The sequence below is a fragment of the Monodelphis domestica genome, chromosome 6, assembly GCF_027887165.1.
Source record: "Monodelphis domestica isolate mMonDom1 chromosome 6, mMonDom1.pri, whole genome shotgun sequence".
In the NCBI taxonomy this organism is placed as follows: domain Eukaryota; kingdom Metazoa; phylum Chordata; class Mammalia; order Didelphimorphia; family Didelphidae; genus Monodelphis; species Monodelphis domestica.
The window spans coordinates 16,944,532-17,007,972 of NC_077232.1; the positions used below are offsets into that span (position 1 = coordinate 16,944,532).

At 37.6% G+C, this 63,441-nt stretch overlaps 1 protein-coding gene across 1 annotated transcript; it reads left to right on the plus strand.

Moving 5' to 3' along the window:
- Positions 1–9,044: 9,044 nt before the first annotated feature.
- Positions 9,045–49,588, plus strand: LOC103103833 (butyrophilin subfamily 1 member A1-like). The gene is made up of 6 exons (XM_056803740.1): positions 9,045–9,291; positions 11,531–11,809; positions 12,508–12,786; positions 30,242–30,259; positions 32,950–32,967; positions 49,038–49,588. The coding sequence occupies exons 1-6, from the start codon at positions 9,045–9,047 to the stop codon at positions 49,586–49,588; spliced, it is 1,392 nt and encodes a 463-aa protein (XP_056659718.1).
- The last annotated feature ends 13,853 nt before the right edge of the window (positions 49,589–63,441 follow it).

The window sequence follows — 63,441 nt, forward strand, 5'->3', positions numbered from 1 at the left end:
TAATGTCCCTACTTTGCCACATCCCCTCCAGCATTCATTACTTTCCTTTGCTGTAATGTTAGCCAATCTGCTAGGTGTGAGGTGATACCTCAGAGTTGTTTTTATTTGCATCTCTCTGATTATAAGAGATGTAGAACACTTCTTCATGTGCTTGTTAATAGTTTTGATTTCTTTATCTGAGAACTGCCTATCCATTTCCCTTGCCCATTTATCAATTGGAGAATGGCTTGATTTTTTGTACAATTGATTTAGCTCATTATAAATATAAGTAATTAAACCTTTGTCAGAGGTTTCTATGAAGATTTTTTCTCAATTTGTTGTTTTCCTTCTGATTTTAGTTATATTGGTTTTGTTTGTACAAAAACTTTTTAGTTTGATATAGTCAAAATTATTTATTTTACATTTTGTGATTCTTTCTATATCTTGCTTGGTTTTAAAGCCTTTCCCCTCCCAAAGGTCTGACATGTATACTATTCTGTGTTTACCCAATTTACTTATGGTTTCCTTCTTTATGTTTAAGTCACTCACCCATTTTGAATTTATCTTGGTGTAGGGTGTGAGGTGTTGATCTATTCCTAGTCTCTCCCACACTGTCTTCCAATTTTCCCAGCAGTTTTTATCGAATAGTGGATTTTTGTCCCAAAAGCTGGGATCTTTGGGTTTATCGTATACTGTCTTGCTGAGGTCGCTTTCCCCCAGTCTATTCCACTGATCTTCCTTTCTGTTTCTTAGCCAGTACCAAATTGTTTTGATGACTGCTGCTTTGTAATATAGTTTAAGGTCAGGGACTGCAAGGCCCCCATCATATGTGTTTTTTTTTTCATTATTTCCCTGGATATCCTTGATCTTTTGTTCTTCCAAATGAACTTTGTTATGGTTTTTTCTAAATCAGTGAAGAAGTATTTTGGTAGTTCAATGGGTATGGCACTAAATAGATAAATAAGTTTGGGTAGGATGGTCATTTTTATTATATTGGCTCGTCCTATCCATGAGCAGTTAATGTTTTTCCATTTGTTCAAGTCTAGTTTTAGTTGTGTGGCGAGTGTTTTGTAGTTGTGTTCATATAGTTCCTGTGTTTGTCTTGGGAGATAGATTCCTAGGTATTTTATTTTGTCTAAGGTGATTTTGAATGGGATTTCTCTTTCTAGTTCTTGCTGCTGAGCTGTGTTGGAGATAAATAGAAAAGCTGATGATTTATGTGGGTTTATTTTGTATCCTGCAACTTTGCTAAAGTTGTTGATTATTTCAATTAGCTTTTTGGTTGAATCTCTAGGATTCTTTAAGTAGACCATCATGTCATCCGCAAAGAGTGATAACTTGGTCTCCTCCTTGCCTATTTTGATGCCTTCAATTCCTTTATCTTCTCTAATTGCTACTGCTAGTGTTTCTAGTACAATGTCAAATAGTAGAGGTGATAATGGGCATCCTTGTTTCACTCCTGATCTTATTGGGAATGCATCTAGTTTATCCCCATTGCACAGTTCTAAAGAAGCACAAAGCTATGTGTATAGTTCCAATTGAGCACAAGGTCAAAGAGACCAAACCAATCCTATGTGGATTGATGGCATTCTGCACAAAGAGCACAAGGACTTGATCGTATGTGAGACTCGAGGTTGTGCCTGTTTAACATGTGTTAAATGCAAGACTTCCTTGTACCACACACTCTATATCAAGTACATAACATCAATTATTCTGGCTCCATCCTGGCTCCCATTTGCTGCTAAAATAGAGTCCCTTTTCTGTATTTCATAGTATGACAAATTTCTGTAGTTCTGGCTACTGATTGGGTAAGTGCATAATTGCTTAAATCACTTTAACTGGGCCCTGTTTGAAGGACCTATTATAGGTTTATTTTTCCTTTACTTAGAATTTTTACCCATAAGACTTTGATACTTTATATTTCATCCAGAAGTCATCCTTTCTCTTTTATTTGGAGCTTTTTGATGTTTTTGATTTCTCTTGCCAATTGATTCATATACTTCATAATTCAGCCATGCATCCCTAAGTGATCTTTGTGTTTTCAACATTCTCTTCAGGGGGAATGCATTATTATTCTAAATTGCAAAGTTTAAATTCTTTTTTGATAGTAATTTTAGGATAAGAAACATGCTACTTCTCTGAATCCAGAAAGTGAACTGTTTGAAAAAGGCACCATGAAGATGCCTGCACAGACCACATGCTACACCAGAATATCAAGAGTGAACTACGGGGTGTGGTGATTTGAACTGCGTGAGGTTGAATTAATTTGTTTTGTATTTATACTCTTATGCCGAAGGGGACTTGAGGGCTAATATTTTATAAATGGTGACCATAATAATTCTTTTTAACTCATAAAGTTAGTGAAATAATTTTAATTCTTATAAAACCTATTTTTTTCCTGTACCATTTTCTAATTTTCCCAGCAGCTTTTGTCAAATAGTGAGTTCTTGTAAAAAAAACTGAGATCTTTGGGTTTATAGAACTTTAGCTTGTTGAAATCATTTACCCCTAAATCTATCTTTTAGTGGGTACTATATTGTTTTGATGATCACCACTTTATTGTATAGTTTGACATTTGGCACCACTAGTTTCCCATCCTTCACACTTTTTTTTATTAGTTCCCTTGAAATTCTTGATCTTTTGTTCTTCAAGATGAACTTTGTTATAACTTTTTCTAATTCTATAAAAAAGTTTCCTGGTAGTTTGATAGATATGGCCCTCAATAAGTAAATTAGTTTAGGTAGAATTGTCATTTTTATTATGTTAGCTTCTCCTACCCATGAGCAATTAATGTTTTTCTAATTGTTTAGATCTAGTTTTATTTGTGTGAAAAGTGTTTTGTATCTGTGTTCATATAATTCCTGTGTTTGTCTTTGCATATAGATTCCTAACTATTTTATATTGTCTAGGGTGATTTTAAATGGAATTTCTCTTTCTAACTCTTGCTTCTGAGTTTTGTTTGAAATGAGTGTATATAAATGCTGTTGATTAATGTGGGTTTATTTTGTCTTCTGCAACTTTGCTAGTTATTATTTCCATTAGCTTTGTAGTTGATTTTCTAGGATTCTTTATGTAGACCATCATATCATCTGCAAAGAGTGATAATGTAGTTTCCTCATTGCCTATTTTAATCCTTTCAATTTCTTTTTCTTCTCTAATGCTTCTGCTAGCATTTTTAATATGGTATTAAATAATAGTGGTGATAATGGGTGTCCTTGCTTGACTCCTGACCTTACTGGGAAGGTGTCTAATTTATCCCCATTGCAATTGATACTTGATGATGATTTTAAATAAATACTGCTTATCATTTTGAGGAAAGGTCTTTTGTTCATATAATTTCCGGTGTTTTTAATAGGAATAGGTATATTTTGTCAAAGACTTTGTCTATATCTATTGAGATAATCATGTGATTTCTGTTAGTATGGTTATTGATATGGTCCCTATGTCCCTATTAGTTATAAAAATCTTGGACTGCTCTTCTATGAGGCAGACTTTTATCTGCACCTGCCTCCCAGCCATTCAACAATAAATTTCTTTATTTTTAAAGATAATCATTGGCGCCTGTCAATACATTGAGGGGGCATCCTTCCTGAGCCAGATTAATATCAAGCTCTCCACAACAATAGGAGGAACTGACCTAGGGGAAAGGGGGAGGGCATGGCAGAAGGATGTTCCTTGCTTAGGAGGCCCCAGGTAATAGAACCCATTTGAAGGTGAAATGGCCACTGCGGTATGGTGGCAGAGTCCAGAAGACCAGGAACAGAGGTGCAGCCTTTATTTAGTTACAAGCATTATGATATAAAAATATGTATACAGCTCTGATAACATCCCTGAGAAGGAGATACAGCAAACATTTGGTAACTGGGAATTGGACAGAATGGCTTCTAAGGGTACCTCCATCTGGAAAATTATATCAATTGATCTCTAAAATTGGATGAGTAGGAAAAGAATAGCATGTATATTCCTTTGGGCTGTCCTTTTATGAGAAGTAGAATTATTTTCCTGTCATGGTGTTATTGGCTCGAAGGATGCCCTTGGGGTTCGGGAAGGATACATTTTGCAAGCATGCAATGACTCCAAAACTTAGCTTAAAACAAAAAAAGAGATTTATTAATTTAGAAAGTAATGTTGAGAGTGGCCAGGAGGATAGCAAGGTGGAACAGCAAGATGGGGAGCAGTTCCTTGGGAGGACAGCATGAAAGGAAAGGTTGTTCCCCCAGATGACATCAGTTCTGGGGATTTTATACATTCTTCACAACAGTTAGTCACTCAGGGATGAGGTGGGGTGATCGTACTGGGGTTTGCCTGGGGACATAAAGATTCCTTAGTTTTAGGGGACAAACAGATGTCTGATAGGATCAAGGTGTGGTCTGAAGGTGCATCTTTCTGACCATCTAGAGGTCGATCAAAGGAAGATAGTCATCTCAGGACCCTAGAGGGGTCATTGGGTGTTTTTAGGCTCAGAGTCAGGAGGAGGCAAAACAAAGGATTTCCCTGATAATAGTTCGCCTGGGTTTCTGGGGTACAGTGCCCATGCCAATGGGACAAAGGTCTCCGGTTATATAGCCCACAAGCTCACTGCTTTCATTTTCCAATGGGGCTCTGTAGATGTTGTACTTCAGGACGCCCTGAGCAACTTCATGAAGGGAAGAATTTTTTCTACTGAATATTAATAGAATCACCAATGCCAAGCTGTGATTTAAGGACCCTCAGAAGTTTTTTAACCGAATCCCTTTTCATTCAGATGAATAAATTAAGTCAGAGAAGTTAAGTGACTTATCTACAGTCACAAGGGTAGTTAGGAGAACTGGGATTAAAATACACATCGCTGACCGCAAAATCACAAGGCTGATGGCACTACATTGAGATGAAGCCACTCTTTCTTCTAGATTTCACTTTCATCCTCTTGGTGTTGCTTCCCTGGCCACTCTCAGGTAGGTGGGAGATGTTGCTGAGCTCAATGATATTTTGCTGTTCCCTCTAGGGAGAGCTTCTTTGTGTCTCTGAATCTCTCTATCGTTTTTCTGTTCTAAATCTCTCTTTCTTTCTCTGGTATTTTCTAAGAGAAAGAGGATGTGGGTGGGTAAGGAAGGATATTATATTTATGTACATTTTCATTTCAGATTCTAATCAATCCAATGTCTTCATACCCTCATTAGATTCTTTCATGTATGAAACTGCCCTTCCCCATGGGACTTCATAGTGATTTTGACCTATCCTGACTCACAGCCTTATTGAATTATTTTATTCCATTAATTTAGTCCTCAGGGCTACCCCAAAAGAGCTACAAAGTCTTGAAGGAAGTGCCCTTTTATACCCTCCAACCTCTTCATCCACCTTAAAATGAGCCCTGAGAGTCGACTTAAAGGGGAAACCAAATCATAAACAAGTACCCTTCTCTCTACCTAGGGAAGTTGCTGCCTTCCTCTTAGCCTGGTTGGTTTTAGTTGTGAAGGCTGTTGCTAAATCTTCAGTGCCCCAATTAGGATGGCTAATCTTACTAGGAACTTGGTTATTCATAGCTTTGATTCTTCCAAGAATCCTGTGGTCACTTTGATTATGATGCCTGTTGTTGCAAAAAGATGTGAGCTTATTTCTTAGAATGGAAGTTCCTTGAAGTAGGAGACCATGTTTTTGTATGTCTTTGTAAGCCTTGGTTTATTACTGGGCTTGGCATATAATAAGTGCTTAGCAAATGCTTGTTGAAATACTCATGAAAAAAAGGGGAGAACTTTTCCCAAGGGCACCCAGAATGTGGACTCTATCAATTACCTCAAGGTCCTTTTCTTGTACCTTGCCACACCCCTTCCAGCACCACTGCAGCCATAGGCTGATGGAAATACACAAGCAAGTTTTCCCTTTAGAGGACTATTTAGGTAACCTCTTGGAGCTGCTGGGCCCCCAGATTTCCCTCCCCAGTCATTGTTTCTCCTCCCCCAATGGCCAAAGTTCCTTCATGCTATCCTGCACTATCTTACAGCTTTAATCCCTACCACTGAGCTGCCACACTTAAAGCACAAGTCTTATCTTGGGAATTATACTTCTGCCAGTAATCTCACCTCTGTCTGCCCCTTGGACTATTCGCCCTCATTCTCTCTGCAATAATTCCATTCTGTACTTTGGAATGACTGACTTTTTTTTCCACCTCAACTCATTTCCCCTCTTCCCTCTTATTGGAGCTGTGCACAAACTCTTTTTTATTTCTAGAATATATTCCTTCTGCCTACCTGAAAAATAACTCACAACTACCAGGGTAATGTTAAGAACAAGTATTTAATTAGGAATAGAGAGAAATGATCCCAGTCACAACACAGAGACAACCACAGTGGAATGACCTCTGTCTTGAGAAAGACACACAATGCTGTAATTATTGAGCCTTTCCACTGAACTGAAAGGCAAGTCCTTCAATAGATTTTTGGAAGGGGGAAAGACCTAGGCTCATCTTCCTTAGTTCAGTTTGGTTACTAAAATGTAGGAGCCAATGGATTCAGAAATTCACAATGGCCTTAGGCTTAGATGATTATAAGGTGCTTGTGGTTTGATGTCTTTAAGTGAGTTTTGGTTAGGTTGACTCAAAACAGGCTTTAGAGTTTATTGCTCAATCTGAGCTTTTCTTGGATACAGGTTACCAGAGGCAAGGATCATTCTGGAGTTTATAGAAAATAAGGTTTTTCACCTCCATATGTTTACCTAGTAAATGCCTCTCTATACTCCAAAATCCAACATCAATGCTCCCTCATTCTCCAAGAAAACTTCCATTCTCATAGGACTCAAAAATTCTCTAAATTCCCAAATGAACACTCACAAAAAGCATTTAAAAAGGGCCTTCTCAAAAGCCTACTTCAATATTTGTGATCTTTGATATTTTTGCATTCTGAAGCAGGTGATTTTACTCCTTTCTCTTTTCAAAGGAGATACTGATTCTTCCCCAGAAAGCAACTTAGCAGAAAGATCTAGTACTGTATAAGTTTTATTTTTTGAAAATTTTATTTAATTAGTCAATTTAGAATATTCCTTTGTGTTCCTTTGCTTTCCTTTCCTATCCTTTTTTCTTTTGTTTTGTTTCCTTTCCTTCTTTTTTCCTTTCTTATCTTTTCTTTTCTCAAAAGTGTTGCCTTCTTTGAATTGATTCAAAGTCTTGATTCTAAGGCAGAAGAACAAGTAAGGTCAAGTAAGGTCTAACTTTGCCTAGGGTTACACATCTAGGAAGTATCTGAGGTTAGATTGGAACTCAGCACCTCGTGACTGACAGCCAACTAGGTGCCCCATGAACCTTTTTCACAATATTTGCATTTCTCAATGATAGTCTCCCACCTCTTTAATTCTCTGGTTCTGATTTTGGTTATGATACTTGAATCCATTCAATTTTATTTTGTTAACTTAATATTTTTGAACTTAAATTGTTTTATTAATTGTACATATAGTTTTGTGGTACTATTTATTTCATTTTGCATCAGTTCTAAAAAATCTTCCCATGTTTTTCTGAATTCTTCATATTCATTGTTTTAGCACAGTGATATTTTATTTCATTCATATTAATGGGCATGATTTTGTTTTCTTTTTTTTCTAACACAATATGTCACTACGAATCCTTTGGCAACTTTGGGATGCTTTTTTAGCAGTGAAATCTTTGTGTTAAAGGCTAAGGATATGCTTATCACTATTTAATTGTAATTTGAAGTTGCTTTCTAGAATTGTTGGAGCACTTCTCATCTGAACCATTAATTTTTCAATATTTGTCTTCCTCAAGCCCCTTTAATATTATTTTTATCATTTGTTATCCTTGCCAGTTTTCTGAGTATGATTGTTTTCATGGGCATTTCTTTTACTTATTCTTAATTTGGAGCTAATGTTAAATCAATAGTTAACAGTTTGAAATTCTGAAATCTTTTTGTCCCTGCATCCTTTGATCAATTTTGATCTGGTATATTTGTGTCACTTCTTAACATATCATAAGGAATAGATCCTAACCAGAGATAAATGATGTAAATTCCCTCTCCAAGCCCCAACAAATGACAATTTCCCTTTTTATCCTTAACTATACTGATATTTTCCCCATGGAAAACCTCTTCAAGGTCATGATTTAATGAACATTTATAGTTGTAAAGAGCTTTACAAATATGATTTTCTTTTTATCCTTACAGTAAACCTGGGAGGTAGATTCTATTATTATTCTCATTTTATAGATGAAGAAACTAAGTGATATAGGTTAATAATCTTACCTTGGGTCACACAGTTGGTAAATGTCTGAGGCTGAATTTGATCTCAGATGTTTTTGATTCCATGTTCAGTGCTTTATTTCCTGTACCATCTCACATTCCAGATAAATTTTATTTTATGTAATCTCTGTTCTCCCTTGTTTGGCTAAGAATATGTTTCTTAGCTATATCCTTCTATTAATTTTCCTTTATTTTAAACTAGTCCTCAAATATCTTTTTTGCAATGTATTTTGCATTTAACTTAATTTTAAAACAATCATTTTAGATAATTTCATTGTAGATGCATTTTTATTTTTCTGGTGCCTATTTTAGCTATACATAGAGATAATTAAAATCTAAAGAGAACTTAGAATGAAGGGGAAATATCTTTGTGAGTCTAGCTTTAATTGTTTGTCTGATCAATGCAATCATTTTTATCCATTTGGCTGCAGACACAGAGGCCATTTTTAATTGTCTTATCTATATTGGTCCACTGAATCCTTATGAATTTTCTTAACTGAGAAAAGTGAGGTGGAAAATTCACCATTGCTGGGGAGGTCCAAACAGAGGGAATAACTGTATGAGACAGATTTTTATGATGGTAAGATTCTGTGATTTATCAAGTGAAGGACTGAACCATATATATGTGTTTTTTTAGATTTAAAAATGTATGATTTACTAAATGGTCATACTATATGAATTTTTGTTTTGCTCCCATTTTTATATCATCTTTGAATTAACCCATGACTCTGTTTCCATTTTCTAGGGAAGTTCACTGTGATAGGACCACATGAACCAATTATTGCTTTTGTGGGCAGAGAGGTCATATTACCATGTTACCTCCACCCCCAATTGGATGCTCAGAATATGGAAGTGGTATGGTTTCATGGTCAGAACTCAAGTTTGGTATATCACTATAAACATGCCTGGGATTATTTGAAATATCAGCACCAAGACTATCAAGGGAGGACAGAATTTCTTCAAGAGAATATTTCTAGTGGCAATGTGAGCTTAAAGCTCCATCATATCCGTCCCTCTGATGAAGGGAAGTACAGGTGTTTCTTTGAAAGTCCCTCTTATTATCATGAGGCAGAATTCCAAGTGTATGTGGCAGGTGAGTGTGTACCAGGTGTCCTGGCCCCATGAGGGACACTTCTGGGTAGGGGAACCATGGTGCCATTTGCCAGAGGGGAGCACACACAACCCTAAGCTTCAGGCTGAAGAGAAAAAAAAACTAGTCAGGGTGGGCTTGCTCTAATGTTATCCTAGTAAGAAGATACTGAAGAAAATAATTCATTAAAGAACAGAATTAGTGAAAAGGAAAAAGTGATGTGAAAATTTCCTGAAGAAAATAATCCCTTAAAAAGCAGAATTTCTTAAAGTGGAAACTAATTATTTTATGAGACATTGAGAAGCAATAAAATTAAGACAAAAGAATTATGTGTATATACATACATACATATATAATGAAATACCTCATTGGAAAAACAACTGACTTAGAAAATAGATAGAGGAGAGGTAATTTAAGAATTATTTGAACTACTTGAAGCCACAATTTAAAAAATATCCAAAATATTTGATTTTAAGAAATTATACAAGAAATCTTCCCATATATGTTAGAACCAGAGAGAAAAATAGAAAGTGAAAGAATCACTTCCTTAAAGCACTTCCCCAAATGAAAACTCTTTTGAATATTATAACCAAATTCCAGAGCTCCAGGATCAAGGAGAAAATATTGCAATCAGCCAGAAAGAAATAATTTAAATTCAATGGTACCATGGTCAGGCTCATACAAGATTTAGAAGCCTTCAACCTCAAAGAAGTGAATAGCAAAAACTATGATATTCCAGAATGCAAAGGAGCTCAGATTACAATCAATAATTAATTTTTTGAGCAGAATTGAATATAATCTTTCTGGGAAAATGGATATTTATTGAAATAGAAGATTTTTAAGCACTATTGGTAAAAAATGAAGTTGAATAGAAAATCTGGCATTAAGCCAGAAGATTCTAGGTAGACATAAAAAAACATAAAATAAGAGTGAGAAATTATGAGAAAATTAATAAGGTTAAACTAGTTATATTTCAAAATGGGAAGATAAAGTAAACCCCTAGAACTTAAACTTCATTAGAGCACATAGGAGTTTATTGAAAAAGAGGTTATTGATGTAATTTTATTGAGTTGGGTTAATCTAAAAAAATGGAAGATTGAGAAAGGGAGATGTATTCAGAGAAGTGGGGAGGGAGAAGAAGAATGTGGAAAGTTATCTCACATTAAAGAGGTATACAAAGAAAACTTTTTACAATGGAGAAGAAAAAGGGCTTGTGAGTGAAGCAAGCTAGGGTTGGCCCTCACTCTCAACTATTCTGGTTCAAAGAGAGAAGAATATGTGGACACAATAAATTTGGTATAGGTATCCATATTAGCCACCAGGAAAGTAGGAGGGAAATGTGTTAAGTGAAAGGGAGGAGTAATGATGGAGGACAGATTAAAGGAGGCAGTGGTCAAAAGCAGAATAGACTTCTGAGAATGGACATGATAAGAAGAATAAATGAGAGAAAAAACCAAAATGGTATGGCAAGAAAAACAGAGTAACTCTAAATGTGAATGGGATAAGTTTATCCATAAAACCAGAATTGAATATCAGAATTGAATGGATTAATATGAAAATACATTTTGCATGACTTTCAATATAATGTATGCCATATTGCTTGCCTTCTCAATGAATGCAGAAATAGTAGGAGGAAGGGAAAAATTTAGAATTGAAAATTATAAAAGAATGTCAAAAATTATAAAAGATATTGCATCATTGAGTGAAAAATTCAGAAAGGGCTTGACTTGGTGTCAATAACAGCAGAATGATCCTCATTCTATTAAGATCATCTGATTGATCATCAGAATTTTTGGCTTAATGATCAAGTCATATCATTTCATAGGGCCTGTCAAGTTGTATCTCCCTCATCATGTACCAAATGGGTGAATTAAAAAAAAAACAATCCATTATGGGTTTTTATATTCATTCCTACATTTTTAAATTATAGAATTGTGCTATATATTTAACCCAACAAGAACTTTTTGTATTCTGCTCTTGAAATGTAATATGTTAGCTGGTCCTTCCATCTGTTGCTAGTATTCTCTTCATTTCCCTGAAGTTACTGTATGCTTATAAACTGATGTACATGTGATGTACACCCCCACAACTCCCATTACAACATCAATTCCTTGAGATCAGGGACTATTTTGTTTTTGTCTTTAGATAACTATCATGAATTGCATTGAAAATATATCATCAACATCGAGACATGTTGTCTATTTCATTTCATACATTCTCAATAATACGTTCTCTTTCCCAGGAATAGGCTCTGCTCCTCACATATACATGGAGAGTGCTGGAAATGAAAGGCTCCATCTAGTGTGTACATCCACAGGATGGTACCCAGAACCTGAAGTGCAATGGAAGAATCACCAGGAGGAGCTATTGCCAGGAGGCACTGTAACCATAAAGAAAGTGAATGGGCTGTTCTCTGTTGAAATGTCAATTACAGTGGCTGCCATTTCCAAGGAGAATGTTTCTTGTGTCATTGAGATCCCTCGTTTCAGTCAAAAAATGGAAACAAGTGTTTATTTGCCAGGTTGGTTCTCTTTCTGAGCACTAGAGGCAACTTTGTGAATAGATAGAGTAGGGTATTTAATATAAAGGGCAGAAGAGAACTTCAGATAGGGCCTGATTTGGAGTCAATAACAGTAGAATGATCCATGTTCTATTAAGATCATCTGATTGATCATTAGCATTTTTGACTTAATGATCAACTCATATCAATTCATAGGGTCAGTTGAGTTGTGTCTCCCTCATCATGTACCAAAATGGGTAAATTAAAAAAACAACAACCTCTCTATTGTGGGTCTTTATATTTATTCCTATATTTTTTAAAATATAGAATTGTGCTATGGATTTAACCTAAGAAGAACTTTTTGTTTTCTGCTCTTGATATCTAATATGTTAGCTGGTCCTTCCATTTGTTGCTAGTGTTCTCTTCATTTCCCCAAAGTTATTGTATGCTTATAAGTTGATAAACATGTAATTCTTGACCCTCCCCACAACTTCCAATGCAACATCAATTCCTTGAGGTCAGGGGCTATTTTGGTTTGGTTTTTGGATAACTATCATGAATTGCATTGGAAATATATCATCAACATAGAGGCATGTTGTCTGTTCATTTCATATATTCTCAATAATAATATTAGATAGGTGTAATAAAAAGGAATAAAATGAATAAAAATTCCTCTTGGTTTCTAGGAAATAATCTTTTGTTTTATTTCTCTTTCCCAGGCATAGGCTCTACTCCTCACATATACATGGAGAGTGCTGGAAATAAATGGTTCCGGCTAGTGTGCTCATCCACAGGATGGTACCCAGAGCCTGAAGTGCAATGGAAGAATCACCAGGAGGAGACATTGCCAGGAGGCACTATAACCATGAAGAAAGTGAATGGGCTGTTCTCCCTGGAAACATCAATTACAGTGTCTGCCAATTCCAAGGAAAATGTTTCTTGTGTCATTGGGATCCTTCATTTTAGTCAAAAGATGGAAGCAAGTGTTTCTTTGGCAGGTTGGTTCCCTTTCTGAGCACCAGGGGCAATTTTGTGAATAGACAGAATAGGGTATTATATAGGGCAGAGGAGAACTTCAGGATTTCCAATTATTTCTCCCATTCATGTGTTTTAATGTACAGAATTCTACCATTAAGAATAATTGGATTCAGAGATAGAAGGGATTTTTAGAAACTATGCAATCTAATCCCTTTATTTTACATAGAAGGAAGCTGATGCTAAAAGAAGCAAAATGAATGTTCATAAAGAGAGTAAACAAACATTTAATAAGCATCTCTTATGTGCCAGGCACTGTGCTAACTGCTAAGGGAATCCAAAGGAAGGCAAAAAACAGTCTCTCCTCTCAAGGAGCTCACAGATTAATGAGGAAAGACAACTTGCAAACATCTGTATAGAAATAAGAAATAAATTGCTCACTAAATTGGAGATGAACACAGAGGAAAGTTATAACAGGATGAGAGTTTGGTAGGTAGATTCCCTTCTGTGCAGGGAATCTATCTGTTCCTGTTCTCTTTGTCTGAGAGCTCAGGTGTGAATAAAGAACTCATGGACTCCTCTCAGGGAAGTACATCTGTCTAATAAGATAAGAAATGACTTATAAGAAGAGAGGTGTAGAAACTAAAACCTGGGAACCATATATAACCTTCTCCTGATGGAAGAAAAACATTATGCAGATAGATAGAAATGAAACAGTTCTTGTTTTGATTGGTGAAACTCTCCTTGAGTAATTAGGATAATTGAGTTTGTAAATTGTGCATACGGATTAACTAGCTTTTGAGATAAGATTATACCTCTCCAGTGACCAGCCAATGGTGAATGAGGGGATGGACCATTTTTGCATCAGGGACCAGGATAGAAGGGGAGCCTTCAGGTCCTATGCTTTCTCTCACTTGTTGGCTCTAACATTTGTAACACTGACGCACAAGTGCCCATTTTTGCAAGAATGAGATAAAAGAGTGGGAGTCTAAAAGAGCTTCTATTATACTGCAAGAGTGTTCAAATCTGTGGTTGTCCCACTCATTGGGTTATACCCTTTCCCTCCCTAATCTCTACCTTTCTAAGGGGTAAAGCAGGACCAACCATCTGATCATTTGACTTTCTTTACTGCACTTGCCTTGAACCTAATCTCCAATTTCTATTTGGAAAGAGTGTTGTACTCCCCTCCATGATGAATATTCTCACACGTAGTCATACTTTTTATATCCTAGTGATTCTGGACATCTATAGATCATCTTAAAAACCCTTCCCCTCCCCAATAATTCAATCCCTTATTCCTAACTCACTTAACTATCCCTCATCAAAGTTTCAACCAAACATCACACAGCCCTTCCACCATGCCATCTGGAATGCTTGTTCTATCAGCAATGGACTTCTCTTCATCTTAAATCTGTTCTTCTGCTGCAATCTACTAGATATTACTAAAATCTGTTTTCCCCTAGCTTCCCTAAACAGCTTTTCCTTCACTCATTATCCTGGGCCCACTGGTTTAAGTCAGTAAGCTGAATTACTCCTTGCTTAATGTTGCCACTTCTATCTTCTCCCCCTACATTTATCTTTCAATAACTTCTCTTCTTTTGAAGGTGGTGCTATTCATATCTACCATTCAATCAAAATCCTGGTAGTGGTTTTCTACATATTTCTAGGTCATTCCCTTTTTTATCTCAGTGAGTTTGAAACATGGCTCACCCATTTTCTCTCTTTTATTAGTCATGCACTCATACTAGAAGACTTTGATATACTTGTTGACTTATCTTCCCATTACCTGTAGAATTTTCATCTATATCTTCATCTTCCCTTGAAAATTGCTTCTCTTTATCTGTACCATTATTTCCATTTCCTGGATCCCTTATTTCTCTTCCTGGGTATCTCCACTGCATTAGTCTCTTTTCACTTTTTCATGTTTTTTTACCTCTTGGTGAACCAATTCAACTCTTTTCCTCTAATGAATACCCAGTCCTCTTATCATATTGCCAATTACACCCATCCATATCTCAACCTTGGGGCACTCTCACCATATGCTTCATTTACTCCTGCACAAGAATTGTTGAACAAAGTGGAGGAAATGAAATGAGAGCAAAACTGGTTCACTATCAATTTATGTTTTATTACCTTCAGTTGATTCTCACTGGTGCTAGAACCTACTACACATACTTTATCAACTTATTCCTGCCACTCTTTAGTGACTCTTCCAAATCTTTTAATAACTTCTTATACTCTCTTATGTAATATATCACAAAAAACAGAGACCATAATTTGTGAACTCCCTTTTTTCATTTTCCTTATCTCTTATCAGTAAGATGCCTTCTGCCAATATCTCCTTCACCTCGGTTTCACATAATGCCATGGCCTTACTCCTTTACAAGGCTACACTTTTTACCTGTTCAAATAATCCAATTTCATCCCGTTTCCTACAAAAGTTAACATCTTCTCTTATCTCTACTCTGTTAGTACCATCTCTTCCTGTCTACTGGATCATTCTCATTGTCCACAAACATGCTTATTTTCTTCACCTTTAAGATACCCCCATTTGATCCTCCTATTCCTCACTGTCTATAATCTCACATCTATTCTGCCATTTTCAGTTAAATTCCTTGAAAAGGCAATATATATTAGATGTCTCTACTTCCTTTCTCGTACCTTCTAACTAAGGCCTTACAATCCAGCACCTACTCAGAAAATCACTCTAAGATTTATTTTTTCCTTTTTTGTGAAATGAGGGGGATGCACTAGATGACCATTAAAGACAACTTGCAGACCTGACAATAGTATATAACGGTTTGAATTTTTCAGATGCCTTATTTTCAGATGACATTCATTGGAAGTATATATGGATTGGGATTGTTGTCTTTTTAAGCATTGGGTTTCTTGTCATCATCATCATCATCATCTTTAAATGCCAGAAGCGAAGAAAAGATAAAGGTAAAGATCTGCATATGGAAACTGTAAGAGTTAAAATAGTTGAGGCCATAAACTGTAATGATTAAAATAGTGGAAGATTTAAACTGTTACAGATAAAAGAGTGGTTGGTTTAAATTGTGACTGCAGAAAATATGGTTTCAAGACAATGTCTTGTTTTAAATCAAAATATAAAGTGGTCACAAGGGAAAAATTCCCAAATATAAAATATACCCAAGCCAACTGGGTTTTATAGAGATTTTAATTAATATAAGTGAGGAATTAAAGAAAGAGAGAGAGTGAGAAAAAGGGAAAAATGAGAAGAAAAAGCTAGGCCAGCTTAGGCCAGCCTTAAGAGAGAGAGATCAGTCAGTCTTCAATCCACTCACCACAACATTTGTCCCAAGCAAAATTCTAGTGTTCAGAGAGACACCAGTTCAGCCAGCTCCATCTCCAGAGAGAGATTCTTCTGACCGTCCTCCAAGGCAGCCTTTCCTCTCCTTTTAAAGGGAATTTTCTCCTATGTCATCTCCCCTAAATTCTCACATCTACCAATCACAGTAGACATTTTCCAAAGGACAGACCATTCGTAATTCACACCTAATTAGACTTCAACTTTTGATTAAGTTCCCACCTGAAAAAACTCTGAATAAGTTTCTCACCTCTTTGCTCCTTGTAAATTCACAAGTTGCCTGACCTTTATAGGTACTTAGCACCCTTTTGTATTATATCTAAAAATAGGCACAGCTTAAGAGCTTTTGCCTGACTATAAGTATGTGTTTAAGTACTTTTCATTGTTTAGCAAGGAGTTTAAACTTTATCTTCCCCTAAGGCATGCCCAAGTAGGGTTGGAGTAGAGTTCCCACATTCCTGGTCAAGTACCTTCACTGCCCAAATGGGGAATGGTCTTAACCAAACCTTATGAAGTAGGGTCTGAGAATTTTTAAGGTTCACAAAGCCATATTGCACCATTAGGTAGAGTGCCAAGTCTGGAGTGATGGAGTCTCATCTTCCTGAATTCAAATGTGACCTCAGATTTGTAACCTTGTGTGACTTTGAGGAATTCAGTTCAATTGGGAGAAGCTGCAGAAGGAACATATTAAAATTAAGGAAGCTTAAGAAAGGAATATTGCAGAATGTGGACTTTAGCTCACCCCTCAAGGAAGTCAGAGGAGCTAGGAAATTGCAACAAGGAGGAGGACATTCCAGAAATGGGAGGCAGCTTGTGGAATAACTCAGAATCAGAAGATGAAGTATTTTGTTTGAGGATCAGAAGAGAGGCCACTGTCAATCGATTTTAGAATCCATGGAAGCAACTATGGAAAGAAAGTCCCAATTAAGTTAATTGGTAGTTCCCTAGATCAATGTAACTTTTCAGTGTCCAGAATTTGTAGAAGAGAGATATTATCACTTTGGATTTTTCATGAGAAATGTGTAGTAATTTGCCAAAACATACTTCCTTAAGAAATAGAAAAAGAAATTTGGAAAAACCTAATGAATGGGAAGTAGTAAGACAAGTAAGACATGCATCATTAACTGAAAGTTGAAATTACTCTCAGAGGAAGCCATGCAGTAAAAATAATTTATGTTGAAAATGAGAAAATAGAGGCTCAGAGATATTCTCATTTTATAAATGCCAGAAAGATACTGAGTATGAGAGTAGGCATAGATTTGTACATTATTAGAATATGAGAAATATTAGATATTATGTAGTAAAATTCTTTAATTTTATAAATTAAAATCCAGATTAATGATTTCCTCAAAGACTTAAGAGTGAATGACTGTGAGAAGAAGGCTACAAATCAAGGGCTTATGACTTAGTCCAATAATAATTACTTGATATCAACAAGCTTGAATACATGGGGCAACAGAAGTATTAAATGAGACATTGCACAGGTTGTATATGGTTAATGTAGGTAGAATGCTCTCTTTCTCTTTCTTTTTTTCTCTCTCTCTCTCTCTCTCTCTCTCTCTCTCTCTCTCTCTCTCTCTCTCTCTCTCTCTCTCTCTCCCTCTTTCTCTCTCTCGCCTCTCTCAGTCTCTCTCTCTGGCTCTCTCCCTCTATGCCTCTCTCCTTTTTTCTCTCTCCCCACCTCTCTCTTTCTCTCTGTCTCTCTGACTCTCTCTCTCTCTCTCTGTCTCTCCCTTTCTATCTCTCATTGCCTCTCTCTTTCTCTCTGTCTCTCTCTTTATCTTAACCTCTGCCTCCCTCTTTCTCTTTCTGTCTCTCTCTGTCTCTCTGTCTCTGTCTCTGTCTCTGTCTGTCTCCCACTCTCTGAATGTCTGTTCTCTGTCCATCCCTCCAAGATATTGTTGAATATGAATGTGGTGAGTACTATTTACTGAATTTTTACCTATGTATATACATAGAGATACTGCATAAAACAGGAAAAGATGGGAACTAAACTGATCAAGAGTTCTCCAAAGACATGCAACTATCCAGGCTCCCTAGTTCATAGAGGGGAGAAGTCATCCTCATGTATTTTCCCACACATGTATGGTTTCATTTGCCAAAACAGTGTTTCTTAAGAAATAAAACAAAGTTAATTTTGAAAAAGTCATGAATGGGAAGCAGTAAGAAATGAGGCATTAAGTGGAAGTTACAATTCCCGTGGAATGATTGGTTGAAAGTTGGAATTGCCCTGCTTGGGAGTCTTACAGTCCAAAGGTTTAATTTAGAGATGAGAAAAAAGAGGCTCACAGATAGTGACCTTTTGTAAATATCAGCCAGAGAATGAGTATGAGACACGGTATAGATCTTGTAAAAATTAAAATAGTTGAGGCCATAAACTGTAGTGATTAAATAGTGGAAGACTTAAATTGTAGTAGATAAAAGAATAGATGAGTAAATTGTGACTGCAGAAAATATGTTTTCACTACAGTGTCTTGTTTTTAAATCAATATATAAGATGGTCACCAGGGAAATATTCCCAATTATGAAATATACCCAAGTCAGCTGGGTTTTATAGAGATTTTAATTAATGCAAATGAGGAATTAAAGGAAAGGAGAGAAAGAGAGAAAAAGGGGAATAATGAGAAAAGGATAGGCCAGCCCAGGGCAGCCCTGGCCAACCCAGGCCTAAGCCCTTAAGAGAAAGATCAGTCAGTCCTTAATCACTAACCACAAGATCTGTCCAAGCAAGGATTCTAGTGACACCAGGCCAGCATCATCTCAGCTGCCTCCACCAGCTCAATCCTTATTCTGATTCTCTTCTGAATGAATCTGAGCTCCTATTTAAAGGGCATTTTCTCCTATGTCACCTCCTCTAAGTCCTTATATCTACCAATCACAGTAGACGTTTTTCAAAGGAAAGACCATTCTTAGTTCACACCTAAGGAGGCTTGAACTTTTGATTAAGTTCACACCATAAAACCTCTAAGTAAGTTTCTCACCTCTTTGTTCCTTGTAAATTCACAAGTTGCCTGACCTTTATAGGTACTTAGCACCCCTTTGTATTAGTTCTAAAAATAGGCATGGCTTAAGTATGGGTTTAAGTACTTTTCATTGTTCAGCGAGGAGTTTTTTCCCCTAAAGCAGGCTTAAGTATGGGTGGAGTAGAGGTCTTCACATTCCTGATCTAAGTAGAGTTCTCACATTCCTTATCTAAGTACCTTCACTGCCCAAATGGGAAATGGTCCCAATGGGAAATTTTTAAGGTTCACAATCCTAACCTTATGGAGTAGGGTCTGAGAATTTTTTAAGGTTCAGAAGGATATACCGGAGTCTCTTTGGGTCACATCTTCTTCTGATTCAGGCTTAATTAAATCTCCTGTTCCTGTGCAGATAAAAACTAAATCTAGCCCACCTCCTTCCATTCCTCAGTATCCCCTCTCAAAGGAGGCAATTGAGGGTATTACACTAGTTATTAACTCATTAATAGAACAGGGAATAATAATCCCTTGCAAATCTGAATACAACACACCCATCCTGCCAGTTGAAAAACCAAAAAGAGGGCCTGATGGCAAGCACCTCTATAGATTCGCACAGGATCTGAGGGCAGTGAATAATCACGTTATAAAGAGACACTCTGTAGTTTCTAACATAAATACTATTATTTCCTCTATTCCTCGCACAGCTACATACTTTACAGTAGTAGACTTGTGCTCAACTTTCTTTACCATACCTATACATGAGAACTCCAGGCATATTTTTGTTTTTACCTGGAAGGGCTCACAATATACATGGAATCGGCTGCCACAGGGTTATGTGGAAAGTCTGAGTTTATTTGAGCAAATTTTGAGCCAAGACACAGACAATATAACATTTAAAAATAGTAAATTAATCAAATATGTAGATGATCTATTCTTGGCTTCACCAGAGGCAGAAACATGTCAACAAGATAGTAAACACCTTCTTTTGGAATTGCACAAAAGAGGACATAAAATCTCGAAGATAAAATTCAGTGGTGTCTCCCTAAAGTAGAATATTTGGGATTCATCCTGACTGCAAGTGCTCGTTATATTTCTCCAAAAAGAATGGAGAATATTCAAAATTTAAGCGCTCCTACTAAGAAATAGTTGAGAGCAATTTTAGGAGCAACAGGGTTTTGCAGACAATGGATTCCTTACTATGGCGAAATTACTAAACCCCTTATAGCTTTAACAAAGGATTCGGTTCCTGAACCCCTCAAATTAGAGCCTGAACACTTGTCAGCTTTATCAGATCTAAAAAAGGCTATCATGTCTGCCCCTGCTCTAGGCATCCCAGATTACAATAAGCCATTTACTTTATATGTGCATGAGCGAAGAGGAGTAGCCTCTGGCGTATTAACTCAGACTTTGTGACCTTCTCAGCGCCCAATTGCTTATTATTCTGCTCAACTGGACCCAGTAGCAGCAAGAGCACCACCATGTCTTAGAGGAGTAGCTGCTACAGCCTTACTAGTGACAAAAACTATTGATCTAGTATTGGGATGTCCATTAACAATTATGTGCCCACATAAGGTAGAAGCATTGTTGATAAAACAAAGAACACAGGCTTTCTCAGATCAGAGAATTACAAGGTATGAAATAACCTTGTTAAATAGCGAAAACATTACCTTAAAATTTTGTACTACTCTTGTACTACCCAGTCACCTTGCTTCTAGATTTACCTACTTCAGGAGAACCATTACACAATTGTGAAACAGTGCCCATGGCAGAAAAGCCTCGAGATAATTTATGGGACACTCCCTTAGACAATGCAGATCTGATTTTATTTACCAATGGTTCCTCTTTTATGAGGGATGGCATATGCTACACTGGAGCTGCTGTAGTCTCAGAATTTGCCACTGAATGGTCAGCTTCACTACCTTCTAATATTAGCGCTCAAGGAGCAGAACTCATAGCTCTGAAGCACGCTTGTATAATTGCCAACAATAAAAAGGCAACAATTTATATGGATTCTCGATATGCTTTTGGAATTTGTCACTCAATTGGAATGTTATGGCTCCAGAGAGGATTTTTAACCTCAGCTGGAAAATCTATAGCTAATGCAGAAATTATTAATGAAGTTCTTTCTGCTCTCCAGCTTCCTGAAGCCCTAGCTGTAGTTCATTGTTTTGCCCATACAGGTGGCACTGACCCTGTCTCTAGAGGAAATGATCGAGCAGATGCCACTGCAAAGCTAGCAGCCATAGAAGGACCTGAATTAATTTTATCATTGACAACCACTGATGTTTTAAATCTACCACTTTCCTATAATGAAAAAGAAGTGGAAAAATGGAAACAAAAATTCAAAGAAAAACAGATTAATGGAGTATGGGTGTCATCTGAAGGAAAACCCCTGCTCCCTAGAAGTTTCTATCACCAAATTTGCCAATCTATTCATAAAAATGGTCATTTTGGCACCCAGGGCATCGTGGACTCTGTTAAGAGAGTATGGATAGCCCATTGTATAACTACTATAGCCTCTAAAGTGTGTTCAGCCTGCTCTACGTGTCAAGCATATAACCAACATGCATTTCGTGGAAAAGCCTTTGGTGGGTCACCTCTGGCTTATATGCCTTTTGAACATCTACAGATAGATTTCATAACAATGTCAAAGGCTGGATGTTATAAATTTTGTCTGGTAATAGTAGATCAACTAACCAGATGGTTGGAAGTATTTCCTGCGACCCAAGCCACAGCAGATTTTGTTGCAAAGATACTTTTAAAAGAAATAATTCCTCCCTTTGGACTACCAGCAGGTATTGATTCAGATAGAGGAAGTAATTTTACTGATTCTGTCCTAAATCAGATATATTCTTGCTTGGGAATAACTCAAAAATTCCATGTTCCATATCATCCCCAGAGCTCAGTCCAAGTGGAGAGGATGAACAAAGAACTTAAAACTATGATTGGAAAATTATGCACTGAGAGACATTTAAAATGGCCTGAAATTCTCCCTCTGGCCCTATTTTATCTTAGAAGCAGGCCTAGAGGAGACTTGCATATCTCACCATTTCAGATGCTTTTTGGACATGCACCTATACAGGCTAAACCTTTTGCCCCTGCATATATAACTATTAGGGGGAGATACTACTATTGCTTCCTACATACAGGACTTACAGAACGCTGCAGTATAAGCTGGACCACTAGATTTTTCTCTTCATAACCTGAACCCAGGAGACAAAGTGTATATTAAGAATGTCAAACATACTGGAGCAACTCAGTCTTCGTGGGAAGGACCATTCCAAATATTGTTATCTACTCCAACATCTATCTATAAAGGTTGGAGAAAAGGACTCTTGGATTCATTGCTCACATGTGAAGAAAGCATCTTCTGTTGAGACTGATTGACTGTACCTTATCACATGAATTGGATATATATATATATCCAATTCATGTGATATATATATATATATATACTTGCTATAATATCAATGCATACCCAAAAGCTTTAAATTATGGGAACCTGCCATTTATTGATAAAATATTATACGACTGTGATTAATGTTTGTATATGATTCCAGAAAAAGGGATAAAAAACAAGGAGCACAGACTTAACCTGAATAGTGCCAAAAGAGCACACAGGAAATACTAATGTGAGACTCGAGGTTGCGACGCTTGACATATGTTAAGTCGTAGGACTTCCTTGTATCTTCACTCTTTGCGAAGTACTCATACAAGTACAAAGTTTGACTATCATGCTGGCTCCCTATATCCCTAAGAATGTCAAAAATGAGGGAATGACACTTCCCTATCAAAATAGAATTCGAATTTTTTTTCTTCTTATATTATGGCAACTTCCTGTAGTCTTGGCTACAAATGGCTAAATGAAATATTACTGCATTCTGTCCTACAGACTTGTGGGATAGAAATTACTTTAAATTGGACCTATACAAGGGCCTATTTTGAATTTTTTTCTTTATGTTTTTGAATGTTTTTTCTCTTCTTTTGATAATTGACTCATACACCCCTATAGCTAAACATTTTATCCTGAGCTGAACTGGATGTTTTTTAACACCTATTTCAGGGGGGATTGTATTTTAATTTAAAATCTAAGAATTTTGATTTTTGCTCGAGAAAAGATCTTCAAGAAAGAAGTTTGCTAATTTCTATATCCAGAGAATGAACTGTTGCAGAAAGATGCCAGAAAATCCACACTACGTCAAGAAGATCAAGAATGAACTTTGGATATGGTAGATTGAACTGAACTTTGAGTGAATATTTATTGTAAATGTATACATTTATGCCAAAAGGGACTGCTCCTAATTTGGCTTTCTGTCAATGCGCCTAGCAAAACATTGGTTTTGCTTTCTTTCTTTTCTATTCCTCCCTCACTACTCTAATTTCCTCATAGAAAATTGAATATTGTGTATATCTATAGTTAGAATTGCATTTAGAACTACCAAATGATTATGTTAAATGATCAGTGGGGAGACTAGTGTCCCAATGATCATTCAGGGGGGATTATGAACTTTAAAAATTCTCAGACCCTACTTCATAAGGTTAGGATTGTAACCTTAAAGAAATTCCTCATTGGGATCATTCCTCACTGGGAGAATTCCCCATTTGGGCAGTGAAGGTACTTAGATCAGGAATGTGAAGACATCTACTCCACCCGTACTTAAGCCTGCTTTAGGGGAGAAAACTCCTTGCTGAAAAATGAAATGTACTAAAACCCATACTTAAGCCATGCCTATTTTAGGACTAATACAAAAAGCGTGCTAAGTACCTATAAAGGTCAGGCAACTTGTGAATTTTACAAGGAACAAAGAGGTGAGAAACTTACTTAGAGGTTTTATGGTGTGAACTTAATCAAAAATTTAAAGCCTTCTTAGGTGTGAACTAAGAATGATCTGTCCTTAGAAAAACATCTACTGAGATTGGGAGATATAAGGACTTAGAGGAGGTGACATAGGAGAAAATGCCCTTTAAATAGGAGCTCAGATTCATTCAGAAGGACATTCAGATTGAGGATTGAACTGGTAGAGGCAGCTGAGATGCTGCTGGCCTGGAGTCATTAGAATCCTTGCTTGGAAAAATCTTGTGGATAGTGATTAAGGACTGACTGATCTTTCTCGTAAGGGCTTAGGCCTGGGTTGGCCAAAGCCTCCCTGGGCTGGCCTATCCTTTCCTCATTTTTCCCCTTTTTCTCTCTTTCTCCCCTTTCCTTTAATTCCTGATTTGTATTAATTAAAATCTCTATAAAACCCAGTTGACTTGGGTATATTTGAATAATTGGGAATATTTCCCTGGTGACCACCTTATATTTGATTTAAAAAGAAAATACTGTAGTGAAAACATATTTCCTGTGGTCACAATTTACTCATAAACTCTTTACTTACTACAATTTAAGTCTTCCTCTATTTTTATCACTACAATTTATAGCCTCAACCATTTTAATTATTACAATCTGCACATTAGTGGATTGTCAGAAATGTTAGAGATAATGTAGTACAACCTCCCAATTTTGAAGATGAGTTAATCAAGACAACGTTTTCCATGGGGACCAAATGACTTACCATGGCAATCAGGTGTCCAATCTCAGACTTCAGACTTCTTGGGCAGTGGTCATTCCTCTACATGAACAAAGTAGAAAATTTGTAAGCACAGAAATGTTTAATGAGGCACCCACCACAGGGTAAATGGATAATCTAAATAGATTTACAATTGCTCTCTCTCTCTCTGTCTCTTCCTTCTCATGGTTTTTTTTTCTCTCTCTTTTACAGTCTCTGTTAATCGATATGGTAAGTTTTATGTAGTTGTTCATTTTCCATTACATTATATGGGGATTCTCTATTCCACAGGACAGTCCTGGGACCTAAGTTGATTGAGAGTCCCTCAAATCAGCAAATGGATGTAGTTCTCATAATTTGTATAGAGGAGACCCTAGCAGTGTGAATTTTCCCTGTGAAGTGTTTGTTTTTGCTAAATGAATTTTTCTTAAATCAGTAATTGAAAAACACGAATTGAAATTTAAGAAAGGAAATGGTATGAATGCAGTAAGGAAAGAGGCATTTATTGGAAACAGATATGATATTAGAATTATGTTTTGAAAGTTCATGTATCCCTTGAGGCCATGCCATCCAATGGTTTCATCTGACCGATGAGAAAGTAGTTCCTCATGAGTGTTGCCACTTTTCCACTATCCCAGCATTGTGGTTTTTATTTTGCATCGATGCATATGCTGTTAGATTGTGAGGAAGCTTCGAGATGAATTCATTGAACCGTCTTATTGGACCAATGGAGAATCTGAGAAAATTTAGTTCTTTTGACTTTCTGTCCTGTGGTCATTCCTTGAAATACACAAGTCTGAAAACTTGATAGAAGAGACAGTCCAAATGAGGCATTCTCCATGTTGTGAATCGGTCATCTGTGTAGATGTGCTGACGATGTCTCTCTATCTCTCTGTATATCACGTTTCCTCTGCTTCTTTCTGTGTGTTTGAAATTTTTCAGGCTATCCTAAAGATCAACCTGGTGAGTAACCTGTTCCTGTTCATTATTTCTGCGTACATATATAGTGATACTACAAGCACCTGGATAATGTGCAGATTTTTGTTCATTAAGGTGTTGCCCAAATCAATGTGCCCAACTGATCCCTTGAATTTGAAGAGGGGAGTTGTGATGCATTTGGAGTTTTCATGTGAAGCATGTCTTTTTCATTGAAACCCGTTGTTGAGAAATGAAACAAAGGAAATATTAGAAAAGTGTATTAAAAGGGAAAAACTCAGAAATGATTCATTAATTAGAAGGAAGTGTTAGCTTAGACTGATCAAGTGAAAGTTGAAATTTTTAATAGTCTCCCCAGACACCACTCAAACTGGAAGCCATGGAGAGCAAAGTTTTCTTTTTGAAAATGAGAAAAAGGAGTTTCAGTGATACTGCCATTTTTGAAATGGCAGAATGATGCCATGTGTGATATCTGGCATGGGTTTGTACATTCTTGGCTTTTGAGAAATGTTCACTATTATGTAGAGCAACCTTCAGATTTTACAGATGAAAACACGGAATGGTTTCCTCTACATCTCAGATTAAATTAGTATGAGAAGCTGGCTATCAATCTCATTCTTATGAGCCCCCAACTCAGTAACCGTTCTTTGATGACAGTCAGCTTGAGTTCTTGTGGTGAAAGAGGTTTCCATTGAGGCATCATCTATGTTCTAAATTGTTCGTGTAAATAGTCCTACTGATGAACTCTCTTTCTCCCCCCCCCTCTCTTTCCTCATTTTTCTCTCTCACCAATTTTTAGAGAGTCTTGCAGCGAAACATGGTAATATTTTCTCATTCTTTTCCCACATAATATAATTATGTAGAAAGTATGTCATAGAATCCTTTGATGTTACTGATGAAAATTTAGAAAATGGTGTTTTCAAGGTCTTAGAGTCAAATCCATATGAAGAGTTGGCTACAATTCTCATTCTTATGAATTCTAGAATAGCCGACATCATTTGACATCAACAAGCATGAATACTTGGAGCAATGGAAGTGCCAAAATGAGGCATTCTCCAAGTTGTAAATTGTTATTGTCTACACATCTGTTGATTAGTCCTCTCTTTCTCTCTCTCTCTCTCTGTCTGTCTCTGTCTATCTGTCTCTGTTTCTCTGTCTCTCTGTCTCTCTCTGTGTCTCTTTGTCTGTCTTTTCCTCCCTGTGATAATGTTTCTGGCTCTCTCTGTTGCAGAGTTTGTGGAATTAAAATATGGTGAGTAATACTGATATTTTATGCATATTAATGTATATTGTGCATACAACAGGAAAAGATGGCAACTCAATTGATCGGCTATTCCCCAAATACATGCAAGTATCCATCCTCCCTAATTCGTAGAGGGGAGAAGTCATCCCCGTGTATTTTCCCACACATGTCTGGTTTCATTTGCCAAAACAGTGTTTTGTAAGGAAAAAAAAAGTTAATTTTGAAAAAGTCATGAATGGGAAGCAATAAGAAATGAAGCATTAAGTGGAAGTTACAATTCCCGTGGAATGATTGGTTGAAAGTTGGAATTGCCCTGCTTGGGAGTCTTGGAGTCCAAAGGTTTAATTGAGAGATGAGAAAAGAGAGGCTCACAGATAGTGACCCTTTGTAAATATCAGAAAGAGACTGAGTGTGAGACAGGGTATAGATCTGCACATTAGTGGATTGTCAGAAATATTAGAGATAATGCATTACAACCTCCTAATTTTGAAGATGAGTTAACCAAGACAACGTTTTACATGGGGACCAAATGAATTACTATGGCAATCAGGTGTCCAATCTCAGTCTTCAGACTCGTTGGGCAGTGGTCATTCCTCTACATGAACAAAGTAGAAAATTTGTAAGCACAGAAATGTTTAATGAGGCACCCACCACAGGGTAAATGGATAATCTAAATAGATTTACAATTCCTCTCTCTCTCTGACTGTCTCTTCCTTCTCATGTTTTTTTTTTCTCTCTCTTTTACAGTCTCTGATAATCGATATGGTAAGTTTTATGTTGTTGTTCATTTTCCATTATAATTAAATTGGGATTCTCTATTCCACAGGACAGTCCTGGGACCTAAGTTGATTGAGAGTCCCTCAAATCAGCAATAGGATGTAGTTCTCATAATTTGTATAGAGGAGACCCTAGCAGTGTGAATTTTCCCTGTGAAGTGTTTGTTTTTGCTAAATGAATTTTTCTTAAATCAGTAATTGAAAAACACGAATTGAAATTTAAGAAAGGAAATGGTATGAATGCAGTAAGGAAAGAGGCATTTATTGGAAACAGATATGATATTAGAATTACGTTTTGAAAGTTCCTGTGTCCCTTGAGGCCATGCCATCCAATGGTTTCATCTGACTGATGAGAAAGTAGTTCCTCATGAGTGTTGTCACTTTTCCACTATCCCAGCATTGTGGTTTTTATTTTGCATCGATGCATATGCTGTTAGATTGTGAGGAAGCTTCGAGATGAATTCATTGAACCATCCTATTGGACAAATGGAGAATCTGAGAAAATTTAGTTCTTTTGACTTTCTGTCCTGTGGTCATTCCTTGAAATCCACAAGTCTGAAAACATGATAGAAGAGACAATCCAAATGAGGCATTCTCCATCTTGTGAATCGGTCATGTGTGTAGATGTGCTGACGATGTCTCTCTTTCTCTCTGTATATCACGTTTTCTCTGTTTCTTTCTGTGTGTTTGAAATTTTTCAGGCTATCCTAAAGATCAATCTGGTGAGTAACCTGTTCCTGTTCATTATTTCTACGTACATATATAGTGATACTACAATCACCTGGATAATGTGCAGATTTATGTTCATTAAGGTGTTGCCCAAATCAATGTGCCCAACCCATCCCTTGAATTTGAAGAGGGTAGTTGTGATGCATTTGGAGTTTTCATGTGAAGCATGTCTTTTTCATTGAAACCCGTTGTTGAGAAATGAAACAAAGGAAATATTAGAAAAGTGTAATAAAAGGGAAAAACTCAGAAATGATTCATTAATTAGAAGCAAGTGTTAGCTTAGAATGATAAAGTGAAAGATGAAATTTTTAATAATGTTCCCAGACACCAACCAAACTGGAAGCCATGGAGACCAAAGTTTTCTTTTTGAAAATGAGGAAAAAAGAGTTTCAATGATACTGCCATTTTTGAAATGGCAGAATGATGCCATGTGTGATATCTGGCATGGGTTTGTACATTCTTGGCTTTTGAGAAATGTTCACTATTATGTAGAGCAACCTTCAGATTTTACAGATGAAAACACGGAATGGTTTCCTCTACATCTCAGATTACATTAGTATCAATAGCTGGCTATCAATCTCATTCTTATGAGTCCCCAACTCAGTAACCGTTCTTTGATGACTGTCAGCTTGAGTTCTTGTGGTGAAAGAGGTGTCCATTGAGGCATCATCTATATTCTAAATTGTTCGTGTAAATACTCTCACTGATGAACTCTCTTTCTCCCCCCCCCTCTCTTTCCTCATTTTTCTCTCTCACCAATTTTTAGAGAGTCTTGCAGCGAAACATGGTAATATTTTCTCATTCTTTTCCCACATAATATAATTATGTAGAAAGTATGTCATAGAATCCTTTGATGTTACTGATGAAAACTTAGAAAATGGTGTTTTCAAGGTCTTAGTGTCAAGTCCATATGAAGAGTTGGCTACAATTCTCATTCTTATGAATTCTAGAATAGCCGACATCATTTGACATCAACAAGCTTGAATACTTGGAGCAATGGAAGTGCCAAAATGAGGCATTCTCCAAGTTGTAAATTGTTATTGTCAACACATCTGTTGATTAGTCCTCTCTTTCTCTCTCTCTCTCTCTGTCTGTCTCTGTCTATCTGTCTCTCTCTCTCTCTGTCTCTGACTCTCTCTGTCTGTCTTTTTCTGTCTCACCCTCCCTGTGATCACATTTCTGGCTCTCCTGTTGCAGATTTTGTTGAATACAAATATGGTGAGGAATACCGATATTTTATGCATATTAATGTATATTGTGTATACAACAGTAAATGATTGCAACTCAATTGATCGGGTATTCCCCAAATACATGCAACTATCCATGCTCCCTAATTCGTAGAGGGGAGAAGTCATCCCCATGTATTTTCCAACACATGTCTGGTTTCATTTGCCAAAACAGTGTTTTTAAAAAAAAAACACAAAGTTAATTTTGAAAAAGTCATGAATGGGAAGCAGTAAGAAATGAAGAATTAAGTGGAAGTTACAATTCCCGTGGAATGATTGGTTGAAAGTTGGAATTGCCCTGCTTGGGAGTCTTGGAGTCCAAAGGATTAATTGAGAGATGAGAAAAGAGAGGCTCACAGATAGTGACCCTTTGTAAATATCAGAAAGAAACTGAGTCTGAGACAGGTTATAGATCTGCACATTAGTGGATTGTCAGAAATATTAGAGATAATGCATTACAACCTCCTAATTTTAAGATGAGTTAACCAAGACAACATTTTCCATGGGGACCAAATGAATTACTATGGCAATCAGGTGTCCAATCTCAGTCTTCAGACTCGTTGGGCAGTGGTCATTCCTCTACATGAACAAAGTAGAAAATTTGTAAGCACAGAAATGTTTAATGAGGCACCCACCACAGGGTAAACGGATAATCTAAATAGATTTACAATTGCTCTCTCTCTGTCTTTCTCTTTCTGCTCATGTTTTTTTTTCTTTTTCTTCTACAGTCTCTGATAATCGATATGGTAAGTTTTATGTTGTTCCTCAAATTCCATTATAATTAAATTGGGTTTCTCTACTCCACAGGACAGTCCTGGGACCTAAGTTGATTGAGAGTCCCTCAAATCAGCAAAAGGATGTAGTTCTCATAATTTGTATAGAGGAGACCCTAGCAGTGTGAATTTTCCCTGTGAAGTATTTGTTTTTGCCAAACGAATTTTCTTAAATCAGTAATTGTAAAACATGAGTTGAAATTTAAGAAAGGAAATGGTATGAATGCAATAAGGAATGAGGCATTTATTGAAAACAGATATGATATTAGAATTACGTTTTGAAAGTTCCTGTGTCCCTTGAGGCCATGCCATCCAATGGTTTCATCTGACTGATGAGAAAGTAGTTCCTCATGAGTGTTGTCACTTTTCCACTATCCCAGCATTGTGGTTTTTATTTTGCATGGATGCATATGCTGTTAGATTGTGAGGAAGCTTCGAGATGAATTCATTGAACCGTCTTATTGGACCAATGGAGAATCTTAGAAAATTTAGTTCTTTTGCCTTTCTGTCCTGTGGTCATTCCTTGAAATCCACAAGTCTGAAAACATGATAGAAGAGACAGTGCAAATGAGGCATTCTCCATGTTGTGAATTGGTCATCTGTGTAGTTATGCTGACGAAGTCTCTCTTTCTCTCTGTACATCACGTTTCCTCTCTTTCTTTCTGTGTGTTTGAAATTTTTCAGGCTATCCTGAAGATCAACCTGGTGAGTAACCTGTTCCTGTTCATTATTTCTACGTACATATATCGTGATACTACAAGCACCTGGTTAATGTGCAGATTTTTGTTCATTAAGGTGTTGCCCAAATCAATGTGCCCAACCGATTCCTTGAATTTGAAGAGGGGAGTTGTGATGCATTTGGAGTTTTCATGTGAAGCATGTCTTTTTCATTGAAACCCATTTTTGAGAAATGGAACAAAGGAAATATTAGAAAAGTGTATTAAAAGGGAAAAACTCAGAAATGATTCATTAATTAGAAGCAAGTGTTATCTTAGACTGATCAAGTGAAAGTTGAAATTTTTAATAATCTCCCCAGACAGCACTCAAACTGGAAGCCATGGAGAGCAAAGTTTTCTTTTTGAAAATGAGAAAAAAGAGTTCAGTGATACTGCCATTTTTGAAATGGCAGAATGATGCCATGTGTGATATCTGGCATGGGTTTGTACATTCTTGGCTTTTGAGAAATGTTCACTATGATGTAGAGCAAACTTCAGATTTTACAGATGAAAACTCGGAATGGTTTCGTCTACATCTCAGATTAAATTAGTATCAGAAGCTGCCTATCAATCTCATTCTTATGAGCCCCCAACTCAGTAACTGTTCTTTGATGACAGTCAGCTTGCCTTCTTGTGGTGAAAGAGGTGTCCATTGAGCCATCATCTATATTCTAAATTGTTCGTGTAAATAGTCCTACTGATGAACTCTCTTTTTCCCCCCCTCTCTCTTTCTTCATTTTTCTCTCTCACCAATTTTTAGAGAGTCTTGCAGCGAAACATGGTAATATTTTCTCATTCTTTTCCCACATAATATAATAATGTAGAAAGTATGTCATAGAATCCTTTGATGTTACTGATGAAAATTTAGAAAATGGTGTTTTCAAGGTCTTAGAGTCAAATCCATATGAAGAGTTGGCTACAATTCTCATTCTTATGAATTCTAGAATAGCCGACATCATTTGAAATCAACAAGCATGAATACTTGGAGCACTGGAAGTGCCAAAATGAGGCATTCTCCAAGTTTTAAATTGTTATTGTCAACACATCTGTTGATTAGTCCTCTCTTTCTCTCTCTCTCTCTCTCTGTCTGTCTCTGTCTATCTGTCTCTCTCTCTCTGTCTCTGTCTCTCTGTCTCTCTTTGTCTCACCCTCCCTGTGATCACGTTTCTGGCTGTCTCTGTTGCAGATTTTGTTGAATACAAATATGGTGAGTAATACCGATATTTAATGCATATTAATGTATATTGTGCATACAACAGGAAAAGATGGCAGGTCAATTGATCGGCTATTCCCCAAATACATGCAACTATCCAAGCTCCCTAATTCGTAGAGGGGAGAAGTCATCCCCGTGTATTTTCCCACACATGTCTGGTTCTGGTTTAATTTGACAAAACAGTGTTTTGTAAGGAAAAAAAAAGTTAATTTTGAAAAAGTCATGAATGGGAAGCAGTAAGAAATGAAGCATTAAGTGGAAGTCACAATTTCCGTGGAATGATTGGTTAAAAGTTGGAATTGCCGTGCTTGGGAGTCTTGGAGTCCAAAGGTTTAATTGAGAGATGAAAAAAGAGAGGCTCACAGATAGTGACCCTTTGTAAATATCAGAAAGAGACTGAGTGTGAGACAGGGTATAGATCTGCACATTAGTGGATTGTCAGAAATATTAGAGATAATGCATTACAACCTCCAAATTTTAAGATGAGATAAGCAAGACAACGTCTTCCATGGGGACCAAAGGAATTACTATGGCAATCAGGTGTCCAATCTCAGTGTTCAGACTCGTTGGGCAGTGGTAATTCCTCTACATGAACAAAGTAGAAAATTTGTAAGCACACAAATATTTAGTGAGGCACCCACCACAGTGTAAACGGATAAACTAAATAGATTTACAATTGCTCTCTAACTCTCTGTCTCTTCCTTCTCATGTTTTTTTTTCTTTCTCTTTTACAGTCTCTGTTAATCGATCTGGTAAGTTTTATGTTGTTGTTCATTTTCCATTATAATTAAATTGGGATTCTCTATTCCACAGGACAGTCCTGGGACCTAAGTTGATTGAGAGTCCCTCAAATCAGCAAAGGGATCTAGTTCTCATAATTTGTATAGAGGAGACCCCAGCAGTGTGAATTTTCCCTGTGAAGTGTTTGTTTTTGCCAAATGAATTTTTCTTAAATCAGTAATTGAAAAACACGAATTGAAATTTAAGAAAGGAAATGGTATGAATGCAATAAGGAATGAGGCATTTATTGGAAACAGATATGATATTAGAATTACGTTTTGAACGTTCACGTATCCCTTGAGGCCATGCCATCCAATGGTTTCATCTGACTGATGAGAAAGTAGTTCCTCATGAGTGTTGTCACTTTTCCACTATCCCAGCATTGTGGTTTTTATTTTGCATGGATGCATATGCTGTTAGATTGTGAGGAAGCTTCGAGATGAATTCATTGAACCGTCTTATTGGACCAATGGAGAATCTTAGAAAATTTAGTTCTTTTGCCTTTCTGTCCTGTGGTCATTCCTTGAAATCCACAAGTCTGAAAACATGATAGAAGAGACAGTGCAAATGAGGCATTCTCCATGTTGTGAATTGGTCATCTGTGTAGTTATGCTGACGAAGTCTCTCTTTCTCTCTGTACATCACGTTTCCTCTCTTTCTTTCTGTGTGTTTGAAATTTTTCAGGCTATCCTGAAGATCAACCTGGTGAGTAACCTGTTCCTGTTCATTATTTCTACGTACATATATCGTGATACTACAAGCACCTGGTTAATGTGCAGATTTTTGTTCATTAAGGTGTTGCCCAAATCAATGTGCCCAACCGATTCCTTGAATTTGAAGAGGGGAGTTGTGATGCATTTGGAGTTTTCATGTGAAGCATGTCTTTTTCATTGAAACCCATTGTTGAGAAATGAAACAAAGGAAATATTAGAAAAGTGTATTAAAAGGGAAAAACTCAGAAATGATTCATTAATTAGAAGCAAGTGTTATCTTAGACTGATCAAGTGAAAGTTGAAATTTTTAATAATCTCCCCAGACAGCACTCAAACTGGAAGCCATGGAGAGCAAAGTTTTCTTTTTGAAAATGAGAAAAAAGAGTTCAGTGATACTGCCATTTTTGAAATGGCAGAATGATGCCATGTGTGATATCTGGCATGGGTTTGTACATTCTTGGCTTTTGAGAAATGTTCACTATGATGTAGAGCAACCTTCAGATTTTACAGATGAAAACTCCGAATGCTTTCCTCTAGATCTCAGATTAAATTAGTATCAGAAGCTGCCTATCAATCTCATTCTTATGAGCCCCCAACTCAGTAACCATTCTTTGATGACAGTCAGCTTGCCTTCTTGTGGTGAAAGAGGTGTCCATTGAGCCATCATCTATATTCTAAATTGTTCGTGTAAATAGTCCTACTGATGAACTCTCTTTTTCCCCCCCCTCTCTCTTTCTTCATTTTTCTCTCTCACCAATTTTTAGAGAGTCTTGCAGCGAAACATGGTAATATTTTCTCATTCTTTTCCCACATAATATAATAATGTAGAAAGTATGTCATAGAATCCTTTGATGTTACTGATGAAAATTTAGAAAATGGTGTTTTCAAGGTCTTAGAGTCAAATCCATATGAAGAGTTGGCTACAATTCTCATTCTTATGAATTCTAGAATAGCCGACATCATTTGAAATCAACAAGCATGAATACTTGGAGCACTGGAAGTGCCAAAATGAGGCATTCTCCAAGTTTTAAATTGTTATTGTCAACACATCTGTTGATTAGTCCTCTCTTTCTCTCTCTCTCTCTCTCTGTCTGTCTCTGTCTATCTGTCTCTCTCTCTCTGTCTCTGCCTCTCTGTCTCTCTTTGTCTCACCCTCCCTGTGATCACGTTTCTGGCTGTCTCTGTTGCAGATTTTGTTGAATACAAATATGGTGAGTAATACCGATATTTAATGCATATTAATGTATATTGTGCATACAACAGGAAAAGATGGCAAGTCAATTGATCGGCTATTCCCCAAATACATGCAACTATCCATGCTCCCTAATTCGTAGAGGGGAGAAGTCATCCCCGTGTATTTTCCCACACATGTCTGGTTTCATTTGACAATACAGTGTTTTGTAAGGAAAAAAAAAGTTAATTTTGAAAAAGTCATGAATGGGAAGCAGTAAGAAATGAAGCATTAAGTGGAAGTCACAATTTCCGTGGAATGATTGGTTAAAAGTTGGAATTGCCCTGCTTGGGAGTCTTGGAGTCCAAAGGATTAATTGAGAGATGAGAAAAGAGAGGCTCACAGATAGTGACCCTTTGTAAATATCAGAAAGAGACTGAGTGTGAGACAGGGTATAGATCTGCACATTAGTGGATTGTCAGAAATATTAGAGATAATGCATTACAACCTCCTAATTTTAAGATGAGTTAACCAAGACAACATTTTCCATGGGGACCAAATGAATTAATATGGCAATCAGGTGTCCAATCTCAGTGTTCAGACTCGTTGGGCAGTGGTCATTCCTCTACATGAACAAAGTAGAAAATTTGTAAGCACAGAAATGTTTAATGAGGCACCCAGCACAGGGTAAACGGATAATCTAAATAGATTTACAATTGCTCTCTCTCTCTCTGTCTCTTCCTTCTCATGTTTTTTTTTCTCTCTCTTTTACAGTCTCTGATAATCGATATGGTAAGTTTTATGTTGTTGTTCGTTTTCCATTATAATTATATGGGGATTCTCTATTCCACAGGACAGTCCTGGGAACTAAGTTGATTGAGAGTCCCTCAAATCAGCAAATGGATGTAGTTCTCATAATTTGTATAGAGGAGACCCTAGCAGTGTGAATTTTCCCTGTGAAGTGTTTATTTTTGCCAAACGAGTTTTTTTAAATCAGTAATTGAAAAACATGAGTTGAAATTTAAGAAAAGAAATGGTATGAATGCAGTAAGGAATGAGGCATTTATTGGAAACAGATATGATATTAGAATTACGTTTTGAACGTTCACGTGTCCCTTGAGGCCATGCCATCCAATGGTTTCATCTGACTGATGAGAAAGTAGTTCCTCATGAGTGTTGTCACTTTTCCACTTTCCCAGCATTGTGGTTTTTATTTTGCATCGATGCATATGCTGTTAGATTGTGAGGAAGCTTCGAGATGAATTCATTGAACTGTCTTATTGGACCAATGGAGAATCTGAGAAAATTTAGTTCTTTTGCCTTTCTGTCCTGTGGTCATTCCTTGAAATCCACAAGTCTGAAAACATGATAGAAGAGACAGTGCAAATGAGGCATTCTCCATGTTGTGAATCGGTCATCTGTGTAGATGTGCTGACGATGTCTCTCTTTCTCTCTGCATATCACGTTTTCTCTGTTTCTTTCTGTGTGTTTGAAATTTTTCAGGCTATCCTAAAGATCAACCTGGTGAGTAACCTGTTCCTGTTCATTATTTCTACGTACATATATACTGATACTACAAGCACCTGGTTAATGTGCAGATTTATGTTCATTAAGGTGTTGCCCAAATCAATGTGCCCAACCGATTCCTTGAATTTGAAGAGGGGAGTTGTGATGCATTTGGAGTTTTCATGTGAAGCATGTATTTTTCATTGAAACCCCTTGTTGAGAAATGAAACAAAGGAAATATTAGAAAAGTGTATTAAAAAGGAAAAACTCAGAAATGATTCATTAATTAGAAACAAGTGTTAGCTTAGAATGATCAAGTGAAAGTTGAAATTTTTAATAATCTCCCCAGACAGCACTCAAACTGGAAGCCATGGAGAGCAAAGTTTTCCTTTTGAAAATGAGAAAAAAGAGTTTCAGTGATACTGCCATTTTTGAAATGGCAGAATGATGCCATGTGTGATATCTGGCATGGGTTTGTACATTCTTGGTTTTTGAGAAATGTTCACTATGATGTAGAGCAACCTTCAGATTTTACAGATGAAAACTCCGAATGCTTTCCTCTAGATCTCAGATTAAATTAATATTAGAAGCTGGCTATCAATCTCATTCTTATGAGCCCCCAACTCAGTAACCGTTCTTTGATGACAGTCAGCTTGAGTTCTTGTGGTGAAAGAGGTGTCCATTGAGGCATCATCTATATTCTAAATTGTTCGTTTAAATAGTCCTACTGATGAACTCTCTTTCTCCCCCCCCCCTCTCTCTCTTTCCTCATTTTTCTCTCTCACCACTTTTTAGAGAGTCTTGCAGCGAAACATGGTAACATTTTCTCATTCTTTTCCCACATAATATAATTGTAGAAAGTAGATGTAATGTATATGTAAAATTACATGTATATGTAATAAATGTAGTAAGTATGTCATAGAATCCTTTGATGTTACTGATGAAAATTTAGAAAATAGTGTTTTCAATGTCTTAGAGTCAAATCCATATTAAGAGTTGGCTACAATTCTCATTCTTATGAATTCTAGAATAGCCGACATCATTTGACATCAACAAGCATGGATACTTGGAGCAATGGAAGTGCCAAAATGAGGCATTCTCCAAGTTTTAAATTGTTATTGTCAACACATCTGTTGATTAGTCCTCTCTCTCTCTCTCTCTCTCTCTCTCTCTCTCTCTCTCTCTCTCTCTCTCTCTCTGTCTGTCTATGTCTATCTGTCTCTCTCTGTCTCTGTCTCTCTGTGTCTCTTTGTCTCACCCTCCCTGTGATCACGTTTCTGGCTGTCTCTGTTGCAGATTTTGTTGAATACAAATATGGTGAGTAATACCGATATTTTATGCATATTAATGTATATTGTGCATACAACAGGAAAAGATGGCAAGTCAATTGATCGGCTATTCCCCAAATACATGCAACTATCCAAGCTCCCTAATTCGTAGAGGGGAGAAGTCATCCCCGTGTATTTTCCCACACATGTCTGGTTTCATTTGACAATACAGTGTTTTGTAAGGAAAAAAAAAGTTAATTTTGAAAAAGTCATGAATGGGAAGCAGTAAGAAATGAAGCATTAAGTGGAAGTCACAATTTCCGTGGAATGATTGGTTAAAAGTTGGAATTGCCCTGCTTGGGAGTCTTGGAGTCCAAAGGTTTAATTGAGAGATGAAAAAAGAGAGGCTCACAGATAGTGACCCTTTGTAAATATCAGAAAGAGAATGAGTGTGAGACAGGGTATAGATCTGCACATTAGTGGATTGTCAGAAATATTAGAGATAATGCATTACAACCTCCTCATTTTAAGATGAGTTAACCAAGACAACATTTTCCATGGGGACCAAATGAATTAATATGGCAATCAGGTGTCCAATCTCAGTGTTCAGACTCGTTGGGCAGTGGTCATTCCTCTACATGAACAAAGTAGAAAATTTGTAAGCACAGAAATGTTTAATGAGGCACCCAGCACAGGGTAAATGGATAATCTAAATAGATTTACAATTGCTCTCTCTCTCTCTGTCTCTTCCTTCTCATGTTTTTTTTCTCTCTCTCTTTTACAGTCTCTGATAATCGATATGGTAAGTTTTATGTTGTTGTTCGTTTTCCATTATAATTATATGGGGATTCTCTATTCCACAGGACAGTCCTGGGAACTAAGTTGATTGAGATTCCCTCAAATCAGCAAAAGGATGTAGTTCTCATAATTTGTATAGAGGAGACCCTAGCAGTGTGAATTTTCCCTGTGAAGTGTTTGTTTTTGCCAAACGAATTTTCTTAAATCAGTAATTGAAAAACATGAGTTGAAATTTAAGAAAGGAAATGGTATGAATGCAATAAGGAATGAGGCATTTATTGGAAACAGATATGATATTAGAATTACGTTTTGAAAGTTCCCATGTCCCTTGAGGCCATGCCATCCAATGGTTTCATCTGACTGATGAGAAAGTAGTTCCTCATGAGTGTTGTCACTTTTCCACTTTCCCAGCATTGTGGTTTTTATTTTGCATCGATGCATATGCTGTTAGATTGTGAGGAAGCTTCGAGATGAATTCATTGAACTGTCTTATTGGACCAATGGAGAATCTGAGAAAATTTAGTTCTTTTGCCTTTCTGTCCTGTGGTCATTCCTTGAAATCCACAAGTCTGAAAACATGATAGAAGAGACAGTGCAAATGAGGCATTCTCCATATTGTGAATCGGTCATCTGTGTAGATGTGCTGACGATGTCTCTCTTTCTCTCTGTATATCACATTTTCTCTGTTTCTTTCTGTGTGTTTGAAATTTTTCAGGCTATCCTAAAGATCAACCTGGTGAGTAACCTGTTCCTGTTCATTATTTCTATGTACATATATAGGGATACTACAAGCACCTGGATAATTTGCAGATTTTTGTTCATTAAGGTGTTGCCCAAATCAATGTGCCCAACTGATCCCTTGAATTTGAAGAGGGGAGTTGTGATGCATTTGGAGTTTTCATGTGAAGCATGTATTTTTCATTGAAACCCATTGTTGAGAAATGAAACAAAGGAAATATTAGAAAAGTGTATTAAAAGTGAAAAACTCAGAAATGATTCATTAATTAGAAACAAGTGTTAGCTTAGAATGATCAAGTGAAAGTTGAAATTTTTAATAGTCTCCCCAGACACCACCCAAACTGGAAGCCATGGAGAGCAAAGTTTTCTTTTTGAAAATGAGAAAAAGGAGTTTCAGTGATACTGCCATTTTTGAAATGGCAGAATGATGCCATGTGTGATATCTGGCATGGGTTTGTACATTCTTTGCTTTTGAGAAATGTTCACTATGATGTAGAGCAACCTTCAGATTTTACAGATGAAAACTCGGAATGGTTTCCTCTACATCTCAGTTTAAATTAGTATCAGAAGCTGGCTATCAATCTCATTCTTATGAGCCCCCAACTCAATAACCGTTCTTTGATGACAGTCAGCTTGCCTTCTTGTGGTGAAAGAGGTGTCCATTGAGGCATCATCTATGTTCTAAATTGTTTGTTTAAATACTCCCGCTGATGAACTCTCTTTCTTCCCCCCCCCCTCTCTTTCCTTATTTTTCTCTCTCACCAATTTATAGGGAATCTTGCAGCGAAACATGGTAATATTTTCTCATTCTTTTCCCACATAATATAATTATGTAGGAAGTATGTCATAGAATCCTTTGATGTTACGGATGAAAACTTGCAAAATGTTGTTTTCAAGGTCTTAGAGTCATGTCCATATTACGAGTTGGCTACAATTCTCATTCTTATGAATTCTAGAATAGCTGACATCATTTGACATCAACAAGCATGAATACTTGGAGCAATGGAAGTGCCAAAATGAGGCATTCTCCAAGTTTTAAATTGTTATTGTCAACACATCTGTTGATTAGTCCTCTCTCTCTCTCTCTCTCTCTCTCTCTCTGTCTCTGTTTCTCTGTCTCTCTGTCTCTCTCTGTGTCTCTTTGTCTGTCTCTACCTCCCTGTGATCACGTTTCTGGCTGTCTCTGTTGCAGATTTTGTTGAATACAAATATGGTGATTAATACTGATATTTTATGCATATTATTGTATATTGTGCATACAACAGGAAAAGATGGCAACTCAATTGATCGGCTATTCCCCAAATACATGCAACTATCCAAGCTCCCTAATTCGTAGAGGGGAGAAGTCATCCCCATGTATTTTCCAACACATGTCTGGTTTCATTTGCCAAAACAGTGTTTTTTTTAAAAAAAAACACAAAGTTAATTTTGAAAAAGTCATCAATGGGAAATAGTAAGAAATGAAGAATTAAGTGGAAGTTACAATTCCCGTGGAATGATTGGTTGAAAGTTGGAATTGCCCTGCTTGGGAGTCTTGGAGTCCAAAGGTTTAATTTAGTGATGAGAAAAGAGAGGCTCACAGATAGTGACCCTTTGTAAATATCAGAAAGAGACTGAGTGTGAGGCAGGGTATAGATCTGCACATTAGTGGATTGTCAGAAATATTAGAGATAATGCATTACAACCTCCTAATTTTGAAGATGAGTTAACCAAGACAACGTTTTCCATGGGGACCAAATCAATTACTATGGCAATCAGGTGTCCAATCTCAGTCTTCATACTCGTTGGGCAGTGGTCATTCCTCTACATGAACAAAGTAGAAAAGTTGTAAGCATAGAAATGTTTAATGAGGCACCCAGCACAGGGTAAACGGATAATCTAAATAGATTTACAATTGCTCTCTCTCTCTCTGTCTCTTCCTTCTCATGTTTTTTTTTTCTCTCTTTTACAGTCTCTGATAATCGATATGGTAACTTTTATGTTGTTGTTTATTTTCCATTATAATTATATGGGGATTCTCTATTCCACGGATCAGTCCTGGGACCTAAGTTGATTGAGAGTCCCTCAAATCAGCAAACGGATGTAGTTCTCATAATTTGTATAGAGGAGACCCTAGCAGTGTGAATTTTCCCTGTGAAGTGTTTATTTTTTCCAAACGAGTTTTTTTAAATCAGTAATTGAAAAACACGAATTGAAATTTAAGAAAGGAAATGGTATGAATGCAATAAGGAATGAGGCATTTATTGGAAACAGATATGATATTAGAATTACGTTTTGAACGTTCACGTGTCCCTTGAGGCCATGCCATCCAATGGTTTCATCTGACTGATGAGAAAGTAGTTCCTCATGAGTGTTGTCACTTTTCCACTATCCCAGCATTGTGGTTTTTATTTTGCATTGATGCATATGCTGTTATATTGTGAGGAAGCTTCGAGATTAATTTATTGAACCGTATTATTGGAGAAATGGAGAATCTGAGAAAATTTAGTTCTTTTGCCTTTCTGTGCTGTGGTCATTCCTTGAAATCCACAAGTCTGAAAACATGATAGAAGAGACAGTGCAAATGAGGCATTCTCCATGTTGTGAACTGGTCATCTGTGTAGATGTGCTGACGATGTCTCTCTTTCTCTCTGTATATCACGTTTTCTCTGTTTCTTTCTATGTGTTTGAAATTTTTCAGGCTATCCTAAAGATCAACCTGGTGAGTAACCTGGTCCTGTTCATTATTTCTACGTACATATATAGTGATACTACAAGCACCTGGATAATGTGCAGATTTATGTTCATTAAGGTGTTGCCCAAATCAATGTGCCCAACCGATCCCTTGAATTTGAAGAGGGTAGTTGTGATGCATTTGGAGTTTTCATGTGAAGCATGTATTTTTCATTGAAAACCCTTGGTGAGAAATGAAACAAAGGTATATTGGGAAAGCATATTGAAAGGGAAAAAGTCAGAAATGATTCATTAAACCAAAGAAAGTGGTACTTTTGAATGACCCAGTGAAAGTTGAAATTTTTAATGATCTACCCAGATACCCCCCAAACTGGAAGCCATGGAGACCAAAGTTTTCTTTTTGAAAATGAGAAAAAAGAGTTTCAGTGATACTGCCATTTTTGAAATGGCAGAATGATGCCATGTGTGATATCTGGCATGGGTTTGTACATTCTTTGCTTTTAAGAAATGTTCACTATGATGTAGAGCAACCTTCAGATTTTACAGATGAAAACTCGGAATGGTTTCCTCTACATCTCAGATTAAATTAGTATCAGAAGCTGCCTATCAATCTCATTCTTATGAGCCCCCAACTCAGTAACCGTTCTTTGATGACAGTCAGCTTGCCTTCTTGTGGTGAAAGAGGTGTCCATTGAGGCATCATCTATGTTCTAAATTGTTTGTTTAAATACTCCCGCTGATGAACTCTCTTTCTTCCCCCCCCCTCTCTTTCCTCATTTTTCTCTCTCACCAATTTATAGGGAATCTTGCAGCGAAACATGGTAATATTTTCTCATTCTTTTCCCACATAATATAATTATGTAGAAAGTATGTCATAGAATCCTTTGATGTTACTGATGAAAACTTAGAAAATGGTGTCTTCAAGTTCTAAGAGCAAATCCATATGAAGAGTTGGCTACAATTCTCATTTTTATGAATTCTTTAATAGCCGTCATCATTTGACATCAACAAGTATGAATTCTTGGAGCAATGGAAGTGCCAAAATGAGGCATTCTCCAAGTTTTAAATTGTTATTGTCAACACATTTGTTGATTAGGCCCCCCCCTCTCTCTGTGTCTCTGTCTATCTGTCTCTCTCTCTCTCTGTGTCTATCTATCTGTCTCTCTCTCTCTGTCTCTGTCTTTCTGTCTCTCTGTCTCTCTTTGTCTCTCTTTTTCTGTCTCTTCCTCCCTGTGATCATGTTTCTGGCTCTCTGTTTTGCACATTTTGTTGAATACAAATATGATGAGTAATACCGATATTTTATGCATATTAATGTATATTGTGCATACAACAGGAAAAGATGGTAACTCAATTGATCGGCTTTTCCCCAAATACATGCAACTATCCAAGCTCCATTCTTGTTAATTATTTCTATGTACATATATAGTGACTTCTTAATGAACTGGTTAATGTATGGAATTAATTTTATTAGTCGGTCCCCATGTCAATGTTCACAAGGGGCAACTTAGTTTCTGAATTGATAGAGCACCAAGCCCAAGGATGAGATATTATTGTTTCAAACCTTGTCTCAGGCACCTCTCTGCTGTTTGAGCCTGGGCAAGTCACTTAACCTCCATTGTCAGCACTCACCACTCTTCTGCCTTGGAACCAATGCACACTATTGATTCCAAGATGGAAGGTAAGGGTTTAAAAACAAAGAAGCAAAGAAACTACTCTGTCAACCTCCTAATTTTGCTGAGGGTAGTTTTAATCGATTTGAATTTTTTCATGAGAATCATCATTTTTTAAAATTCAAATCCGTATCGAGAAATGAAAGAAAGGAAATTTGTGAATATCTATTGAGAGAGGAAAATCCCGAAATGAGTCATTATGCAGAAAGAAGTTTTACCTTAGAATGATTAAGTGAAAATTGGAATTGCCATTGCACCCCCAGAAACCCCCCAAAGTGGAAGCCATGGAGACCAAAGTTTTCTTTTTGAAAATGAGAAAAAAGTGGCTCAGTGAAACTGTCATTTTCCAAATGGCAGAGACGCCTGGTGTGAGATTTGGCCTGGGTTTGTGCCGTGGATTTTGAGTAATCTTAAACATTACATAGAACAATCCTCTCACTGTAGAGATGAAAACTCTGAGAAAAATTTTTCCTCTGTATCTCAGAGTGATTTAGTATGAAGCAGGCTAAAAATCTGATTCTTATGAGTTCTAATTTAGTAATCATTACTTGACATCAACAAGCTCGTATACTTGGGGAAATGGAAATATCAAATGAGGCATTCTCCATATTTTAAATTGTTATTGTAAATAGATCTGTTTATGAATTATTTCTCTCTCTTTCTCTCTCTCTGATGATATTTTTTCTTTGTCTCTCTTTTTTCAGATACTGTTAAACACGATCATGGTGAGTAATATTTATTTGTTTTCCATATATATTTGTGCCTAGTGATTCTGTAAACCACAGGGGAAGATTGGTACTAAATTGATCAAGAATTCTCAATAGTAATACTACTACCCAGGCTCTGACTCTCTCTTCCCTTTTCTCTCAATGAAACTGTCTTTCAGACTATGATTGATATTTTTATGTATCATTCATATGCATACATATCATTGTGCATGCATATCATTCCATAGTAACATATTTACATATATATCATATCATCATATATCATTATATACATCATATCATCACAATCAGCTTACTTCAATACCTTCTTTCTGAATAAGTTCCTCCTATCTTCTCTTATACTGAGTAATTTTTGAGAATTATAGAAATCCTCTTTCCATGTAGAGATATAAACATTTTACCTCAATGAGTCCCTTAAATTTTCTCTTTATTATATACCTTTTTAGGCTTCTCTTGTGTCTCATGCTTTGACTCTAAATTTTTTTGTTTAAGTCTGGCTTATTACTCAGGAGTGCTTGGAAATCTTTTTGATATAATGACCATTTCTCCCCTGAAAGAATATACTCATTTTTGTTGGATAGGTGAGTTTTTGTGGTAAACCAAATCTTTTGCCTTCTTGAATTTTGATGCTTTTGATCCTTTAATGTTGAAGCCACTAGGTCCTGTATGATCCTGATTGTAGCTTCATGGTATTTGAATGGTTTCTTTCTGGCTGCTTGAAGTGGTTCTTGGCTTGGTGGCTTTTGAATTTAGCTATTACATTCCTGGAAGTTGTCATTTGAGGATTTCTTTCTGGAAGTGATGTGTGAATTCTTTCAATTTCAATTTAATTTTCCTTTTCAAGGATCTCTGGGCAGTTTTATTTGATAATTTCTTGTAATATGATGTCCAAGTTTTTTCTTCATCATGGCTTTCAGGTAGTCCAATAATTCTCAAATTATCTCTCCTACATCTATTTTTCTAGGTCAGTTTTTTTTTTTCAATAAGAGATTTCATGTTTTCCTCTGTTTTTTTTTTTATTCCTTTAATTCTGCTTTATTGGTTCTTGATTTCTCATGAAATCATTAGTTTCTAGATGGTCTGATTTTTAAGACCTGGTTGTCCTCTATCAGTTTTTGGTTCTCCTTTTTCAATTGGCCCATCTCTTTTTGTATCCTTTTCCTTTCTCTTCCCCACTTTCTCTCTGCCTCTCTTAATTGGTTTTGAAAATCTTTTATGAGCTCTTTTAGACTCTGCATCCTATCCATATTTTTCTTTTGGACTTTATTTTACATCAACAAGGTATAAAACTTGTTTGAACAAAAATGTTTAATGTGGAACCCACCATAATGAAAATAGATGCTCTAAATAAATGTGCTCATGATCTTTCTTGCTGTCTTTTCTTTCGCATGCTATTTCTCTCTCTCTCTTTTATAGGTATTGATGAAAATCCATGTAGTGTGTATTATTTTCTTGTTCATTTCCCCAATGTATAGGTATGGTGATTCTATGTACCACTGGATAATATTGGGAACTCAGTTGATTAAGAGTCCCTCAAACCAATAAACTCATCTAGTTCTCCAGATTCAAAGAGGGGAGATATTGGCAGGGTGAATTTTTCTTGTGAAAGGTTTGCTTTGCCAAGAGAATATTTCTTAAATCAGAAATTGAAAGAATAATTTAAATTTGAAAAATTAAATGAAGGAATGCAGTAAGCAATGAGGCATTTAGTGGAAATAGATTTTACATTAGAATTACCTTTTGAATGTTCAAGTGTCCTTTGAGGTCATACAGTCCAATGCTTCATTTTAGAAATGAGAAAATAGTAGCTCATAGATGTTGTCCTATTTTAAGTGTCACAAAGGTATTGAGTGTTGAGTTGGGATAGATGCATATATTATTATATTATGAAGAATCTTAAAGATTATTCCATACAACAATTTCAATGTCCAATGAAAGGATTTTTATATTGGATCTGGGAAGCAATATGGAGTCAAAAGAGTTTATTGAATCAGGAATGCAGGTGTCATGGAGAGACCTGTGTTTTAGGAAGATAATTCTGATGTCTGTGTTGAAAACTGATTAGAGCAGATAAAGGCTTGAATCAGGAGGTCAACCAGTGGGCTTTTGTAGGGGCTTCAGGGAGAGGTGACAAGGGCTTCCAGCAAGATGGTTGTAGTATCAGAACTGAGAAGGGGTTTAAACCTCAGGTACTACAAAAGGAGAATCCATAGGATTTGGCAGTTGTTTGGAGACCAGTTGTTGGGAAAGTTAGGGAGCATGAGGACTTCAGGTTAACATCCACGCAGCAAGGCAAGGTGACTAGAAGTATGCTACTTCCTTCTACAGTAATAGAGAAGCTAGGAAGGGGCAAAGATTTGTGGAGAAAGATGATTTCAGTTGTGGACATGTTGGGTTTAAGTTGTCTATGGAGCATCTAATTTAAGAGATCTAAAAGGTCACTGGAAATATGTTAATGGAGGTAGGAGGAGAGATGAGGACTGGTCAAATAAATCTAAGGATCATCTGCATAAAGAAAATGATTGTAAACCATGGAGTAGATGAAGATTTTGTGGGTGCAAGAGTATAGACATAGGAGAGGAGAGGGCTTGAGAGAGAATTATAGCACCCCCACAATTACTGGGTAGGACATGGGTGGAGATCCAGCTTAGGAAACAGAGGGCTTTTTAGACAGGAGGAAGTATGAAAAGAGGAACAAGAGAGAAGAGGAAACTCATGAAATAGAGTTTTTACCCCAGTGAAATATGAATCAAATTCCTCACCTGAAAAGGTGACAGCCATGGAGGTATTGGAGAACTGATAAACATGAGTTTGGAATACTTGCAGGTGATGACAAGATCAAGGTGTAAAAATTAAAATTAATATCAAATAATAAAAATGTTATATTTTAAAAGATTTATTAATGATCATTAGAGATAAAGGAATACAAAGGCAACAAAATAAAACCATGTGCCCATGACTAATCAGCCTGTTCAAAATCCCTGCTTACCACCACAGTCACAACAGGAAACCAAAAGGCCAGGCAGTACCCCACTGTCTAATATCCCCTGTATACAGGAAGTATGTAATGACAGGAAGTCAGTAGGCTCCCAGGAAATGTAGTTTTTATGGTAACAGATTTGTAATTATACAAAGGGTATGACTATCTCTGTGTGAAGTTCTTGAGAGGTTGGGAAACAGATCATGGGAAATAAGTAAATTGTGGAATTGGAAACTGAAATAAGATGATATTTAATGTGAAGAAGAAGAGACTCAGTGGACATAGGCTGGCTCTGTATAATCAAATGTTGGAAGGTGTCCTGTGGGGAAGACGGATTAGACTTCTGCTTGACCCTTTGATCCCTGTTGGCAGAAGTAGGAGCAACAGATGGAAGAGATGAATTTAGACAAGAGGAGAAGTTTCCTGACAATGAAAGCTGCCAAACAGCAAAATGGCTGCCTTTGAAGTGAGGAGAGGCAACAGAGTAGGGTACAGAGGAACCAGCTGAAACTTTGGCACCAGGAGATGAGTGTGGACAAATCATTTAAAAGTTTTTGGGGCTCAAATTTCTCTTTTCTGTCAAAAGACAGTGCTGGACTAGAGGGCTTATATAGTTTCTTCCTAGTACTAAGGCTATGATCGCAGGATCTCCCACAGGAGTTCTTGAAGCACTGATTTAATTAGCACAGGTAAGGTATTCCTTAGAGAGAATTCTTCAAGAACAGGCTAGAGAGGAGCGTCTCTGAGGTCCCTTCTGGCCTTCAAACTTTGTGATCTTGTGAATCACAGTGACCCTTAGAAGGCATTTACACTTTCTAGAATTAATGTTTCCCAACTACTCCTAAGCCAAGACTCTCTCCACTATAAGGAGAAGGAACAGTCAGAGAGGTAGGAGGAAAATGAAGATGGAGAATGATTCTGTTTCACAGATTTCCAGAAAAGAATTTCCCAGCAGGAGAGGGTGAGACATAGTGCAAAATATGTCCTTGAACCTCAAGGAGGATGAGGCTCATTGGGTATGGAAATCAGATCATTGACAGTCGGTCAGTGAAAAACTTTTATAAAGCACATACTATGAGTCAGATACTGAGGTAAGGCTTGGAGATACAAAGGAAGGAAAGGATAGTACTTGCCACTGAGAAACTCATAATCCATTGTTAGTCTCTGAGGGAATAATTTGAAAAGAGATATAAGTGCAGAAATCAGATTGCTGAGGATAAAGAAAAAGGTCATGGTAAGAGCATGGAAGCATTTGGTATGACCCAGAGGTGCCAAACATACAGCCCAAAGGCCACACTGATCCTACATCCAGGGTGTAGTATGGTGGTAGGTGGGAATGGCATCTACCCACTGTGTACATAAGCTTTTGGAAGAGGCTTTTGACTTGAGGGTGGAGAAGGCTTAGAATGACTGTTAGGGAGTGTCTTCCAGGGAATCAACAAGAGAAAATAATGTTGATGATGTTGTGATGGTGGTGGTGGGAGCAACAGCAGTAGCAAGAGCAGCAGCAGTTCTCATGTTAGAATTTGTATCTCTTTATATTTTACAAAGTGCTTCAAAAATTCTGACTCAGTCCTCCCAACAGCCCTGGGATTAGTCATTATAATTGTTACTTATACGTAAAGAAATTGAGCTAGATAAAGGCTATCTGATTTTGTCCAAGTCACAGAGATAGTGAATGTCTGACATGTAGAACAGAAATCAAAAGCATCACTGAAAGTCTAGTTGAATTGAAGGAGGTTAGATATGGCTCTTGTTTAAACTTCTGGACTGACATTCTGCATTTCTCTGCAGTGGCCACAACTTATGACACAGGCTCGCCTTATCGCTTCTTCCTCCTGAAACAAAATGACAAAAGTGTCATTTCCTATTCTCGGCAGCCCAAGGGTGGAGGGGACATGGATGTGCTGACTTATGTGCTGGGTCAGGAGAGATTCGATTCAGGAAAGCACTACTGGGAGGTGAATGTGGAAGGAAAGACGGAGTGGGCTCTGGGGCTCTGTAAGGACTCAGTATGCAACGAGGAAGAAGCAGACGTCACACCAGAAACTGGATTCTGGATTATTTGTCTGGTTAATGGTGACACTTACCGGGCTCTCTGCAGACCCTGGATCCAGCTCCAGTTGGCAGTGGCCCCCAAGACTGTGAGGATTTTCTTGGACTATGAAACAGGCACAATCACCTTCTCCAATGCTGCTGACTCAACTCACATCCATACTTTTCATGATACCTTCCAGGAAGCTCTGAGGCCCTGTAGCTTCTCTGGCTCTTTCAGTGAAGCAGAAAATCGTAACCTTGTGCACCCCTTAGAAAGTATCTCTGAGAGAATGAAAATGTTGAAATAAACAACTACCAGATGAAGAAATCAAAACTATCCAGTCATGTGAAAAAAAATCCCATCACTATTGATTAGAGAAATGCCACTAAAACAACTCTGAAGTAGTACCTTATTATATCTATCAGAATGGCTAATCTGATATCAAAGGAAAATGGTGAATGTTGGAGGGGACATGGCAGAAATGGGACACTAATGCATTGTTGGAGTCATGAACTGATCTGGTCATTCTGGGGGGCAATTTAGAACTTGCTGAAAGGGTTATAAAACTGTGCATACCTTTGGTTCAGTAATACTGCTACAAATTCTGTATCCCAAAGAAATATGACAAAGACAAGATGGTTTATTTGTACACAGATATTTATAGCTGCTCTTTTTGTGGTGGCAAAGAATTGAAAATTGAGAGGATGTCCATCAATTGGAGAATGGCTGTACAAATTGTGATATGAGGATGAGTATTACTTTGCTCTAAGAAGTGATGAGCAGAATTTCAGAAAAAGCTGGAAAGACCTTCATGAACTAATTCAGAGTAAATGAAACCAGGAGAATATTCAACACAGTAAAAGCAACACTGATGACTGGGGACAGCTGGGTAGCTCAGTGGATTGAGAACCAGGCCTAGAGATGGGAGGTCCTGGGTTCAAATCTGGCCTCAGACACTTCCCAGCTGTGTGACCTTGGGCATATCACTTCACCCCCATTGCCTAGCTCTTACCATTCTTCTGCCTTGGAGTCAATTGACTCCAAGATGGAAGGTAAGGTTTTTTTTTTTTTTAAAGCAACACTGATAATTAACTGTGAAAGACAGCTATTGTCAGCAGTACAGTGAGAGACGATAATTCTGACTTACTCATGATGAAAATTGCTCTTCATCAGCAGAAAAAGTACTGATGGAGTCTGAATATGGATCAAAGTAAACTATATTTCTCCTTATTTTATTTGTGTGTTTTTATTTGGGGGTTTTTAGTTTCATCTGAATTTTCTGACACAACATGAGCAATATGGGAATTTTAAAGGTCTTTGTCAGTACTTTTTATGAATATACTGACTGTATACTCAGATACCACCAGGGAGATACGGCCACTTTCAATTTCCTCATTATGGGAAAACTTGCAGAATTTTAAAATAATGGATTCATCCATTGAGTGCTGTATTGGACTTTAAGGATCATTTCAGTCCAACCCTCTCATTTTATAGATGAGTCCATGAGGCTCAACAACATGCCAAGGTCATACAGCTAATAAATTTCAGAGGGAGTAATTAAATGCAGGTTTTTAAGTTTAATAACCCATATACTTTCCATTGAACTACATTGTCTTCCTTACTTTGACTTTTCTCTCCTTTGGAAGGCATTAAAACTCAGTAAAATTCTGCTCAAGAGGAAGGGCTGGGAATTTGCCCATATATCCTTTTCCATTCATGTGCCCATTCATTCTGCCCTAAAGAACTCATAGCCTGTGATGTAATGAATATAGCACTGGAACAGGTGTCAGGAAGGTCTGAGTACAAAACCAGCCACAGACACTTAGAAGTTGTGTATGTCAATTAACTTCTGTTTGTCTCAGTATTCTCATCTGTAAAATGGAAAAAATAATACTACTTACATCCTAGAGTTGTGGTACAGATCAAATGAGATAATAATTGTAAAATCTTCAGCATAGTACAAGTCATAAAATAAACACTAAATTAGTGGCAGGTTTTGTTATGATTGTTATTTGATAGGTATGTAGGTGGCACAATGGTCCTGGGCCTGGAGTCAGGGAAGACTCATCTTCCCAACTTTAAGTATGGCCTCAGAGAATTCTTAGTTGTGGGACTCTGGACAAGTCACTTAACCATGTTAGCCTCAGTTTCCTCATCTATAAAATGAGCTAGAGAAGCAAACAATAAACCACTCCAGTATCTTTGCCAAGAATATCCCAAATGGGGTCATGCAGAGGTGGACATGACTAAAAACAACACTTGTAGTTATTATTTCTATTTAATTCAACACCACTAGGATTCCCAGTTTTCTTTATGAATAATGATCAGATTTGCCTTACAGATTTGAGGTAAATCTCTTAAAAATACAGAGAGCCTGGAGATGGTAGGTGAACACATTTCCCAAGAGAGAATAGCCTGGTTTTTATGGGACCATTTAATTGGTGCCAACATCAGAGAGAGCTGCTACCAGAATGAGTGCGTAATACATCTGTGCATTGTCAGATTTTCCTTTGACATGGAAGCCATCTTGAAAGAGATCAATGCCATTTGCTTCAAAAGTCTGTTCAACTCTATCAGCAAAGTTAAGGGAGAAGAATCTAGTAAGGCATGGTCAATGGTACAAGAGTAATTGAAACCTTGTTTAATGGGTACTTTGCTCAGATTACTAGGAGATGGCATTCTACATTTCCCTACTATATAGACTGTAGTAGGCTCTTTCCTTTGGCTTTTGGTAGGAACTGGCTATAATGAAAAACTGATCCTACTTGGGCATGTTAGCTCTTTTTCTAGCTTCAATGAGAAAGAATAAAATTGCAAGTTCATCTACAGCTGAATGTCTATGAGTTAAGCTGCTGGTGGCTACTGTTCCCCCTTTCACCCATCATCCCAAGAAATAAGCTTGTGGTTTTGTTTGGATTTTTTAGGTTTTCTTTGCCCTTTTCATGTCTAGTCCTCACTAGTATTGGAATATTGAACCATGACAACCATGGAGGAAGAATTAAAGGGCAAAAACTGATCTGGCTGATAAGTTGTTACATGGAACTGTGGCTCAGGTCCTCTTACACTTGAGGGAACAACATTGGTGGGGCATGGAACCACTTCCAACTCCTTACAGGTCCTGGAGCACTCTGGGAAAGAGGCAAAATATAACACATCTGGCTTTCAGGTTGGGGTTGGAGTATGTAATCATACTTACACTTGAATCCAGTAATTCCACTGTTAAGAATATGCCATGGCAGTGTTATTCCAACAGAAAAAGCAGTCTGTTGAAAGATGCTGTCAGGAGCAGTACATGGAATTGCAGGACCCCAGAAATAACACAATGTCAATTATAGGAGAATGGCTAAATAAGTTGTGACTCAATTATATATATATATATTTTTTTTCCCTGAGGGTCATCAGTTTTATGATTTCTTTGCTATAAGGAACTCCTGATGGGGAAGTTCTCCTTCCCAAAAGTTTTCAACCTTCCTCAAAATTTTTATGGCTCTTCCTCCATTAACCCTCTCAACTGAAAACATTGTTTATATTTTATTGAAAAACTGAGGCCATTCCCACAAGGTCTCTTTTCTCCCTTCCTCATCTCATGCCACTCAGAGGTCTTGTGCCCACTATCTTCTCTTTTTTTTCTTTTTTTAAACCCTTACCTTCCGTCTTGGAGTCAATACTGCGTATTGGCTCCAAGGCAGAAGAGTGGTAAGGGCTAGGCAATGGGGGTCAAGTGACTTGCCCAGGGTCACACAGCTAGGAAGTGGCTGAGGCCGGATCACTATCTTCTCTTTCATATGTCTCACACTATGAAGTGAGCTTTATCCTTCCCAAGGCCATTCTTCCTACCTGCACAAATAATGTGTGCATCCCTTCTTCTCTAAAGCTTCCTTAGAGGGGAGAGAAGCCTTAAGGTAGGAAGACAGAGGAAGGAAAGAAGCTTTAGATACCACAAGGGGTATGACGGAGTCAAATTAGAGATATGAGGTGGCAGGAATGAGTCACAAATGCATGCCTTATTAATTGTCAATGAGCCACAGCCAAGTTCTGATCAGTGGACTATTCTGAAGGCTTATACCAGTCCAGAGATCCCATTTAATACCACACAGGTTGGAGAGATGATAGAGAAATATTAAAGATGGAGCCAGGCCCAAGGCCAGGCTCCAGCAAGGACAGGCATCAGTGTGAGCTGGAAGGGAGGAATAGCAGAAGAGAGAGAGGCGGAGCTGGCTGGGCTGTATTTAATCTCTTTGCAACTATACACAGTACATAGGGATGATTATCATTGGTTAATGACAAGGTATAGGTGTGGTTTCTCTTAACCAGGTGATCACAAAGAAACCTGTGTTCCCTCCTAACCTGGGGGAAGCTGGGGTCAAGGGTCAGAGGCTTTCCCAGCCACGTGCAATACTGAGCATGCTCAAGACTGAGCATGCTCTCTTCTAAGGCAATCTGTACATACCAACTGTTTCCCTTGCCCATAGCTAGGGGTGGACTGCTACATCTCCCCCTTTTTGTTTGACATAACAATAAGTAGTGCAATATCAAAATGTAGCAACATTACAGCATTAACAAATACAAACACTCTGGTGCATAATCATATTCTGATACAGAGATGAAAAACCAAACCAGATTGTATAACTTAGATATACCAATCAAGAGTGAGCCTCAGCATAAACTGATTCAGTGATCAATCTTTAAAATCCCAAACTGATCTTTCTATCTGCCTGTCTGCATTTCAGGATCAATGCAACAGTCTTGGTAGCTATAAAAATGTTAAGAAAATAATTTCCACGCTACTGATCCTGGTCTAATGAGGTAGAATTCTATGGCTCACATGACAGGTGCAATAATCAAACACGCCACCTTTCACAGTCTGGACTATCAGAAGTTGTCAGCCTTTTCAACAGTTAGCAAAATACTATCCCTGGAGATGAAGGATAAGTCCTTCCTTTCTCTCGTCCTGATACTGCATCTTGGGGATCTTTCCGTGCTCACTGCCAGATGCCTGCCACATAGGAAACTGGTTGGTGGCTCGATGCCAGGATATCCAGCGACTGAGGGTGTCAGTACGCCATGTCTCTGCATTTCCCAACCTAACCTGTAAAAGTATGCACAGAATTATCAAACAGTTGCATAGGAGTTGTTATTTTGAACTACTGCAGTTAACTTCATAACTGAAAAGATCTTGATACTGTGACTAGCATTATCACCTTCATTCTGCAAATCTTGACTGCAGAAATAAATCAAATTGTGCCAGTAACCTTTGAATTTGCATTATTATCATAGGTCTCCTTTCAATATCATGATCAGCTTCAATATCTGTAATTTGAATAAATGATAGTATTGCCTCTTTCAAATCCTTAATAAATCACTGTTCTGAGTAACAGATTTCTTGATAACTTTAATAATTAACTACTGGTAAACAGATTGAATCCTTCTAACCATGCTTTCACTCTGCTGAGCATGTGTCTTATTTTTCCATAGTAAAAGCTAGTCTAGTTATAAATCATTTGCTTTCTGGATACAGGTCTATTAATATGCCTACTAAAAAGTTTCTGAACTGCATACAGGTTGCTTGAATAATCTCTGATCAATATTTATCTTGTAGCTCTTATGTTCTGCTTAGAAAAGTATTAATAATTCCTCCATAGTTAAAATTAGAAAGCATAAGAAATTCCTTTTAAATCATATTCCAATTCATGCTTATTATATCTTAGTATTAAATTTTCCTTCTAGCCAATTACAGTGTTAGTGATAAAAACTTGGAACCTCAGTTGCTATGATGTGTCAACTAGAAAAAACACAGAACTATTAAATAGTCAAAAATCACTCTTTAATCATGGGAAAAGGGGGTAGCGCTACTAATACAACAGACAACAGAGCTGCTTTCCAAGACTGCACAGAGTCAAGACACCCTGGTCACCAGCCCCTGGGAGTGCCACCGACTCAGGATGGACTCTGAGGAACAAAAGAACTTAGGGAACCTATATACCACTCTAGGTGACCTGGGGGCTTTAGGATTAGAGGGACAGTTGATTGACTTTACAATAGTAAGAAAGGAAAATGAGGAGTTCCAGACAGGAATAATAGTGAGGGGCTGGGGCCCTACAATGGACACAAAAGGGAAAGACTCAGCCTAGGGCTGGGTCACCTTGGTCATGGACCTTAGCCTAGGGGGAGAAACCATTGGGACAAAAGGGATGTTCAATATTGGATGGAATTAGCTGTTCCCACCCAAACTACCAGGAAGTTCACTGTCTGGTGAAGAGGGACCTTCCCACAGGGGGAAACCTCTCCTGTGACAAGGTCAAAACCTGGGGTTTCTACACTCAAACTAAATAAACTGGGGATCTCTAGATTTCCATGTTGACCCCCCCCCCTTTTGGTCAAGACCAAACGTCACTGACCAAACATGGACAAATGAGTAATGCTATATGGGATTGGACTCCATCCCCTACTGGTGGGAAGTCTAGGGACACAGGTATTGGTGATTGGCATTTGGGGGCATTCCCCGATGCCACGGGGCATTGACAATTGAGCCAGAAAGGCAGGCAGTCTGCCTTTGGCCAAAAACTTAACTAACAATCAAAACACTATCCCAATTCCCAAAGTCTTAAGTCTTTCACATCTGGTGGGTCCTGATGACGTCTTCAGCCTCCTCTCTCGCAGACTTCTGCCCTCTGGTAGGCTCCTCCTTTGGTGTCAGCCAGCTTCCTTGCTGCTGCAAGAGAAAACTTAAGAGAAATCCATAAACACATTCTTTAACAGGACTTGATCTACTCCCTATATGCTTACTCACTACAAGGATTATCCACACTGCTAACCTTAAATCTGCAATTCCATCTTATTAATTTTAGTAATATCTTTTCCACAAATTATAAAATCACGTAATTTACATGCTTAATCAGAAAGATTGCCTTACTTTACCAAAATATAAAAATCCTACAAACTGTAGAAATATTAAAGCAGAAAAATTCTCACTATTAAAAATGCTTCTAATTTTCCTTAATTTTAAAACTTTATACACTCAACTCACACACCCCCCTTTAGGGAGGTTGAGATGCTAGGGATTTTGAAATTGATTTATTTCTAGGCTCCATCATTTCTTCCTAACCTCTTCTGATACTACTTTGAGACAAACTAGCACTCTGGAATCTTTGCTGCAAATTCTCAAATTAACAGATGTTACTTTCAAACCTCTTTAACCAGGTAAAAATGTTCCCATTTTAAACTTTTCCTATTTCAACTAAGTTTGGGGAATAGCTCTGTCCTTTCTAGGTTCTCTACTTAAAGGGACTTTGCTCAGGGTAAATAAAATTCTCAAGGGAAATAAAATGGCCAGTTTTATGTCTGCTACAGAAACATTTCTAGTCAATGAAAATGATGAGACACAATACTTATCCGGATCCAATATCTTGGGGCTCCTTTGGATTTCTTGTAGGGATGTCTTCTTCAAGAATCCTTCAGATTCTAGGCTACAGGAAAATCTTGTCCAGGCTTTTGGCTCTTAAGAAATGTCTTGAAATAAAACTTTAATAGGTTTTAATCACTTCACCCACACTTCAGAACTGTGGTGGTAAATACATTCCTAGAAATTTTGGAGTTTCCCAGGTGAGAAATTCCTTTATTAGCGGTCATATGCCAAAGATCATCAGAAATAATGATCACAAAACCATTAGTTCTCTCCACTTTAAAAGTAAAATTAGTTATCAGTAATCACTGGTCTTTTAAAACAAAAAATCTATCTATTGTAATGGTTGCACTCTGGAAATTTACCTTAAGACTTCAAAAATCAGTTTACAGTTTATGATCCTTTTACTTTTTCAGAATCTAAAACCAGTAACATGTTTTTCCAAACACAAAATTTAGGATTACTAAGAAAGCTTAGAAATTACCTTTAACTCTGAATACCTCTACAATTCCTTTCTTTTCTTTCTTTCCTTCTTCTTTTTGCTCTAATTTACTTTTGGCTCCAAGTTTGCCTTTCTCTTAGCCTTGCCTCAAACCACTTTGGCCTAAGGCTAAAGCCGCTCCTAAAGAGGAAATCTGTTGGGTCAGTTTAAAATGTTCGGGGTTCCCTTACCATTTAAAGCACTGCCTTTTACCCATTATTTCTTGTCATTTACACCAATTCAATGACCAGTCAGGTCTGTAGTTGACCATCCTAAAATGAACTTTCTTTACTCTAGAACTCACACACATGCTTTGCTACTTGAAAACAATTAACAGCTTGAAAAAAAAGTGAAATTATAGCCCTCAAATAACCAGGTTAGCACCTAGAATAAAATACACCTTGTTACTAATATTAACTGCGCTTGATATACAATATTATATACATTAACAAGACCAAAACTTTGGGAAGAAAAATTAGACCTTAAAGTTAAGAATTTCTGAACCTCTTTTTGCCTCCTGCTGGATCACCAGCTCTGGTCTCACCTCTTCAGCTTTTGGGAGGAATCCATTAACACAACTTACAGACATTATTTGCTAACATTTAAATCACCAGCATTTGATTATTAGCGAAGTCTCCGCCTAAGGAATCCATTAGACTTACAATACAAGCAAAAGCCCACAGAAAAAATTTGGGTAGAAATCCAGAACTTAAGTTCTTAAGCTTCTATGAGCTTCTTCTTCTTCTTCTTCTTTTTTTTTTTGAAAACTTTGTAACCATTTAAACCTCAAGCCATTGTATCTTAATTCATGAAGAAACTTTCTCTCTTTTAATCAGCTTAAAGCAGTTACTCAGACCCTCATTTGAGCACTCAGGCTCTCACACTCCAAACTCCAGTTTCCCATTCAAAGCTTTCAGTCAGCCTTTCACGCCTCTGACCAGCTCTCCTGGCCCTCACCTCTCTGGTTCTTACCCTTCTCCTGGTCTATGGACCGTTCTGACCTGATTTTTCCTCAGGTGCATTCCTCCAGCCTTTGGTTGAAGACTTCTCTTTCCTCTTCTTCAATCTATCGACCTGCTTTGCTTAAAACAGACTATAGAAACAATATCTTTTCCTCATTTAATGAACCTCACCTTGGCCAGCTTACCTTTGGATTGGCCTTTGTCACTGTTTGCCATTTATCCAATTACTTGCTTGCATCAGGTCCATACTTCGAAACCATGTAACTCGTGGCCATATTTCTAGGTGGTTCTTTGGGCTGCTGACCGCCCCCACCAAATTTTGGGACAACAGACAAGCTGTTACCCATGTCCAATAGCGCTCGGGTGGCTATGGACAAATTTGACAAAGGACCCCTTAATTAAAGAGCGAATTACTCCCAAACACAAGATGCGAGTCCTACCTCCAAGAGAGCCGCTTACCTGGCCCTTGCTAACCGGACTCCTGACCCAACCCCAAATGGGTTGTGTGAGGTACCTCAAGTCTCAGGGTCCTCGTTAGCTGGAGGGCTCGGGCCACGGGGACTTCGGATCTCGGTGGGACCTCCATTAATGTCAACTAGAAAAAACACAGAACTATTAAATAGTCAAAAATCACTCTTTAATCAAGGGAAAAGGGGTTAGCACTATTGATACGACAACAGAGCTGCTTTCCAAGACTGCACAGAGTCAAGACGCCCTGGTCACCAGCCCCTGGGAGTGCCACCGACTCAGGATGGACTCCGAGGAACAAAAGAACTTGGGGAACCTATATACCACTCTAGGTGACCTGGGGGCTTTAATATTAGAGAGACAGTTGATTGACTTTACAATGGTAAGAAAGGAAAATGAGGAGTTCCACACAGGAATAATAGTGAGGGGCTGGGGCCCTACAATGGACACAAAAGGGAAAGACTCAGCCTAGGGCTGGGTCACCTTGGTCATGGACCTTAGCCTAGGGGGAGAAACCATTGGGACAAAAAGGATGTTCAATATTGGATGGGATTAGCTGTTCCCACCCAAACTACCAGGAAGTTCATTGTCTGGTGAAGAGGGACCTTCCCTCAGGGGGAAACTCTCCTGTGACAAGGTCAAAATCTGGGGTTTCTACACTCAAACTAAATAAACTGGGGATCTCTAGATTTCCATGTTGACAGATGCTATCTTCCACGTGGTGGCCAGGAGAGAGAAGGCCAGCTTCAGATCTAAGTCCAAACCTTAAAATTTCCTGTTTGCACCTTAATTACCTTGTGATTTATACCAAAATTTCTCTACAGATAAAACATCTCTTGTCCTGATATTCTGTGACAGTTTGTGGGGGAAGAGGTCAACTGGGAGTGGCAGTTGGGTCTTGTGATGTAAACCTTAAAATTTCTTAGACTTATAAATGTTGGAAATTTCACCATTGGGAAATTTCATACTTGAAAAATTTCCTATTGATAGTGGGTCTTGGCTATTGGAATGTGAACCCCATTGGCATGGGAGGTTCCTCCTCCTCCCTTCTTAAGATTACTTTAGGACAGAAACCTTTTGCTGAACAATGGAAAGGACTTTGACCTATGCTTAAGCATAGAACAGGAATTTCTTTGAGTCATGATTGATTTTAGAATTGATACAATAGAGATACTTGGAATGACAGAACCAGGTCTTGGAAAATACAATTTCCACCTCACTCAGTCTTAACAGGATTTAGGAAGGGCTGCAGAAAAGGATCAAGATTTAATTATTTGAGAATATGACCTTCAACAGACATGTGCAAAGCCACAGACCTCTGGGTGGTCCTGGGTTAAGCTAGAGCCGACATTGGCACAGGGAAGACATGGACAGTGATTGGTAGATGTGAGAACTGAGGGGAGGGAACTTGGATGGTTTCCTTAAAGATAGAGGGGTCTGAGGACTGAGGGGGGTTGGTTGGAGAGGTTTTTGCTCTGAGAGGTGGTGCTTTTGAGAAGTTTGCTCTGAAGGAAGCTGGAGGTGGAGGCCCCTGAGACTGTTTCTCCATTTTGGTCACGTGAGTGATAGGGACTGATCTCTTTTCTTTGCCTCAGCTATCTAAGGGCTTGGGCCTTTTGGCCCAGCCTAAACAGAAGGGGTATTTAAGCCTTATTCCCTTCTCTTCCTTTCTCTCTCTCTCTCTCTCTCTCTCTCTCTCTCTCTCTCTCTCTCTCTCTCTCTCTCTCTCTCTCTCTCTCTCCCTCTCTCTCTCTCTAATACCTTTCTTCCTCCTGTTTGTAATTAAACTCCATAAAAGGTTGACTGCTGACTTGAGTTTTCACTTAGGAATTACATAGCTGAATTCTTTGGCGACCTTAAATTAATATACATCAGTCTTTTAAAGTGATTTCCTTGTCACATTGTGGCTGACCACACAGGAGTCTAAAGAATTCTCTCAATAAACTTCTGAAATTCCTTGCCTTTTTACTATACCATCTCACCACTTAGTTCTTTTTAACAAAAAACTTGGCTTAAAGACACAGCTGCTAGAACACGTGAGTATAAAAAACTTTTTCTCTCTTCTCTTTTCTCCTTAAGTTAAATTGGAATCAGCAGTTTTTCTTTTTCTTCCCTTTTAATCTTAAGGGACAGCTGGGTAGCTCAGCGGATTGAGAGCCAGGCCTAGAGACGGAAGGTCCTGGGTTCAAATTGGACCTCGAATACTTCCCAGCTGTGTGACTCTGATAGACAGAAAACAGCTGTTTTAAATCTCAGCAACAGGACCCTAAAGTCCTGGCTGGAAGAGCTGTTTCTAAATATCCTTTCCCTTAAGGAACAACTTCCTAGATTAGAAAAAAAAAACCCTGTGGAAAGTTTGTTGCTTTGCCCTGCTCCCCACGTGTTTTGGGAAATTACAAAATATATATATAAAAATGAGTACTACATTCTTTGACAATTATATGGCAGCTGAAGAATTAGGGGCATTGAGGAATGAAGGATACCTCCAAATTTTTATATTAATAGGTACTGTCATTTTTGTACTCCTCAATACTATATTTAGAGATGCTAAAATAAAAAAAAATATTGAGGATAAAATAGGAAAAATTGAGGATAAAATGCAAGCCCAATTAGAAGATCTAAAAAGTTTCTTACAGGATCAATTGGCAAACACCCACTCTACCAGAAACAGACCTGTTTCTGAACCTTTGAATGAGGAAATTTCCTTCCCTGAAATAGAGATGGAAAACACCTTCCCTATAGCCCAATTAACAGACTGCTTCTCTCGTGCAGTGCAAATCTTGTCTGAATTTAATCCCCAAAACCCTTCCCCTGCAATCCCAGCTTCTCATGTTCCTTCTCCTACAGAAAACCAAATTCCAATGCAAGGGATATCTTGTCCTCCTAGAGAAACCTGTCCTTGTCAAACTGACCCACAGGTACAAAATTCAACTAGAGGCCTGTTTCCTCTAAGAGAAGTACCTGAAATAGGATGGAATGGGGATGTGGTGACTTTAAGACATAGGATACCGTTTACTCCCCAAGAAATAAATGAATTTACACGAAATATCCCCACATATGAACAAGATCCTTTTCTAGTAACAAAAAAGATGGGAGACATATTTTTTCAGTATAATCTGTCTTACAAGAACGTTGAGAAATTACTACAGGCTTTTTTAAGTGAACATGAAAAAAATAAAATAATTGCTCATGCCAACAAAACCCAGGGGCGTAATGCAGCACATTGGCCATCTCAGGATCCCGAACGGGACTATAACAATCCTAAAGATTATCTACAACTATACCGTTGTAGAGAGGCCATCCTCACATCAATGAAGGAATGTGCAGACAGTACAGATAAGTGGATGGAACTGGAAAAAATTAAGCAAAAGGAAGAAGAAACACCCTCCAGATTTATGGATAGAATTATCAAGTTTGGGGATAGATACTTAGATTGGGATCTAACTAAAGAGAGTAGTTTAAGACAAGTTAGAAGGATCTTTGTAAATAACTCTTGCAAAGCAATTAAGAATTATTTTAGAACACAATGCCCAAGATGGTCAGATATGGACCTTGAATAATTGCAAAAAACAGCTATATATGTTTTAAAGGGAAACAAAGAAAAGGAGGAAGAAAATAATGATGACATGGAGGAAATGAAGAAAAAAATGAGATATTTAATAGATAGGATAACTAAATTAGAAAGTGGGCATGATAATGAACCAATGACAATTGCTCCTCTCCAGAAATCCAATTATCAATCCATTACTTGCCACTTTTGTGAGAAGAAGGGCCACAAAATGATGGAATGTAGAACCTTTCTTAAGATGTTTGTAAGGAATACACAGTTTAATAATAGCTTTAGAAATAATAACTATAGAAATGATGTTAATGTTATAGAAACCAGAATTCTAGAAATTATAATAATGACTATGGAAATAACTATAATGAATATAGAAATAAGAACTTTAGAAACCAGAATTATAGAAATAGGAATTGGGAAAATAATGACAATGCTCCAATTGAAGAAAATTATAATGATAATGAACAACAACAATATATGAGAAATGGCGCTCGTCCAAAAAATACTCGAGGTACTAATGACCCTCAGAGAGGTGCCCTTCAGGGGGGTGCCCAAGGAATATCCCAAACACAATGATGGTGTCCGGGGAGGGCTGGGGCACAGGAATCAGAGGATACAACCTTTGATTTCCCGGACCCTGATGTCCTACTACCCGTTGTCCCTATCCACTGCCCCCCCCCCATACTAATGAACCCCATGTTACCTTAAAGGTGGGTAACACCTATTATGATTGTCTATTAGACACCAGAGCTTCCTGGTCTGTATTAAAGAGAACACCTGATTTACAATGTTATTCTGTTGGCTCAGAGAATGTAATGGGAGTATCAGGAATAACCCAAAGAGTTAAAAGACTTCCTCCTAGAATGGTGTCTGTAGGACCCCTAGAGGTACAACACTCCTTCCTTTTGATGCCTGACTCCCCTTTAAATTTGCTGGGGAGGGACCTTCTATGCAAACTCAGAGCCACAATAACCTGCTCCCCAGATGGCTCATTATCATTAGAAGTACCAGAGGAATCTTTAAATTTATTCCCTGTATTTCTCTCGGAAAACCAGGAGGCAAAAGAGCCTTCCACTTTTGAAATACCTAAAGATATACCGGAGTCTCTTTGGGTCACATCTTCTTCTGATGTAGGCTTACTTAAATCTGCTGTTCCTGTGCAGATAAAAACTAAATCTAGCCCACCTCCTTCTATCCCTCAGTATCCCCTCTCAAAGGAGGCAATTGAGGGTATTTCACCAGTTATTAACTCATTAATAGAACAGGGAATAATAATCCCTTGCAA

Bases quoted from the DNA above. Each gene is read 5' to 3' on its own strand.
- LOC103103833 (XM_056803740.1), top strand. From the start codon at position 9,045: ATGGAAGTGGTATGGTTTCATGGTCAGAACTCAAGTTTGGTATATCAC. The intron at 9,292-11,530 runs GTGAGTGTGTAC...TCTCTTTCCCAG, and splicing joins ATTCCAAGTGTATGTGGCAG to GAATAGGCTCTGCTCCTCAC. The intron at 11,810-12,507 runs GTTGGTTCTCTT...TCTCTTTCCCAG, and splicing joins AACAAGTGTTTATTTGCCAG to GCATAGGCTCTACTCCTCAC.